General features: G+C 39.8%; 2 protein-coding genes across 6 annotated transcripts; both read right to left on the bottom strand.

Annotated features, from left to right (window-relative positions):
- Positions 1-32,270: 32,270 nt before the first annotated feature.
- Positions 32,271-51,495, bottom strand: LOC135085002 (agrin-like). The gene is made up of 16 exons (XM_063980107.1): positions 51,423-51,495; positions 50,539-50,775; positions 50,003-50,218; positions 48,826-49,038; positions 44,692-44,904; positions 43,772-43,872; positions 43,442-43,556; positions 42,110-42,349; positions 40,955-41,114; positions 39,751-39,922; positions 39,237-39,378; positions 38,554-38,814; positions 37,470-37,616; positions 36,995-37,258; positions 36,190-36,721; positions 32,271-35,794 (listed from the first exon to the last, which is right to left on the bottom strand). Exons 1-16 carry the CDS (start codon positions 51,493-51,495, stop codon positions 35,638-35,640), a joined length of 3,243 nt encoding a protein of 1,080 aa, XP_063836177.1. The 3' UTR covers positions 32,271-35,637.
- Positions 51,496-53,310: 1,815 nt separating this feature from the next.
- LOC135071966 (chromodomain-helicase-DNA-binding protein 1) lies at positions 53,311-69,265 on the bottom strand. Of its 5 annotated transcripts, none has more exons than XM_063965875.1 (24): positions 68,859-69,265; positions 67,889-67,986; positions 67,460-67,810; positions 67,201-67,380; positions 66,937-67,121; positions 66,074-66,403; positions 63,178-63,428; positions 61,871-61,984; positions 61,609-61,773; positions 61,226-61,506; positions 60,687-61,044; positions 60,211-60,585; positions 59,869-60,120; positions 59,481-59,648; positions 59,257-59,377; positions 58,499-58,677; positions 57,015-57,186; positions 56,762-56,924; positions 56,301-56,670; positions 55,997-56,215; positions 55,576-55,878; positions 55,266-55,492; positions 54,606-54,971; positions 53,311-54,264 (listed from the first exon to the last, which is right to left on the bottom strand). In XM_063965875.1, exons 1-24 carry the CDS (start codon positions 68,865-68,867, stop codon positions 54,057-54,059), a joined length of 5,445 nt encoding a protein of 1,814 aa, XP_063821945.1. In that variant the 5' UTR covers positions 68,868-69,265; the 3' UTR covers positions 53,311-54,056. The 5 variants fall into 5 exon arrangements, with proteins under 5 accessions (XP_063821945.1, XP_063821962.1, XP_063821979.1 ...); XM_063965892.1 differs by having other exon boundaries at positions 54,606-54,968; XM_063965909.1 differs by having other exon boundaries at positions 54,606-54,899.
- Positions 69,266-72,089: the final 2,824 nt, after the last annotated feature.

Raw genomic sequence — 72,089 nt, 5'->3', positions numbered from 1 at the left:
TGTGAATCTAAATACCACTCATATGAACTTGAGACGTTAGCAATAGTTAATGCTATAAAACACTTCAAACATTACTTAAAGGGTCGTAAGTTTGTTGTAGTAACTGACTGTAATGCTGTTAAAGCATCCAAGTCGAAAACGGATCTAACGCCTCGTGTTCATAGATGGTGGTGTTTCCTACAGAGTTTCGATTTTGATATCGAATATAGACCCGGAAAGCATATGGGACATGTAGATTTTCTCTCCCGAAATCCACTTCCTCAAACAAATATAACAAAAGTTGTTCAAAAACGAGTTAATCTAACTGAAATCAGTGATAATTGGTTTCAAGCAGAACAACAAAAGGATCCTGAAATAGCATCAATTGTATCAAGTTTGCAAAACAATAGCCTTGAATCTGATATAGCCGCCACTTACGAAATTCGACGTGGAATTTTACACAGAAAAATAGAAAGGAACAATCGAAGTCTTTGGTTGCCTATTGTTCCACGATCATTCCAGTGGGCTGTAATTAATCATGTACATGAAAGCATTATGCATTTAGGATGGGAAAAGACTTTAGAGAAAGTCTATTGCCATTACTGGTTCCCACATATGAACAAATACGTTCGTAAATTTGTTGACAACTGCATAACTTGCAGGTTGTCAAAATCTCATTCTGGTAGAATTCAAGCTGAATTACACCCCATTCCTAAAGTATCTGTACCTTGGCATACCATTCACATAGATGCCACTGGGAAACTGAGTGGCAAAAATGATACAAAGGAATATGTATTCGTTATGATTGATGCATTCACCAAATACACAATTCTGCATCACACTCATAATATCGACACCAGCAATGCTATTCAAGCACTTAAGTATATTGTTTCCTTATTCGGTTCCCCTTCTCGCGTCATAGCAGATCAGGGTAGATGTTTTGCCAGCAAAGAATTTAAAAACTTTTGCGAATCTCACTGTATTAAACTTCATCTCATAGCCACAGGAACAAGTCGAGCCAACGGTCAAGTCGAGCGCGTAATGAGTACTTTAAAAAATATGCTCACCGCTGTTGAGGTAGGAAACAATAAATCCTGGCAAGACGCATTGCCTGAAGTACAAATAGCTTTAAATAGCACAATTAACCGCGTTACAAAATCAAGCCCCTTGGAGTTATTGATCGGTAAAGTAGCAAGACCTTTAGACCTATTAACGTTAGATAACGAACCAATTGAAAGTAATATCAATTTATCAGAATTACGACAATGTGCAGCACAAGCCATTCAAAACAACGCCATTAGCGAAAAACATCGTTTTGACAAAACCAAAGCAAAAATTAATCATTTTAAGGTTGGGGATTTTGTTCTGTTGGAAAACCATGAACGGAATCAGACCAAATTGGAACCAAAATTTAAAGGCCCGTATAAGATAGTTCAGTTGCTTGAGGGTGACAGATATTTGCTGAAGGCTTTGAATTCCAACAGAACATATAAATATGCACACGATCGAGTCCGTGCAATGCCAGAATGTTATGTTCCGTTGGAATTGAATGCTAATTTAGCGACAGCTGGATGCGCCGATGACGGCAGAAGTAAGTGCCTATACAATTTTAGAAACGACTTGTCTGCGTGACATAGGTCTTGGTGACGCAGGTATGTACAACATGAGTCTGTGTGACAACATGAGTCTGTGTGACAACATGAGTCTGTGTGACAACAATGAGTCTGTGTGACAACAATGAGTCTGTGTGACAACATGAGTCTGTGTGACATGAGTCTGTGTGACATGAGTCTGTGTGACAAGAGTCTGTGTGACATGAGTCTGTGTGACAACTCCCAATGAAATAAGGCCAGAATGGCCGAGCGTGCCTTAACAATCTATCAAAGCTTAGTTTATCTTGTTTCAGATTCCGATACTGAGGAGACACACGAGGGCGTGTGAAGGCGCAGGACGGCCGTGACGGCGCGTTTCTATTTTTAATAATATTCTTTCAATTTAAACTTGATTAATTGCAAAAATAAAAGTAGTTCTATTGATTTTTCTGACACTTAGATTACTGTCATATTATGATAATTAGATTTTTTTAATTTGATTGCATGCGTGTAATAATTTTGATTTTGTATTATGATTCCAAAATAATTCTCTGTATTATTAAAATAAGCTTAGTTAAAAAATAAGTCACTAAACTAAGGAGGGACTGTGTAGTCCGCGTGGGCTTGCGAGTTGCGTCAGCGTGCGTAGTGGGGGTATAGTGGGGAGGCTGCCTTATTAGTAGCAAATCAAAGCCCGGTCGTTCAGTTGCGCTCGAGGCGTCGCGCTGAACGTAGCTCGCAATTCTACGTACTCCGTAGTCCGCAAAGTGTTCACCTATTGTTATTCTGTTTATACGAATAAACGTTTTTTGTGTGAAGTGTTTCGGGTCTTATTTATCAACGCTGCTTCCCGCCCATGGATTCGCATGAGCGTACCCACCAGCTCGGAAATCCTTCATATATTATTTTAATCAAAAATGGTTGAAATATCTTTACTTTTCACTGCAGCTTAGAGCTGATAACAAACTTTGTTTTTTTTGTGATTGTTTAAAATTGAGGCTCTATCAAACGTTTTCGTTCTTTTGAGCGCCTCTTCTGTGGTCTAGTAAATATCAAAACGTTAGACTCTCCTAAGTCACAGGTTGTGACTTCGATTTTGATAGTGAGACGCACTTTGTGTATTTCCCAGTTTGGCTAAGACATGACAATAGGCCTGATTGACCTAAGATATTGCATGTTTCGGAGATCGAGTAAAGCCATCGGTCAGATTGAGCCATCTCGGTCTTATGCGACTCATAAAATCGGACACTAGGGTTGTGACCCGAATTACAACGCACACAATTTCATGCTTGCATGCATGCGCACGCACAGAAAATATGTATATTTTAAACTCAATAAAACGCAGAAAGATGTGCAAGCATTTTGAAAATTGGCCTTGTTTAAGTCACGATAATAAACGAAATAACAAATCATTTTTATTTTTAAAACTGTCTTAGATATCAGACCATTTTTTTGCAATCTAGCGCTTATTATAACTGCTTAAGATGCCACAGCTTGGTTTGCAATCGTCTGTACTATTTAACTATGACTTGGTCATAAAACAAACTGAAAACTGTTTAACTCTTCGTTATTTATTTAAGCGTCCAAGAACTGTTTCTCATTATAGGCAAGCCAACTAGAACTCTGTAAAAGTGACTACTTATAGTCAAAGCAAATTAATTACTCTTAGCCCAGCTCATTAGGCTATAGCTATTTAATTAAAGCGCTGAGTTTAGTACATTCTATGTTCCTAGCCCGTGAATGTGCACAGTTAATAAATCCGTGGTCATATTAAATATATTGTTTTAGCTATAACTCGAGAGCTAAACGGCAAATTGTACGGCATTACGAATGATAAACGGGTGAACTAGTTCCGTTCGATATTACAAGCAGGCGTCATAAGAGCTCATTAGTTCTGCACTTTAATGACCGAGTTACGTTAGAGATGTGCAGTATTCGATTAACGAGATTTGGATTACGATGATTACGATTTTATGGCACTGTCACCTTGTCACAAAATGAAATGGACAGCAGACAGTAAATATCATAATTGCACAGTTCTACAGAAAGCTCATTTCTTTTTAATAAGTATTAGTTTATGCTAAAGCTAGTGCTCAGGTCGAGTTTAATACTCATTTTAAAAACAGATAATTCTAGAGCATTATTTCTTCGCAACCAAAATTTTCAATCTAATAACTTAAATGTAGCGTAGACTAAAAAAATTAACTTCTTTATTTTTTTTCTTTATCACACACATTGTTTTCTCTTCTATACTTAAGTTAGTTGCCGATAATATGCGAATGAAATCGTTTTACCACCCGAGAAATCGAGTGAGCATCGCATGGACATCCCTATTCGGGCGCTGCCGTCTGCATAAATTGAAAGCGTCTGTTATGGCTTCCATTAAAACCTTTTACGATTCGGCCCCCATTCTGCTTCCTCCCATGCATGTTAAGTTATTATAATTTGAGTGTCTACAGTGTGCACTGTATTGTTCTGAACAAAGTTCCGACAATATGATTAGTTTTCACCACGTAAGCAGGAATGTTAAATTTATGCGAACGGTGGTTAGTAGGAAGCATTCTTAGATTATACAAGGACAATATCTCGAAATCTAACTCTTGACCAAAGATTTGTCTGAAAGAACTAAGTTAATATTCTGCATAACTTAGTTTTTTGTAGAAAAAGTAACTTTCTTGTCACTCTATGTTTTAGGAACTATGTCCTAGATTAATTAAACCTTCTTATTAACTGCTACTTAACATAAGCAATTGGCAAGTAAGTAATTCAAGGCATTTTAATGCCCTATGCAAGTGACAGCACTTTATTTTATGGGCCACTTTGACAAGGAAGAAAGTTATATGCCTCATATCCAGCTTATCAAAAGAATGATAAAAGATGGTTTCAAATAACAATAAATTCAGAAGACGAGACTTACTGGCGCGAAGGTATTAAAGTGCATCGATAATTTTAATCGATCGATACTGCTCGAGGTGATTTTAAATGAAATCGTAAAGCATCTAGACGCGTCATGTTTTAGTAATTGACTCGTTTCGGTTTAAATCATCAAAAGGCCTGACGGGGCGAGCGTTCCATTCGAATTTATCGGATATAAATCGATCCCCCATAATTGTTTATGTGGGATTAATTGTTCGGTGGATACGCCGTCGGGAGAGCCGTATATCACGGTTGACGCGCGATTCAATTAAACCTGCCTGACAGCGATGGTCAAACGCGTAAAGTTCCGAGCCTAAACACACTAACACTAGAGCACTAGATCTGATAGAAAATATCTAGTAATACGTAATAGATACCGACCTAAGATGGTATAGGTTGCTATTGAATGGAACAACTGCTTAAGGTACCAAACCAACAATGAAGAGGACACGTTTTTACATGCGGCAAAGATAATGCATCAATATTTTTCTTTCTTTCTTCTTCCACAAAAAATACCTAATTACCGTTCAGTTATGACGTCTTACTGTTAAATACCTAAATTTCTAGTTAGTCACTAATCAAACTCTAACGTCTATCGTTTCAACCGTGGTTTCAACACTCCTGTATCCATTTCCACGCTTACAATAACACCCTAAAATATCAAAACCACTATTATTCCATCCGTAAAGATAAGCTGTATTTATTTTAACATTTCCACTTCGTCTCTCTGTAAAGGAATATGGTGATGAGTAAATGAAACAAAAGAAAGAGTTTTCTCCTCCTCTAGCATTAGAGCACTAATTAAATCTGAAAATATCATGCAACTGGCTTCTTTCATTAGTGGCGAGCGAGTCCGAGCAAACGCAAACTTTTCTAGACCGGACGGGCGGGGGACATGCGAAAAAAGTGTCGTTTGCCTGACTTCGCATGCGATAGTTACTGCCGGGGGTTGCTTTTAGCACCGGCGATTCGGGAATCGGACTCTAACTCTATGAGGAACAAATTCATAATTTAGTTTTTTTTTTATAAAAGTGACACTTTTTAAGGACTAAGTAGGTGTGGTTGGCACACCATAAAGCTAAAAGTTAATTATGTTTAGTAATTGTAATATACATACACATGTTATTTAGCAACAAAATGTTATTGTTACCTTCCTTTAAGTAGGTTCTGTCGATTGTAGGCCTATTTGTAAAAAAAAAACATTTTCTAAGAAAATTCGTGAAGGTATCAAATTCATGCGGATTTCAAGCTTTAATATTGAGAGCTGTAAAAGAACCAACACAATAAACTTAAATCACAATTTAAGAGATTTAAGCGTTTAGGATCTCGCCAAAGAAAATCACTGTGCTTCGTGTTATTCGTGTATTCTCAGAACTGGATATAATCTGTACTCTGACAACACGACTTTTTTCACGGACTAGCCATCAATCGCCAAATGTAAAAATTGTCTATGCCTTAGTTAACAATTTGAATTAGGTGGCGGAGCGTGATATCAAGTTATCGTCTCGCCCTAAGGGGGGTTGTTAAATCTCGCACAGATAATAAAGTGGACCGTATTTACGAGAGCTCGTTGCGAAGTTATAGGTCGATTCGATTAGCCCGATACAGTTTGAGCACACGTCCAACGTTGTGTGTTTAGACTGCCGTTTATGGGCGTGCCTTTTAATGACTTTAGTTTTGATTAACTAGTATTTCATGTTATTGTTTGGGGTATTATAATGTTTTGATGACGATCTGTTACTGACCTAAATTCGATTTAAGTTTACATCGTACATACGGCACTGTTTTAATTAACATTATGGAGCTTATTACACAAAGTTATACGTGGGTTGAACACTTGTTTAAATTGACATTAAGTTATAAAGTCATTATAAACCAATGTTTAACGTGTGTTTAAATTCTTTTTAATAAGGCCCTGTCTCTTTAACTTTCAGTCGAAAGTTCATCGTAAAAGTCAACATTTGACTGAAAGTGATAGAGCATTCATTTAAGTGACAGTAGTATTAGATTAGTTACTATTTCAACAATCAGCAAACAGATTTCAAATCGCATTGGGTAAGAGATTTAATAATTTAATAAGATCTCTCGCTCGAGATAATTTGCAATTAATAGGCTGTCTTCAACCGCCGTGTTGATGGGGACCTAAAACAACAGGGATATTCAAATGCTTCACCAGATATTATGTTTTGAGAATATGTTTATATCAAAGACAACTTCAAATAGAACACAACAAACATGTCATTACGATCGGTAAAATATTTTGGGAGCTTTAAAAAGTAGTACCTACTCATTCTAACGTTTTGAGAGCTTGATTAGAGTGTCAATTACCTTAAAGAGAGGTGCGAATATGCAACAAAAATATAAGTACCTAGTTGTAATGATACTGCTAACTTTGTTGATTTGTTTTCAAGACCATTTGATTATATTGCCATGGACTTCAGAGCAATTATTGTTTCATCTAAATATTGGAGCAGTTTGGCCACACCAAGTAGGAGCAGCTAACAGATTCCCTTAGGGAAGTTGTTCTACCAAACTCCCAAATCGCCCGGCTGCGGAGTGGTCACTGGTATTATTTATGTAGATTCGTGCGAGTAGGGTTACCAGACGTCCGGAGTTACCCGGACATAGTTAGGCTTTTTGTCCGACTTGTCCGGTTTTTGTTAGGCATTTTACTCGTACATTTACGTTCTTTCCCCCGGGACAAACTTGATGGTTGAGTTTGTATTGGCGGTCAAGCTTTAGCTCCTGACTACACATGAGTTGCAGCGATGGGAACGAGATGCGTTGTTAATAGTGGCTTTCGTACATTTCGTAAATGAGCGAGTGCCAAGAAAGATTTAAGTATGGTATAATCACAGAAGCTTGATGATTGTGCATAAAAATCTTTTTCGCACCTATTAATACTGAAGCACAAAAAACTCAATAATGTAGTATATCCGTCCTTACCCAAATGTCCGGCCAAACTCGATCTGTCCGGCTATTACGTTTAACAACGTGGCAACCCTACGTATGAGTCTGTTTGCGAACTATGCTCCGAAATATGTACGGGACTACGAGCTCGGATGGCTTGATTACCCACATTTCAGCATGATATGTATGTAGCAGAATAAATAATAGCACAATCAACAACAAAAGTTACTTCAGTTTGACGTTCGTGAAAAATGCGCGGCAGAAGTTATTTGTGAATGAGGGTTTTTCATATTTCACTCCAACTGCTACGTGTAGGTACTGTTTTATGCCATTTATGTTGATGAAAACCACAAATAAAAGTTAAAGCGACCTAAGTGGGTATTATGTAGTGTTTTTCACTGAAAAACTAAATATTCGGCGGAATTGTTCATGAAAAACTTTTATAAATGTCTTGATTACCCCATACTAAGTAAGGTACTTTTTAAGTTCTTAATGTCAATAATCAAGTATGCCATGCCACTGAATTTTTTTTCGTATAAAAACTATTATTACAATAAGTAGTAATATCTAGGCACGCCGGGCTACAACACATACTCTGTAACGTCAATGTATTCTGAGAACCAGTAGAGTCAAGTTCACACTCAGCCCAGCACGAAATAAAACACAACACCGAACTTTATGTTTTCTTATAATTCTCAAACGACGTGTAAAATATAAGAGCGGAATAAACATAAAAATCACATCTACGGGGTTTTACGCCTCAGCAAATAAGTCATTGTCGAGAGTTCAAGTTTACTTGATCGACCGTAAACGCAACTTAGCCCTTATGATGCTGTTTACGGTCATTTTTGTAACTAAAATCCCCTGGCAACACGTGTGGATCAATCTGAAACAATTCAGTGCATTTTAACCTTGAGAAATTACAATTTATTTAACCCACGGCTTTAGGCAATGTAGCAACTAGTTGCTCCATATAATATCTGAAGTAGTTATTAAAAATCAAATCAGTCGGAGACTTTTTTAACATAACAACAATATGGAGTGTCAACAATTTCCCAATGGAGTCCCAGACCAAGAGCTGGGAAAAAGACATTAATAATAACTTTAACTATTGTATGGAAAAGTATGATTTCATGACAGCATTACTCTAACGTTGATAATCTGATCTAATGAAATCCAGATCGTAAAACAAAAGAACATTCCCGACTCAAATACAGAACAATAAAAGGCATAAACCCAAATTAACTCCTCCACTCCATAAAAACCTTCATAATGTAGGACCCATTAAGACGACACTCGAACGGCAAACAACGCAAAGACAAATTCTTCCATTTGCCAACACAATTTTACTGCTCTAGTTGCGGTTTTCATAAAATTAATATCTCGTGGTGGAACAGGTAAACGCCAACTTCGGGACGTGGAGCGAACTTTCTGGAGACAGGAAAGCAGAAAATTTAATATTCCCTCGGCATGTACTGACGACAGCACATCACGCGACTTCTTATGTTGTTGCAGTAGATGCTATTTTCCAACAAAAACGTAGCCTCATGTGCTGATGACTGTACTTACTCCATGTTAGCAGAAGCCACTACGAAACTGGATCTTATCGAAATTAAAAAATAAAATATAACCGCATAACCTACTTGCAGTTATTGCGTTAAAAAACAAATATGGAAGAAGTTTAAGTACGAGCTTTTGAACAAGATTAGTTCTCTCTGAGTCTTGAAGTACTAGTAATTATTGATACGCATTACATTATCAATGAAACACCTTATATGCCTTATATTCTGTGTATTAATTAAAAGCAAATAATCTGTAAATAAATCCTGAAAAGATCGCCTCCTTTAGTTACACGACGCACATGTATTTAATAATCTGTACCTACATATTTTCTTCTTACTTAGCCACCTAATAAGAAAGATGTCAGTTCTGTGCACCCTGTCTATTAGTACCTACTTAAGGCTTGGTATTTCTGCAAAAGTAGGTATTTCGCGCTGTCAAAATCTGCGCGCGCAATACTTCGCCGAAGACAGCGCGCCAAAGAGCTCTCGCGGCTACACAGTATAGAAATACGCAGTTTGGAAATACGCAGTTGGTTAGGTTAGGTTGACTTCCTTCCGTTCAAGCGTCACACTCACAGCACTTTCTAATACAAATCATATCCAAGTGATACAAATTAAAACAACTTTCAAAATTTTTGGGAATATATTTTAGAATCGAATAAACATAGAATATAATTGCCAAAGTAAACACGGTTCAAAGAGGCGTGGCGTCACCCGACCTTCCGGAAGTTCCGCGCCGGCTAAAAGAATTTCAAGATTACGTCACCCGACCTATCGGTAGATCCTCGGGAGCTTGAGCGATTGGAAAAACATTTTATGATCAGTTACTCGTAGTAGCGATTATTTAGAGCTTGGATAATAAATTATAGTTGTTGCAATTCACAAAGCTTTGCATGTGGTTAATTACATTAATCAGTACACGCATCAATTTTGTTCAGTCTTTTTGTTTATTAATAAATAAAAAAAATCATACTAAAATTGCATACATATTTGTTTATATTGGTCTGGGTGTTTTCTTTCCATAATTTATGTATAACGTATGTACGGGGCTCTGTATCGAAAATCACTATGAGCAATAAGCATCACACACGGTTACCCGGAGTGCATTACCGCAGCAAAAAGCTTGCCATCTTAAATGAACGGTATAATATCGAGGTTTCGTCAGTACAGTTGCGAACAAAGGTGTTTGTGTAGTGTAGTTGAGTTGAGAGGTCAGATTATTGAAATAATAAAACGAACATTTTATTTTTTAAATACATTTTAAAAATAATTTACATTACAGATAACAATGAGAGGATGACATTGCAAGGTGGTGCCAGTCCAGTCTTAAATCCGTTGATATATGCTGCATCTGCCATGTTTTTGGCTAAAAGATTCTTCTATCTTGCAGTTTAGACTTTTATTACAGACCTCAGACAGTATTTTTGGAAAACTTTTACGCATGGTGGAGGAAGGGACGCTCTAGAGACTCAAGTCTAGAAGGAGTCACATGAACTCCAAGTTTTAAATCCGTTGACATCTGCTGCATCTGCCATCTTTTTGGCTAGAAGATTCTTCTATCTTGCAGCTTAGACCTTTAGCTACAGACCTTAGACAGTATTTTTGAAACCTTCTTACGCATGGTGGAGGAAGGGACGCTCTAGACACTCAAGTCTACAAGGAGTCACATCAACTCCAGTTTTAAATCCGTTGGCATCTGCTGCATCTGCCATCTTTTTGGTTAGAAGATTCTTCCATCTTGCAGCGTAGACCTTTAGCTACAGAGCTTAGACAGTTTTTTGTGAAAATTCTTACACATAGTGGAGGAAGGGACGCTCTAGAGACTCAAGTCTACAAGGAGTCATATGAACTCCAGTTTTAAATCCGTTGACATCTGCTGCATCTGCCATCTTTTTGGCTAGAAGATTCTTCTATCTTACAGCTTACACCTTTAGCTACAGACCTTAGACAGTATTTTTTATTATTTATTTGTGTCAGTGTGCTCTTCTAAAGAGTGTAAGACGATTGTATGTAGGTACTATTAAAATGTAATTTTAACTCATTGGTTTTGTCTCATATTTGAGGAATGTACTATGTATTATGAGTAGAGTCTTCGTTTAAAAGGATGCGAACGATTTAAATTTCAATAGGTAGACAAAATTGAATTTAAGATTTCTCCAGTAACACTGATATTATTATACTGTGACTCATCAAAGTCATCTTTGTCAAAAATATTGACAAATCGCGAACTGTCACGGCCAAAAAACTGACACGCGTCCGTCCTCCGTAAGCGCCACCGCGCGACTGATTGAGATTGTCCAAGCCGTCATGGACGATTTTTTCCACATTTTTTAACATAGTAATTAAATAAAACGCAATATAAAAATTTCATCCGTTAAAAGCCCTCAAGTTATTTCTGTACTTTAGTTTAGTAAAAGATTTAGAATCTCAAATCGCTTATTTTAAAAATAAAACCATAAATAGAAAACGAATAGAGGTAACTTTGGGAATTTATTCTATCGAGTCAACTTCATCAAATCGTGTTTCCATCCGTTAATAGCCCTAGAAAATATCCTCAACTATGCCCAATAAAAATCTTAGCCTTTAATTTTACTGTTTAGTACCTCAAAAATGAAAAATGAAAACCTCATTTTCGCCATTTTCTCTGCTACCCGGCCTTAAAATTCCTAGCTTACAGCCGTCAAGTATACGCAAACGTAACGCAACGCTGCACTCAAGACGCGTCTTAAGTTCTCACACGAGCTAACTATGAGCCACTGGCTTGGATCCTGTTCACAGAACGTTACAAGATAATATGTTAAGCATCCCAATAATTATTGTTTACGGTTGGAAGCTACCAGCTCCCCGATTTATCACAATAGGCTGTAAAGGTGATATACTAGGAGACGGACAGCTACAAAGCTACCTCGTATAAGAAGGACATTTTATCGCCACTAAATTATGTTCTTTGGTGCATTACCACTAGTTTATAAGCACTGAAAGGGATATAGGCCCGTTGATGTATGTGTTGCGGGGAAAAATATAACATTCCACGCTTTATGTGTGCGTAAAACATGAAGCTTCTTTATTTTGTTGCTCACTCGGCGTTTAGCAGGTAGTAAAAAGTCCTGTGCATTATTGCAATCTGCGTCCAGCGCTTGCTTTGCTACCTTTACGATGTCGTCGGTCCACCTTGTAGGTGGACGTCTCACGCTGCGTTTTCCGGAACGCGGCCTTCATTCCAGAACCTTGCTGCCCCATCGGCCATCGGCCGCTATTAATCGATAAACGTGGAAAGCATTGGGGGAGGCCTATGTTCAGCAGTGGACGTCCTATGACTGAAATGATGATGATGATGATGATTATTGCAATCTACTTAATTACTGAACATTTTGTAAAGATGATGTAATATTTTAAAACTTTTATAAATAGCTACTAATGTTCAAAAATGCCTATCTATACGAGGGGCGGCTGAAAAGTTTTGAGCCTAGGGTATTAAAAATGCCGATAGAAAAGTATAAAAAATATATTTTTCTATTTAATCTCCCTCTACTACAACGGACTTATTACATTTCTGTAAAAGAGCTTTTAACCCACTGAAAAAATATTCGCAATCTTTGCCTTCGAAATGAGCCTTTAACGCCGCCATCATTTCTTTGTCACTCAAAAATCTTCGTTCCTGTAGGACTTTTTTCCAATTTGAGAATTAGACAAAATAGCTAGGGATTCAGACTAAACTGTGTGGTGGGTGATTAATTTCTTGAAATCCAGTTTTACCCGGGGCAAGCCTTGCAAAATGCGTGGTGTGCGCGGACGAATTGTCTTGCAATAACAGATTTCCTTTCGCCAGTTTGCCTCTTAATATTTCAACAACCACTTGACGCACTCTTATCAACAGTACACCATAATAATCCCCGTTTATTGTAGTTTTTTTTAAGTAGGTAGTCTATGAATAAAACTCCTCCACAATCCCAAAAATAGTGGTTATGAGCTTGGGTGTCGATCGCTCCACTTTGAATTTCCGCGGCGGCGTTTTCCCTTTTGAATCCATTGCATTGACTCTTATTTTGACTCTAGATCGTACTGCCTAATCTATTATTTACCAATAGTGACAATGTGAGAAAAAAAATTGTTAGGATTATGGCCAAAGATGTCCTAAAACTCCTGCGAAGTTGTGACTCGACGCTGGTTGTCGAGCGGCGCGAGCATTTTTGGCACCCATAGCGCGCACCCCTATTTCATGTGCAAATGAGTATGAAAAATATCGCTGATACGTTCCTTGCTAATGCCTATGGCTTCAGCTATCTGTTACAGCTTAATTCGTTGATCTCTAAAGCAAGATTCTTTAAATTTTCATTATTTTATTCGTTAATGGCGAAATCTGGCCGCCCTGACTTGTGGTCATCTTTTAGCGACTCCCTGCCATGCTTGAACTATCGGATCCAATATTTCATGATGGCAAATGAAGGCCCAGACTCCCCATAAACTGAAGACATCTCTTCAAATGTTACCGTCAGCGTTTTGTTCCTCTTTTTGAGGAATTTTATGACAACTGTGTACTTCAATTTCGTACATTGCGCGGATGACTGAGACATGATGATGTTTACGGATTAATTACTAAAAGCGTGATAACGCTAATGAAATGAAACTTTGTACATATACTAAGGAGGTTATTGGCAAATTAATTAAATTTAGTGCGAGTCAATAATAACACTCGAAGATACTTAGGCTCAAAACTTTTCAGCCGCCCCTCGTATTTTTGGAATAAAACGGTTTATCATGTGATATTATTTTCAGCTATTCATAACAAAGCAGGCGTTGTCAAAACAATATAAAACTAGGGTTTGATATAGGTCTGACAAAATTCGAGGAAATCTAAAACGATAGGTAGATACTAATATTATCAAGGATGTGTTATTGAAGACGACATTTCTTGACATAAACCTTAAACACTGATTAATCTAAACTTATTTATGTAATAGGATAACTTCAAACTAATAATAAATAATATAATTGTACGTAATTTATGTGCTCATATTATTTGTTTTCATAATAAGTCAAGAAAACATGTTTTCAGGTTGATCTTTTTCAATTTAATAAGATATTGCTTAAACATTTCTTTTCGGAGCGATCAAATTAATAGATTATTAATAATAATTAGGAGAATATGTGTTGAATGGATAATTTACTGTAAAATTGTTATAATTAATTACCTCTCATTACATTACGGTCATGCTATCCTGACTCATTGACTTTTCCCGGCAACTATTAATTAATTGCATTAATATGTGTGCAGTTCGTTGAAATTTAATTATTCTGCTATCAACAGTTAGGCCATGAACGGTTAAATCTCAATATTGAATAGTGGCTACCGGTCAGCGGCTAAGGATGTGCGTCGACTGATTACTTTACTAAAGTTTTTATGTAGAGTTAACAGTTAAATTATGAAGTTAACAACTCATCGTTTAGGATATGTAGAGCCACCTATTTAATTTTTAAATCCTATTGATAATATAATCATATTAAGAAATAATCCCAATATCTACTGAATTATATTTTGAGTGAATTATATGGGCTGTAAGTAGAGTAAGTACTAATGTATTTTTAGAAATTCAATAACCATTTTAAAACTACTCATTCTCTTGTTTGTTATAAAACAACAAGAAATTCATCTCCAGACGTTATCATGCAAAATTAAGCTGTTTTCTGTTTTAAATTGAAGTCAAACCAAATTAATTTCTTGGCGAAAAAAACATAAGTAAATTTTAAATAATTGAAACACGCATCGCAATAATTTTATTAATATTGAACAGTGCAATAATACTCGAGTATGTGCAAAAATTTATAGCACTTTAGTACACATAGGGGCCGCCCGCGACCTCGTACGCATGGATCCCGTTTTAACCCCTTCATCTATCTTACGCGGTTTAGATTTTTTCATACAAATGTTTTTTCCCGCTAACTCCCGTTCCCGTGGGAATTATAGCACTTTAGTACACATATCAAGAACATCCCTAGCGAGTCCGCTACCGCGGCCCAACGACAGATGATCCGCCCCGAGACTAATTACCGCCTACTCGTTTATTTACGCTCTTATTAAATGCCTTGGGAATGAATTTACAGATAAACCTTTACGACGATAGTACTCTATTACTACTACACCTACGCGGTATAGAACTTGCAACTTCCTGATTTTAGTACTGATTTTGCAAGTAGAATTTGGTTGTAGACGTCACTAGTCAACTGGCAAATTTTACAATGCCGATTTTTTTCTTCTTCTTTGTCTGCTGATGCGTTGTTGGCTTCGCAACAATTCGTATATTTATAATTTTTTTGCTAACTCAATCGACTAACATAAATATTATAGTTTCAGTCTTAGTTATTTATTCTTTTAGTTAGGAGGCAAACGAGCAGACGGATCACCATTCAAACAACCCTCCTTTATTAAAGGTTCTTAATTATTTTAAATGCCAAATTAATTAGTACATAAGGCGAACTTAATGCCATAATATGTCATTGTCTGCCAGTCTTCTTCGAAGCGTTTTAAGACCGGCCTTTCGTTGATAGTACTCTATTACTATACGCCTACGCAGGGCACGATTGCTGATTTCCTTCTGACTTCGTAGTAGGAATTAAAGCAAAATAAATATACCGACTGAGGCTATTTACTTTACTCAATATATGTTACAGGTTTCTGAATAGCTAGGTATAGTTTATTAGATAAAGTTATATTTCCCCGCGATAAGAGATAAGAACAAAAAGTTCCAATAGTGGATAGATATAACGCATTCGGTACGTCCATTGAGTTGACACTTACCCACAATAAAAACACAAAATTCCCAGGCTTCGATAACAAAAGAAACTCGAAACGCTAATAAAAATATAATGCCAATAAAAACAAAATAAATCATTAATCCTTATTAGGCCAGTAGAATTAAACACAAAAATTGATTAAATCGGAAATAATTCCTACAAAAGATTTTTTTGCTTTAATGGCTTCATTGGTTGCCCATTAAGACTCTCCTAAGTTTTCGACTTCGACGGAGTTGTGCTTAAGTGGTGGGGGCCCCCGAAAGGGGCGTTTTTTCGGTTTTCCGGTTATACCGCGTAAAGGACTTACCCTATCGAAAAGTGGTCTTCATGACGGTTAAAGGGCACTTAATCCTGCATTGAATAAGACCAAATTCATATATTTTGGACAAACCGTTCTCGCGCTAAAGTTCGGCAAAGTAGAAAATATACGTATAATTAATGACCCTCTCCACGTCCAATGGCTTGTTACCCACATGCTTCCAAGCCTTGTAAAGGGTCGCCTTAACCAGTGTAACCCTAACAAGGCTCACGAGTTTGATTCGCTTATCCTTGTTCGTCCCAGCCGTTCCTTAACTGCGGTTGCTGCACCTCTTCCTGGCACTCTCCTGAACGACCCTGTGTTACCTAATGTGGCTGCCCCTCTTCCTTGTACCCTCCTGTACGATTTCATTGCTTAGCCATATGCCTGGTCCAAGGTTCGACGCCACAAAATCAACTTCGTACGAGTGAAAATAGTTTAAATACTATTTCCCGTGCTTGCAACATTTTTCTTTACTGCTTCGCCTCTATTAGTCGTAGAGTGATTGTATATATCCTATAGCCTTCCTCAATGTATGAGCTATTCAACACAAAAATAATGATTTCAATCAAACTAGTAATTCTTAAGATTAGCGCGTTCAAACAAACAAACAAAAAACTCTTCAGCGTTTTAATATGAACTTGTTGTTGTTGATTTTTGGCTTCGAACCTTAGACCAGGCATACGGCTAGGCAACGTAGTCATGCAGGAGGATACAAGAAAGAGGGGCAGCCACAGTAGGTAACACAGAGTCGTTCAGGTGAGTGCCAGGAAGAGGTGCAGCAACCGCAGTTAAGGAACGGCTGGGACGAACAAGGATAGGCGCATCAAGCTCGTAAGCCTTGATAGGGTTACACTGGTTGAGGTGGCCCTTTTCAAGACTAGGAAGCCTGTGGGTAACAAACCATTGGACGTGGAGAGGGTCATTAATTATACGTATATTTTCTACTTTGCCGAACTTTAGCGCGGGAACGGTTTGTCCAAAACATATGAATTTGATCTTATTCAATGCAGGATTAAGTGCCCTTCAACCGTCATGAAGACCACTTTTTGATAGGGTAAGTCCTTTACGCGGTATAACCGGAAAACCGAAAAAATGCCCCTTTCGGGGGCCCCCACCACTTAAGCACAACTCCGTCGAAGTCGAAAACTTAGGAGAGTCTTAATGGGCAACCAATGAAGCCATTAAATTAATAAAATCTTTTGTAGGAATTATTTCCGATTTAAAAGCTAATTCTACTGGACTATATAGGCAAGTGTACGATTCGTATTTTATATTTTTGTTACTTTTATTACAACTTTCTACGCGAGATTTACTAGCAATAAAATGTTCTTAGATTACCTTCAATTACACCGCTTTTGTAAACAGGTTGTCAGAAACTGAGTTTTCTAGTAACTAACGATTGATAACTTTTTTCTTTGTAGAGAAAACATACTTAATGCTAGTTTATTCCTTTTGGTATTTCTTACCTTTCACAGCAGCCTCGATGATGCCAATACTCCTCAAAGTCAGCGGCAACGGTTCCACAAGCAGGCTCAGTCGCAAAGTCCCCGACTCCAAATATTTTTCTGTCAGGAATATCGCATATGTGCGCACACGCAACGAAGGGCAGTTAAACGAATATGAACTCTCCACCATCACTGTAGCGTCGCTAAATCGCAACGAATTCGATGCACCGAACCGAACGGCCACTCCTATATCATTCAAATCACCTTTCAATACTCTTCGAATGTTCACTTTATACACTCGTGTACTATTTCTTGAGACGACACTAAACACTTTTCCCGTGAACACGTATTTGGACAGCATTGTGACGCGTTTGAGTTCGACTTTGTTTGGAATAGGGTTGCAATTGCGAGGAGTTTTTGCGGCGAATGCATTTAGGAAAGCAGCTGTCAAGAGTAGGGCGAGTAGGTTCATGATGGACGAGTGAAGTGCGCGCCTATTTCCGCGACACGACACGCCTTGTAAACTAGGGATTTGTAGTGCGTGCGCGCAGGCCTGGGGCACGCCGGAGGCTGCCGCGCCGCGCTGGCTCGCACCCACACAATCCCGAACGTTCACCCAACCTACCCTACATATTTACATACTGATTGGCCCCACGTAAATAACACCACGCTTGTAATAGAACCCCGGTGATTGGACGCGACGTTTATCGAGACACCATCTTGATTTGTCCCCTGCATCATTATGGAAAAACCATTTATTACCTGGACGTCTCTATAAAGTGTAATAGAACGCGTAGTTGTGATCTATTATGATAGCGGAGCATTATTTGTAATAGATATGAAATAATACAAATCTAACATTAAATTATGTCGTACAGAGAAAGTAAATGACTACATATTTCTTGAATCTTGGTAATATTGAGCGTAGTCATATAAATTAAGACGATTAATGACATCAATGCAATCCTAGAATTACGTTACTTTCACTAACTTAGGCAATAATAACTTTGTAGTTTCTAGTTGAAACACAATTACACCTACCCACACAAACGCATAAAACACTGCCAACGCATTTCCTGACAAATAATAGGCTTTTACTGCGTTTAATGCCTACTCGTCGTACCTACACTTGATTCCTAACCCAATGCCCGGTTAAAGCGAATATTACCTATCACCTACCATTTATAGCAGGTACTATTCGATATTGTGACCTGTACTGGCTTTGCCCGAGTTGAAGTCATCTGTTTTAAGTGAAAATGTACGTAAGTAATATTCTGGAATATTGTACCACTCAAATGGTAAAACTCTTCAAATGCGTGTAGTGGTTCCAAATATTAACTACTTCAAATACCTGTCTTGTAATGCATAAAAAAATAAAAACGTACATACAAACTCACAAAATTCTGACTTTTTCCATAATAGCATAATAGTAGTATCTAGTAGTAGTGTAGAAGATGTCAATATTTTCATGACCTGTTCGAAGAATACAAAATACATATAACAATGATATTACGGTCCATTCCTAATACTCATAACTTTGTACTTTGTAGGATGATACGACCATCTGCATTAAATTGGGAAATCATCACGAAGGGGCGTCCCCTACGCCCACAATGACTTGATAAATTACAACTAAAGATCGACTAACGGAGAACTTAATTCAATCAATCACGGATAATGACACAGAGTAAAAGATCCTTTTGCATAGGGCGGTTATTAAACTTTGTCGATAAATAAAGTTTTTGCGGCGCGAGCGCGGGCGGTTCCACAGAAAATCATTAACGCGACATCAAAAATCAATTTGTTTCTTGCGTTCTGATGCTATTCGAGGAAACAAATATCTCTTGCAGAACATTAATTTGCAGACATTACAGTTAGAGTAACTTGCCACTTGAATCAATCCATCAGTTCTAGTAAGGTCTTTGCAAATAGCGCAAATGAATTGGAATCAATACCGGCGAACTAAGTTTCAATCTCATAGAGCGAGCTCAATGAGCGGTCTTTGCTTTTAATATAATTCATTACCATATGTACCGCTAATTGTGCTTTCAAATGCAAACAATGCTTTAAAAAATGGCAAAACGACGGATTTATACAACCTGATGTCAACATAAAGGTCATAAAATTAAAATTCATGCCTACAAAGGCGGTCTAGTGGAGTTGCAATTAATATGAAAATCTCTGGACAATATTTATGACACTGGCAGAGGCGAAATTATTGCAGAGTTTAATATTTACTGACGGCCCGTATTTTACACGTCGAGGGGATTACGTGCGAAATATAAACGTAAGCTGCGTTATCCAAATTTAATGGTCGCTATTTTGACACTTGATCATTCGACTTTCCTGGAATGGCTGGTGGCGAACGCGAAGTATAATAGGGCCCGTTTGTTACTGTCGACAGGCCGCACTTGTCGGGCGCGCGTTTATTTACGACTGCGAATTCATGGTTGCAGCTCCTTCGCTGTCCAATAACGCGGAATTTGCTGGCAGCCGACATGCAGGTATTAGTTGTTAAGGCAAACGACGACGGGCGCGGCCTATATATTTGGAGGCACTTCAAAGTGCCACGCAATGTGTGGCAGGGCTGGGACAGGCGGCTATTGCATTCTGTCGGCGCATCGCACAGAAACTCCCAGAGCTGGCGGATAATTCAACGCAGCGATTACTTTCGCGAGTGGCGGCGGCAGCGGCTGCGTGAAATATGGCCGCACCTACGTTTACGTTTCAAATAATCCCCGCGCTCTGGAATTATAACCCGTGAATAAACATAAAAGGCCGCGGCAGCAGGCTGTAACTCCGCGGTGGAAATGTCGTAAATAATTGTCGTAGCTTTCGCGCTAATTCCTCGCCAGGAGTGGAATCTATGCGATCGCGAGCGTTGCAAAAAGTTACCTGTTGCGTTGTTTGCGAGAGCTTAGAATTTTATTACTGAAACTATTTTAAAAACTTGCTGTAATTTAAATTCCGACGCCTTTGTCTCGTCCCCGTTGAAAGTTTTCTGCTTTGATGTAAAACATCGGCATAACACAACGAGGATTGTATATCTAAATGGCGTCATTGTTTTAAAATAAACAATAAACAAACAACACTTCAGACGTCATAAAAACTCTCATAATGCGCCGTCAGGAGAATAGTTCCTAAAGAACATAGAACTATAATTGTAAAGTGTCATAAGATTCTTACTTTTATTGCAATAGTTCGTTTATGAAGTTCACGAAAATGTCCCATGTTTTGTTTTCAGAAAGTAAGCACTAGTGTAGTTTCTAGTGCAAGTTAGTAACTTTGCAACAACTTAGGTTAAACAGTAATTATTTACTTCGTAAAAGTACACGTTAGAGGGGCGTACATACACGAGTATCGCTCAGGGTTGACAACGTCTTTCAAAGCACAAGGAAATGCTAATATTAGCAAGGGAAAACTTTTCATATTAATTTTTGTACTGTTTTTGTTATATCGTAGATGTCAAAGGGCGGTGGCGTTTGTTCTGTGAAGTAAAAATAAAATAAACAATACATTTTCTTAGAGGGTTTATTTTCAACGTAGAGCACTGTAGACATTGTTTGATCTTATTATTTGGGGTAAAATGTCTATTCTGATGTGTACTCACAAGAACCGTTATAAACTTTGTCGGAATTCTCGAGGACTGATATCCCAGATTAATGATAAAGAAGAAAAACAAGAACATTTTAACATTGAAACAGAGTATCACAAAGGCAAATTGCAACCATATAGGTGTTAAAGTTAGAGTCGTAAATTACCGCGCTCGCGTCAGTGCTGAAAATTATCATATTCCAGATTGATTACCTGATAAATGCTGTCAACAAATTCTGATTTACGCAGCGGCAGCCCTGTCCCGCTGATTGTTGGCTGAGCATGTTGGCGCCAACTGTCTCCCTCAGGTTGTCACAGCGCACAGCGGTAATTAAACATTCCTCAGTCTGATATTAACCCGTTTGAAAATTCTAACTATGCCGCCGCTAGGCTGTTCCTATGAAAATGTTTTGCCAGCGCGAACCAGTTAAGTGGTTACTCGCGCTCTCGATAATATTCGTACGCGAAATTCCATTTGATAGTAATTTTCTTAATGAAACACGTAGAGCTTCGCGGTTGTCGCGAACAGCCAATTAAGAATTCCTTGAACATCTTGTTGACACTAAATCTTGCTCATTTTAGGTATTATGGTGAACTCGTGGTAAATATTTAACGTTCAGAATACAAAAGTTAATCTAGCCCAAATACACGAAGGATAAAGCTTCCCAGAGCTTTTTGTAAGACAACCACTGCCTTCATAATCGAGGCAGTCATTATTATAAAGAATTCAAAAAGTAGGTACTTAGTAAAATATGAAAATGACAGGGTTACAGTACCTTTATAAACTTTATTCAAATGACTTGAAAAAACTAAAATCATTTCTTATCATACAACAAAGCTCTACCTTATAATTCCTCATGTGAAACTAAAAATAGGATCTCATTAATATAACTGTAAAAAAGGCTATTTATAAATTACAAAGCCTCTATAAGGTCACATTTACGTGAGGAGCTCTTTTATAACCAGTGGGTAAGTCATAAGACGTACATCAGGCCACTGAATAATAAAGTAGAGTAAACAAACTCATATAACAACTGAAGCTTCCTTATACGAACGACACTTGCAAAATCTTTTGTCTTTTGAGGTTTTTAGAACTCTACTAGAGAACCCTAATGCGTTCAGGGAACCTATAAATACTCACAGCCACTGAACTGAATTGATAAATTCCAAAGAAAATCTTAATCGTTTAGTAGTAGTAGTTCAATTAAGACAAAGTTTGTGTTAGGAGCTCTAAGTTTTTAGTGTTTCATTTTATAACCGACAGAATTAATTACACGAGACATCTTGTAATTGTTCTAACAATCACACTAAGGTGAAATCGTTATTATTTGACAGTTCATAACGTACGATTATTTTGTCAAACGCTTTGTACGGATTTTATCGTACGTTATGAACTGTCAAATAATTACGATTGCTTTACATAATTCCACCTTTGATGCATAAAGAATTTTATAATACTATCCAGTTCATCACCGATTCCCGGAAGTGAAAAGGAGACTGAAGAAAAACATCGTCCATGCGGTGACTACCGAGCTTTGAATGCAAGAACAGTGCCCGATCAGTATCCAGTGCGTCACATTCAAGACTTCGCACAGTGTTTAAGTGGTAGTAAAGTGTTCTCAAAATTAGACCTAGTGCGTGCATTCAATCAAATCCCTATCGCTGAAGAAGACATTCCAAAGACTGCCATCACAACGCCGTTCGGTTTATTCGAGTTCAAGTTCATGACGTTCGGCTTGCGCAACGCAGCTCAAACGTTTCAGCGGTTTATGGACGAAGTGTTAAGTGAATTAGACTTTTGCTACTGCTACATAGACGATATTTTAATTGCATCCAGTGACGAAAATGAACATTTAAAACACTTAGAGACTGGATTTAATAGGTCAATTCTCAACAGACATACGTCATGTGAATGGCGAAGACAACGTGCCAGCCGACGCACTTTCGCGTATAGAGAGCGTTCGTAAAGGCCTTGATTGGGAATCTCTTGCGAAGTCACAGGAAAATGACACTCATCTTAAGTCGTTGTTAGATTCAAATAACTCGTCATTGCAATTACGACTTCTTAGTTTGCCAGATAGCGACACACCAGTCTATTGCGATGTATCAACTCAACGCGCCAGACCCTACCTTACAGAGCCTTTCAGAAAGGTAGCGTTTAACATACTTCATCAGAATTCACACCCCGGGGCACGTGCTATGACGAAACTCGTTTCACAACGATTCGTATGGCCCTCAATGAATTCTGACTGCAAAAAGTGGACGAGAGCGTGCTTGGGCTGCCAGCGTTCTAAAGTGTCACGACACGTTATCACTCTTCCTGACACTTTCGCACCACCATCTTCTCGGTTTGACCACGTTCATTTGGACATTATCGTTATGCCTTACTCTGAGGGATATCGATACTGCCTCACGTGCGTCGACCGCTTTTCAAGATGGCCTGAGGCGATACCGATACCCAACCAAGAGGCAGAAACAGTAGCACGCGCGTTCTATTCAAATTGGATTGCACGTTTCGGCATTCCAAGCAGAATCACAACGGACCAAGGCAGGCAGTTTGAGTCGCACCTATTTAGAGATCTAAACGCTCTACTAGGTTCGAACCACCTACGCACCACTGCTTATCATCCGTCTTCAAATGGTATGGTAGAACGCTTTCATCGGCAACTTAAGAGCGCAATTAAATGTCATGCCGACGAGAGTTGGACGCGGGTATTACCAACAGTATTGTTAGGCATTAGGGCATCCTGGAAGGAGGATTTACAAGCTACATCTGCTGAACTTCTATACGGACAGAGCTTGCGCCTCCCAGGTGAGTTTTTATGTAAGAGTGTTACGCCCAACCCAGTGCCTAGCGATTACGTCAACCATCTACGACAGCAGTTTAATAAGTTACAGCCAATCGACGGCACGCGCCATGGCATTAAGAGTACTTTCTGTTTCAAAGATTTGCTGTCGTCCAGTCATGTATTTGTAAGGAATGACGCTGTTAAAGCTCCTCTGCAACAACCCTACGAAGGGCCATATAAGGTAATAAGCAGGACAAACAAAACGTTCGTACTCGATATACGTGGACGCGAAGTCAGGGTATCGATCGAAAGACTGAAACCTGCCTATATTCTGAGAGATGCAGAACACCATCCAAACAACCATCCTGACAGCAGTATACCATTGGAGGTAACTTTAGAGAGTGGCCGAGGTCAATCTACCGGTTCCAATGTTAATTCAGGTTCTCCATCTGCAGCTTTACCGCCTATCTCTATCGAACCGGACTTCCCTCGCCGTTCTGGTAGACGCGTTCGTTTTCCAGACTACTACCAAGCAGGCTTGTGATAATCAAACGTAATTATAACTTCTTTTTTGTAATTTTGTTATTTAGATCACTTGTAGTTTACTTATCGCGATTGTTGTTTTTGTTCTCTTTTGTTCTCGTGATCTAAATCACTGGTAGGGGGGTACTGTGGCGACTACGTCCCACTTACGCCTCATACCAATTGATTAAAATATACTTAATTGTAATACTTCTCGTACAAACTTAAGATGTAAATGCTTTGTTAGTTCTAGCGTGTTAATTTTAGAGCATGGTAATTTTAGTTTCTCACGCACCTGCAATTTTAGGATTTTATTGTCGGAATGTTAAACCCAAGTCTTTTTAGTGTTTCGCCGACGTAACATGTGGTCCATTGTTAGTCTATATAATTATTGCAGGTGTCTGTGTATCAAGCAACACCAACCTTTGTAATGTATTTCTATTGTTTGTTGTTTACTTTGTATTATGTTTGAGCCAACCTTTGCCATGTGTTTCATGCTAATTGTTTTGTTTGTATCTTCGTGGTATTTTCACTTTGTTTTACGATGGTTACCTGAAAAGGCCGCCGACCGTCGAGAGAAAAACCAATGTTTAGTTTAGTCAGTCAGTACGCAACCTCGGTACCGGTCGGACGCCTTGAAGGCCCATCCTCGCGCTTACACAATACAGTTACCGTCTTACCAGTCTATATGAACTTTTATTTATAAAAACCTACGAACCCTGCTACCCGAGTATAGAGCGCCGACAATACTGTAACTATTTATAGTAACATAGGAAATCTATTTCTAAATTTAATATGAGTCAAATTAATATCTGTTTCCATGTGCCTTTATTAAACTTGGTATGGCAACTAACAGTTAGCAAGTCACTATTGTGTAAGCAGAAACGTGTAAAGTATAGGTACTTACGTTAAATCGATTTAACAAAGTGTTACATTATATACCTAAGCTTATAAGGCACAATAAGATCCTGCTAATCATATTTGTCCCCAGCGGGATACGAACCCACAACTACAGCTGGCGTTGTATTTTGGACCCTATGCAAACCAAAAGACCTAAAGGTCTATTACTATCTACTTTTCTAAGGCGAACTCAATGTTTAAACAAACTTTGAACTTCTAAAAATCCAAGCCAACCTCGCCAGTAACCTACAAGTTACTTCCCTGAGCCCGCAGGCTATTTTCTTTCTAAAAAAACAACGACCATCCGAGTAATAGACGCCTACATGGAAACATTTCTAAGGAACTTCCACGGCAATTTCTTATTATTTCTCGAGAAAAATTCAATCGGATTTGTCACGGTTTCTCTTTTATTTCACGTGATTTTCTTTGGAAAAACGTAAATAAAGGCGGCATACACATGCCAGTAAAAAGGAAAAGTGGCTTATAAGCTTGTTAACAGCATGTGCAAGTAACTGGTGCAATGTGGATACATTTGCATGCAATTTGCATCCTTGTTTCCAAGTATAAAAGTTTTAAATCAAATGTTGTACTATCTACTCGCTTGCCAGATCCAGGCATGCCAGTTTAACGTATACACGTCATGACAATTAATGAACTGTTTAAGAAAGTGTACCAGTAACAAGCATGTGTAATGTGTATCGTCGCCTTAACCACAGCACACGCCTCGGAACAGAGAAATGAATAGAGCTTTTAGCAATATTACAAACGGTTACGCTAACGACTGTTATGACGAAATTAATGCCTCCACTAAAGGACTGCTCATATGGCAGCCCTCGATCATAATATCAACGGGTCGTGTTTGTCTTAAAACGTTATTGCTCGTTAACTCGCAGCCGTTAAAGGTCTTTTGTTTGGAGAAAAGTAGAAAAGTTTTGTAGAAAGCAATTTTTAGGACCTCCCACAAAAAATTGTACAGTTTTAGACATCGTCTTCAAACGTAAGTAGGTAGTATCTTTGTAAGTTTGTTTTATCTGGCAACAACTTGCAGGACGCGCGCTGCGATGATGGTGATAATGCTGTAGTCCGCTATACGTTTTGCCCGCACTCTACCTAGAATCATCCTGAAATCGGTACTGTATCCATACATTTCTAGGCAACATTGCCCCCGATAGTTGAAAAGGCGCATCTAACTTTTTTTTCGAATATGAGTTAAACTAAAGAACCGCTAAGAATTACCCATTTAAATTATTTGAATCTTTTTAAATCCGTTTTGACTTGGTATTACATCTTTAGATGCGCCCTTTTAATTATCGGGGGCAGAATGATAGAGCCCATTGCCCTACGTCACTATTAGGGCGATTCCCGCTTGACCGGTGTAAAGTCCGGCTCTCAAGCCTTCATTTTCTCGTTACAGCCATTTCTGGCTTAATGTGACACCGTATTTGGTACCCGTAATAAAGCAAGAACAGGATATTGGTGGATATTATTTGGGACACTTTAAGTACACAATGTTGATTATGTGCTTTATTTGCGCAAGCGAATAAGCTTGGTAGTTACATTAATAAATAACCACATTATGTACCTATGAGTATATTCTACGGATGAGACTCAATTCTAAACTACACGTAAAAACAGTAAGTTTACATAGATTACTGTAAAGAATTTTACATCATTGGTTAGATTTGATTCCTTGGACATAAAACTAATATGACTTTATCTAATAAACGCGTCCATTAAAATATACGATTGTATATTAGAACATAAGTCAATACAAAAGATGAAAGGGAATGCTTACTCATCTGTGAATGCACTAATCCTGAGCATAAAGGTTCTAAGAATCTTTAATTGTGTGCAACATTAATCAATGACAGACCTACCAAGTGTGAAAACGTCAAGATAAACGAGCTACAACACTGAGAAATTAGTTCCACGCATATTATTTAGAACGCTAATTAATAAATGGCAAAATACGAGGGGCACCGCAGCCCTACATAAGGCAATAGAAATATACACAGTAGGCTCAGTTCAAAAGGGACTTCATTGAGAAATACACAAGGCAAGAAAATGAACGTTTGAACCCGGGCCCGTTCATGTTTCAGTAAATAGCTAAAATTATTTGCTAGAAATTATCCAAATAATAATAAACACAAAAAAAAATGTTATGTAGGTATAGCACATTAATTTTTATGGGAAAAGAACCTCCTTTGGTGCAAGATTATCTACATAATAAAACGCTAACCATTTTTTTCTACTTAGCCCGAAGCTTCTGGTAAACTGGCAGAGAATGCCTTAAGGGCATTAAGTTCGCCTTAAGTACCAATTATATGACACTAAAGCTTAAAATTATTAAATTAAGTAATTATTAATAAATAACTGTAACTTAAAATCATTTCTAGACGAGTGGCAGCGAAATTATTATTTTATAATATCCTCGCTCACGTGCATGTGTGGTTCGCCAAGAAGCAAGCTTTCTGTATCTAACTCTATTGGGATATTCACAATGTGGTGAGCATACATAGGCTTAAGTGTATTGTGTTTGTTACTACACACACTACCATTAATGAAACATTACAGCTGTTCTCGATGACAAATGTGAAAGAGGTGAGAATCCTTAGATTGGCTTGTTGCTTGGTATATTAGATAATTAGATACTTAACTAAGTATGAACCCACTTTAACTTTTAGAGAAACACAGAGCACTACCAAAGCATGTGGTGACGTCGTAAGTGACAATAGAATTATATTTCTATTTTCTCTATGTGGTTTTTGTTGAGCCTTGAAACTCACTTGAACTCTGGAGAAAGACACAAATTAATTACCTTTTCGGTAATAAACTTGATGAAAAATGCCTACGTCATTTTTAGCGCAGCATAATATGATAGAGACTCTATGACACAAGTGGACAAAGCCACAAGCAGAAGTTGCTGTCAAAGTTATTATTATTACTTACACTATTACCTACACATTATTTTAAACGTTGCCTTTTGCAGTGTTGCTTACAATTTTAACCCATAACAGACAACAGATCCCGGCGTGGTTCAATTAAGCGAGCGCGATTACAACAAGGCAATATCCACCGCGAGTCTGTGGCTGCGGTTCTGTCAAAGCGGCGGGAATCAAATTGTGAAAAGATAACGGTAATTTCGCTAATTTGTACCCCGCTTTACAAGGAGTTGTGTTTGTGAACGTGATGTTCATTTGTTTTTGTTTTAATAACGTAGTAATGAACTTTGATGAAGAATTTGGTACCTAAAGTTACACTATAATTTTAAGGGCTTAGTAAAACCTTTTAGCAATAGAGTTCACCAATAAACAGACTATAGATAAGTATAAGTAATTTAGGTCTCATAGTAAAAATATGTCTGATTTCTAATCAATCAGTAAAGCCTTCGATGCATTAGAGGAGAAAGAACATTTATCACATAGAGCTCCAGAAACAATTGCCAGAAAATGCCCAGAATTTCATTTGTTTTTAGATGCAAGTATTCAATTAATGTGGAAGTTTGAAACTGCCGTTGCAAAGGAAGATACTTTTAATGCTTTGGTATAATTTTATTAGCGCGATTACAATCTAATAGCTCTCACTAGTCCATTATTGATAAGGAAGACTTGTAAAAAACTTTTTACGACTTGCTTTCAGTTGGTCGTCTAACAGAATAATGGCTTTAAATTTTGAAGCTCTGGCTTTTATGAAGTAGACAGCGATAAGGGGGATTATAAAAGGGAAGAGGGGCGAACTGTAGATAAGAAAATAATGGGGCGACGATGAAAACTCAGAGAAATGACTGGAAATTTATCCGTTCTTTTATTACGTATCAACATTAAAAAAAAGCGATTCAAGTTACTAAAGTACTGTGGTGTCGTTATGTCACTGAGGACTTGAAAAAGTCTCAAAGAATTGTGTTAATATTAATGACCGTGTTGAGTAGGTTAAATAAAAATAAATGTTGTTTTTTTATAACTGTATTATTTCAGATAGATTGTTACAAAACGCATAGATATGTTAAGTTAACAATATTTAAAAAACAATATATGAAAATTCAAGTTAAGTTTTTAAGTATCACAATGAAGTTCGATAGTTTCAGTAAGTTTAGATAGGAAAGAACTTATTGCTCTAAGATTACATAAGAGAATAAGATTAGGATTCGAATAGCTAACAATAAGACATTATCCAATTTTAAAGTCTATTTTATCTTTCAGGCTTTATTTAAACTTTCAATAAACTAAATGAGAATGTTAACGATACAATAGGTTTGCTATTTAAATAAATAAAATTCATTGGAAACTTCATTTTTGTAATTGTTAAATGGTTAACTTAAAAACATAATTTCTGTTTGTGCTTTCACTAAAAACTGTAAGACTACATAACTGCCGTACTTTAAGTTATAAACAATTTTTTAGCCGATTCACACTTACTGATGCCTGGTCAATACTGGTCATTTTCTTACTTTTTCAAAGGACATTGTCAGAAACCGCCTAAAAAACCGCCCAAAAACATTAACCCATCATAATTATTTTCTATTTTTTTTAATACATTAAGCACCCTTTCATTCTAATGGACACTTAAGCATTGAAAAATTAAATAAATAAGTCTTTTAACGTTTATTCTATAATACTATTACAACTTCCGGACGTTTTGGTGCGTGGCATGGTCTAAAACCTATCAAGTTCCATTATTTTTGCCGATAAAATCTGTACGAGGCATTACCGTACTTTATTGCTGGGAGTCCATGTATAGTGATGTTCCTGCGGCCATCATAGACAATAAAATATCGATTTTGAAAATAAAATAAATCGATTAGAAGACTAGATTTGCGTTAAACGCTAAAAAGATATTGACACTATTACAAGAAGCTATCTAAAGTGTCCAACTGGTCGAAGGTCGTAAATAAAATGAAAATAATTAGGACCATAAACTGATATTCATGGTATCATAACTGTAAAAGTGTCAGAATCCGATGTTGAATCCAATGCCAGTTGAAGTGAGAGAAACATATATCAACCTAGTATAGTTGCCAGTCTCTTATAATCTATGCCAATGAGGGTTTTCGCGATTGAAAAATCCGCGAGATAGCAATACGTATACGCGGGGTCCAAATGCTGCATGATTGGTGGATTTTGACATATCTGTCAATGTCATGTCAAAAATAACCAATCATGCAGCATTTGGACCTCACGTCTACGTATTGCCATCTCGCGGATTTTTCAATCGCGAAAACCCTCATTCATAGCGCATGTATAATAATAGACCAAATGAACTTTTATAGATTGTGAAAGAGAAGATAAAGATTTTATTATTTTATTAAAATTGCCACGAGGTAGTTTTTCAGTAGAAACCAGGATTGGATAATCGCTACAGGCAAGTATCAAAACATTTTATAAATATTTTTAATCGATTATATCCTTGTGAATCGTTTTAATAAATTGTCATTTTACTTTTTCAATTAAAACTTTTTCAATCCCTAGTCTTGTCAAACTGTCATAATGTCAACAAATTATAAATGTCACGTCAGTTGAGTCAATTTCAGTCTTCTGTGCGTTTATTGTATTTTTATTTCAATTAAATAGTGCTAAAGGGTTAGTACCTCAGATCATAGAAGGGAATAGATGTGAAACGGGGGCGTGGCGCGTGTCTCCGCGATATGCCCAGAAACGAACATCGCCCGCGACGCCAGGTTAGTCGCGATTCAGTCGTACTGAGGAAATGTTCTCCGATATTGTTGGATAATGCGTCGTAACGTGCAATAACATAAGTGAAACGAAGAACTACAGGAACAATGAAGTCATTTACCACATGTAAGTATTGCAAATCCATTGGTATTTTGCTTATAAATAAAAAAACTAAACATTTTTACGAACGAATTCAGTGCCGTGACATTTACTGCGATATCGAAATTAGTGGTGATAAAAATTCAAACACGTTGTACATTGACGATTTAGTTAGCAACCACTTTATGTCATGCGTAACTACTGCGCAATGTATTTTATTTCTTCCGATATCCACTGACGCGTGAAAATACACAGTACGGCCGCATGTGCCGGTCGTAACATAGTGCAGGGCTCGTGTTCTAATACGGTTTCCTATTATCGATAAATAGAAGTAAATTATTATTTTCTATTTTCTAATTTTGAATGAAAAAATCATGAGTTGCTTGCGATTTTTAAGTTTTTACAAAAACAATAACAATAGTAGAAGGGATTAGTAACTGTCAACTATGTAATTACTATAAGAGCTAGTTGAAAGCCTAATATAGGCATTATTTTTGATAAACATAGGCGGTACGAATTTCGCCATAATTAAAAAGTTAATGCGCGATAGTAGTTAATAATAATTACAGTGATCCTGTTATTATTATTAAAGTAAATAATAATATATTACCAATATTGTAAATACTGGTAAAAATCGCAAGTACCTACTTAACCCATGACTTTTCATACAAACTTTGTCAGTCTATAACTTCTATACTCCATCGATAACGACATTGAGCTTTGGTTGGGGTAAATTAATATAAGGTAACTTCATTTAGTCCCAATAATTGATTCTGAGTTTTTCGTCCATACAAAATGGAACTGACTCCTTTATGCAAAAATCGTTAAAGAACATAATAATAACGTATAATAATAAAAAGGTTTTCATACAAGCATTTTTTAAACCAATTTCGAGCCTTGCCCCCAGGATTTAAAGTATCGATATCTTATCGACTCCATTTTATCTTTCTTCTCTCTAATTGCTTTTTTCAAAGTGTGCGTCACGTCACGCGGCCATTGATTGGCCATAAGGCACGCCTTCTGGCCAATCACAGCACTTTTAAGCCGGTTGCACATGTTGTCGTTGACTCTCAGTCGCTTTGTTTTTACACAGTTGAATGTGTGTGTGGGAGCTGTGGTGGGGGAAATGTGGGGACACTGGTTCTCGTTGTAGTTACGCGCGACTTCATATCTATTCTCTTTCTATGATCTGAGGTTAGTACTAAAAGTGAAAGCCTTTTTTCAGAAAGAAAACCAATGTGGTGCCCTTATTATTCATACTGTTTGAAAGTTACAAGTCAGTGATACAGAGTTGCCGCCATTATAACTCCGTAGTGATACCATACCAAAGAAGAAGTTTTCCTAAACACTTGTGTTATTTTTATATGTGATCAAATAAAAAGGATTAATTCTACTGCTCAAATGGAATAACTTATCCCAAGAGACCGAATATAAAAAAAAACCTCTCCATAGAAATTATCACCTTCACGAGAATGTGAATTTTTTTGAGAATTTGATATTGGTCCTGTAAGAAAAGTAGTTGTATTTCAGTAGTAGAATCAACCCTTCTTGTTTCATCAGCAAGAGTAACTATAAAAACGCCCTGTAGGTAGGTATTATTAAGCTGAAGAGTTTGTTTAGTGTCAAAGACTGTCACACAGTGTAACTTAAATTGGCATATTATGATAATGAACATAAAAACTTAAATAAATATTTATGTTAATATTTTTTCTATTTATTTATTATCCCAAAGCTTCACAGTGACAGCTGAAACAGCAATACTGTTGTAAAACTAAACTTAGAACAAACTGTTACAAATATTTTACAAATTAAAATAAAACCGCATGTTGCTTTACTTTCTCGTATAGGTAATAAATGTAATTAATGGCTAGATTATTAATGTTACTTTGTTACCCTCAATAGTGAGGAGATCTTATAAAATGGTAACCCTGATTTTCATTGTCATTCAAGTGCTCTTTCTTCGCATAGGCTTCTGTGATTTGGCCAAGGGCCACACACATTGCGATAACATTATGCGACATTGATTTGACAGCAGCGGAGTGAAGTCTTGCAACTATGCAAAATGATACCCTGTAATCGTAGCGCATATAGACATAGACGGGGCGGGGCACATAGCTCGTAGAGCTGATGGCCGCTGGGGCAGGAAAGTTCTTGAGTGGCGACCACGAGCCGAAAGACGTAGTGTGGGCAGGCCTCCCACTAGGTGGACCGACGATCTGGTGAAGGTCGCGGGAGGTGCCTGTATGCGAGCGGTGCAGGATCGGTCTTCGTGGAAATCCTTGGGGGAGGCCTTTGTCCAGCAGTGGACGTCTTTTCGGCTGAAACGAACGAACGAACGATACGTATTACCGCTATTTACCAGACATTACTATTTATTGCATACTCGCCGGATTACACGTAGGAGCACTCGCGTTACAGCTTCGGCCTTGCATTATTATAAGATCTTGTTCCGCCCTTTTTCGAACTTCCTCCGTGAGGATATCCCCGCCGAATTCTATGATGAACCTATCAAAAGTCATATTCTGCAATGTCAACCCACCACAAGGTGGACCGACGACCTGATAAAGGTAGCGGGAAGGCGCTGGATGCAGGCCGCTACCAACCGTGCGATGTGGAAGTCATTGGGGGAGGCCTATGTTCAGTAGTGGACGTCCTGTGGCTGAAATGATGATGATGATGATGAAATGAATGAAAATGACAAATCTTCGAACGTGTATAATACCGTGCCAAAGTAATCATATAATTTTGGCACCTTAATAACTATTGCCGTTTTTGTTGTAAAGATCATGCAGCGCTACTTGCGGATATTATTGGAAAGAAAACTATGTGGGCTCTAGATCTGAAGCCGCTTTAACGAACACGAAGTGCTCATACAATGCGGCGTATTTTCTTCCAGTCTTTAGTCAGGAATTTAGTCGAATTAAAACCCCGGTTGAACGTGATATAGCCGCACTAGAATACGATGCTTTTTTGCATAATCGCAAGACTTCGTTCCGGTGTCGACCGAATGTTATCATGATGTATGTGGCCCAGGGGTTACTGTAGCCGCTAAGGTTTGAAACTTCTTGCTTAAAATATTGTAGTCTTTGGCATAGACTACGACGGTAGTCATGGAGATAGGAGTTTGTTATCTCGTATCAGATGTAAATGGTGAAATGAAAACTCATGATTCGTGTTATTTTTATGCAATATGTAGGTTTTTTATAAAAGTGGAATCCCGAGTGATCTGCAAAACCCATTCTATTATTATATACGATTCGGCTTCGATATCTATAATACAATAGGAGTTTATTTCATGTGTCAGATGACAAGGGTGGAAACAACCTACGATTCATGTTGTTTATTTACGTGCAATATGTGGGCATATTATAAAAGTGGAATGCCGAGTTGTATTTCTAAAACTTGTTCTATTATTTTATACTATTTGGCTGCGACTCGGCGTGACGACAATACAAAACATTTTTCGCGAATCGGTGTTCATACATTCACACAATACATTAGACGCCATGTTGTCATAAACGACATATTATAAAATCGCTGTGATTTAATATTCTTAATCATTAATTTTATGGCAAGTGTCCATCAGGAATCATTGTTCTTACACACAGAATCATATTATTTCGCTTTCGGGTAGTAATATGTCAAAATTGTTGGTTCTTAGGCGAACAATGTATGGAGAACGAACATTGTCCTTTGATATCAATATTTTTTATTAACATACTGAAATGTAAATATGATATTTTTATTCAATAGAGAATAAAAAAACCACTATTAAGCGGTAAATAAAACACGATAATTAACGAATACCGCAATTTTCTTTCCTTCGCGCGCGATAATTCTTCTTTAAACACTCTCATTGTAATCTTATCAGAATAGCTGCCGAATAACGAGCATTTACATAGTTTAATACGCCAATTTACATCTTGTTTAGACTAATATTAAGCCTCATTTTCACTGAAGAAAAGAATGTATTTCGTGGATTTGGCTCGCGTCGCAGTTTCTACGCCTTTACGTTCTTCTCTTTTGGTCACAGTTTGGATAGCTTCCAGATACGGCAAAACCACTGTGCTGATGGAATGTAGTTTATTTCTATAAATGAACTCCAGTATACCTTGCAATATAGGCTTTGTTAAAATATTGTAGAGTTTAAAATATTGTAGTTAATCAGCTGCTGATTTACAGCAACATTAAAATCATCGACAACAGATTTAACAACAAATATTACATTTTCGGGTGTTAATGTTACGAGTTACCTAACGAGTTATACCTACGAGTTATAGCCTCATCATCATCATCATTTCAGCCACAGGACATCCATTGCTGAACATAGGCCTCCCCTAATGATTTTCATATTGACCCGTTGGTAGTGGCCTGCGGTAGTGATACCCTACTAGTTACTCGTGTACTTCTCCTGACAAAACAAAGATTAATGGTAAGATCGGTGTACTTAGCGTCTCGATCAAAGGTGCAGTTCGTAATACTTGCTTAAACAAAAAAAAATACTGTACCAGCAGCTGAATTACAATTTCGTTAAAAATCAATGATAACATTGACAATAATCAACAATTCAAGGACATACGAGCCGGGCCAGATTGTGGGGGGTGCACGGACGGATCCCGTGCGAAGTGACGTGTAGCCCGCGCGATGGCGGGATGACGTCACGCCCGCTCACGCGAAGTCGGTGCACGCAGCCTACGAACCCGTGGAGGCTGGCGCCGGATAATCTGGAGAAGAACGGCTTTGTTACCAGTAGAAATGGCTGATGAGTTAAGTGAATTTTTATATCTGGTCTGGTAGAGGTATAAGTACCGCCACAAAATAATAGGTAACTTATGTAGGTACTGTACCCCCAAAAATGGTACAGTGGCCACAACCGGGGTCTATACCCTACGTGATGATGATTGATTTATCTGCAGCTTTTTCTGTATACCTAACTGTATACATATTATGTGAAACTTAACTTCAACTCATACTTATTTATGTAAAGTTAAATTATATGACACCGCAGCAGAAAAAAAAGTCAGAACTTGCCTATAAGATGACTGACTCTATACGAGTATGTGACGCTGAATCGAATAATATTATGATGGTTATTATTACGTCATAAAACATAACTCACCTCGTAACATTTTCAGGTGGATGGCCGACGTAGATGAAAGGGTCGACGTCTAGCGAAGTCATCCGACCCGGCGCCGACCCCCTCGCCGTGGCCGAGCCGACCCGCAGCATTGCGTCTTTCTTGTATCTCCTCGCTGACACCTTCGAGCGGCCGTCTATCTTCACCTTCCCAGAGTGCAGCTCTGCTGGTCCACTCCCCGAGTCCCAACGCAAAACAGCCCTCTCCCCGACGTAACCAAGCCACAAATGGTCCCGCGTCCCTGAAGCGCTCACTAACGCCCCCGTCCCGCAAACAGCAGACACCTCCGCCCAAATATCAAAACGCTTCGCCGGCAACCTAGTCCGAGCCGTCATCCTCGCGCTCCCATCGAACAACGGCACCTTATACATATCAGATGACTCCTCCACAAACTCTTCGTACAACAAATAATCCTCTTCCACCTCATTCGTCAACTCATCTTCCTCAAAATCAATCTTTGGCTTCGACTTCGGCACACAGCTCGGCTCATCTCTATCTTCGATAACGAAACTCTCTGTGAATTAATTGTAATATCTTAAATTAACGATCGGTGCGGAATCTACTGTCTAGCTCGTAATCTAGCGGTATCCGACCGGCGGGAGGATGTCGACGCAGCTGAGCTCAGGGTCGGGGCTGTCGGGCTTGCCGCTATCGCTGGTGTCTACGGAAGCGTCGGTGAACTGGAGAGAGTTGGTGGAAGAGTGTTCGGAGTGTTTTAGTATCGATACGGGTTCTCTGATTGGTGATGGGCGTCGTTTGGTGCGGGGAGGGTCGGCTGAGCGGGTACCTCGCCTGACGTGGGGGGTTTCTTCTGCGCAGGGTCCGAAGGCCTGGGCGACGACGTCGGATTGGGTGCGGCAGGCGTGGGACCTGAGGTGGCAGGTGGAGAGGTAGGTGCGGCCGTCGCTGCCGCATACTGAGGGCCCGTCGGAGGGCGGGCACTCGGTGGCGCCGCACTCGCAGGTCGCGAGCCCGCTGCGGACGACGCAGTAGGCGCCGAAGTAGCACGTCATGCGGTCGCAGTTGGTCGCTGGCAGTTGGGTCGACTCCGCTGTTAACAAAACACTTATGTTTACTTTAGAATAAAATAAAAACCTTACTCAAAAGGCACAGAGTTCAAAATGCTATTAACATCGAAGCAGCCGTTAGGGCCGAGCGTGTGCTCGTGGTTAGAGCACACGCAGCGGCCGATCATTTGCTCGCAGTTCTCGCGTCAAAAAGCAACCTTATTCAAAGGACACAGAGTTCAAAATGCTACTAACGGTCGAAGCAGCCGTTAGGGCCGAGCGTGTGCTCGTGGTTGGAGCACACGGTGCACTTCTGCCCCTGGATGCCGGGCTTGCACACGCAGCGGCCGGTCATCTGCTCGCAGTCTTCGCGAACTGAACCGAACGCCGAGCAGCCGCATGCTGAAACAAAATAACTTGGGTAGTGTGATGTTTACTGTGAAAGGAGAATGGGCAAAAAAAACCCAGGCCCGGCGCCAGTCGAATGTATCTCAAAAAATAGACAATATTGAGGACATAATTAATCCATAGTAGCTTATACAAAAATCGATGGCTAAAAGTGAGATATTGCTATTTTTTCCATAGGAGTAGTTATGGATTTTAACAATGGATCTTTGTGAACCTGGCAATATTTTTTTGTCTTTAAAACTTGTATGCCTCAAGTTGAAGACCTTGTACGAAAACGCCACAATGTCGGTCCGCTTCCAGGATCAGAACTCGAAACCCATCCAGCTGCAGCGAGGGGTGAGACAGGGAAATGTCATATCTCCGAAACTGTTCACTACTGCCCTGGAAGATGTTTTCAAACTTCTGGACTGAAGCGGATTCGGCATAAATATCAACGGCGAGTATATCACCCATTTTCGATACGCGGACGATATCGTAGTCATGGCTGAGACCGTGAGGATCTAAGCACAATGCTCGATGGCCTCAGTAGAGCCTCTCAACAAGTGGGTCTTAAAATAAACATGAACAAGACAAAAATCATGTCAAACACCCGTGTTGTACCCACTCCTCTGAAGCAATATCTCACTTTTAGCCATCGATTTTTGGATAAGCTACTATGGATTAATTATGTCCACAATATTGTCTATTTTTTGAGATACATTTGACTTGCGCCGGGCCTGGGTTTTTTTTGTATGGGCTGCGCCCATTCTCCTTTCATAAAAATCAGTTCAGTAGTTTCTGCTCAAGAGTAGCAAAGAAATATTAATCCTCACAAACTTTCTCACCTAGTACGAAACTTACATTTTTTCTGAACAAAAACTTCATTATTTATCATCGTTGTAGTAATTTTAAACAGTGTCATAAAACTGGCCAGTATTTTAATTTTACTCACGTATACACCCAGTATGCCCAGTCCCGATCCTCGGCAGTCCCCAGTAACCAGGCTCACATCTATCACATTTCAAGCCACCGACGCCCGGCCTACACACGCACTGGCCGCTTTCGTCACATTGCTCGGATACGGAACCCAGCCTATGGCACCCGCACTGCGAAGGGCACCCCACGCCGCCGGGCCCTCTCGCGGGAGTGACCCCGTCGGAGCAGCAGCCGTGCCACGACTCTTGGCACCCCTTGGTTTCGACTAGGCCTTTTTCTGGAACAAAAATGTACCGTAAATATTGACTAAAGTTACAGTTGGTTTCCCTCAAAAACTAAATAAAAACCAAAAGTCACCTATAACTTATTCAACTCATTTTGAAACAACAATAAAAAATATATTCTAACTCAAACATCGATTCATGACTTGAATCTACCTTTGAGTGTAATTTTAGAAACATGCAGAAATGACTTACGAAACAAATTTTTACAACATCTAATAAACTTCACCTCTGTTGATGGTCATCATACCAATACACCGTTTATTAACATTAATATCTATGTACTATCGGCTACAGTTCGCTCTCATCAAATGGTGATTCTTTGCGATAGAACAAGACGACATGACCGGAAATGGGTAGCTGAAACTGTGGCCGATAGTACCTCATAACCAAGAAAAACCAGAACAAAAGAAAGTACCTTTTCTGCAACACCGAGCTGCCTTTGCAGTATGATGACAGTAGCTGCCAACAGGACAGTCTTTCCGGTGAGGGCCCCCGCCGCAATCCAATGGACGCCCATCAGAGTCCATAACTGGCTCGTCATCGCCACACGGCCTGAACTGCAAAGCAATAACAGTGGTAATAACCAAATGACCATGGAACTTATATTTATGGACGACGTCACGTAAAAAAACTGTATCTATTGCAACCAACAATCTATTTTTAAGATTAGCGGGGAAATTTTGCATACAAGGCTTTGTATTCTAATTTTAACACTCGGAATTTCGTAACACTAGCCTTCATCATCAACATCATCATTTCAGTCATAAGTAGTTCACTGCTAGTCAATTTAAGCTTCATTCATTAAGCCGCTACCAGCTATCTTCTTGTGTTACTCATAAATACAGGACTCTTGCTGAGAAGTGGTTTTGATTCGAGAACCACTTTGGTTCTTCAACAACGTTATTTTAGCAAAACTTTCTGGTCAATACCTCTAACCCTCGACACAAAGGCAGCGGTCGCAGCCTCAAGTCTTCCTGTCGCCTGCAGGCTTCTAATTTCATGTGGCACAGTGTAGGGTACAGTCGCAAGTCTGACGCGCACACTGGGGCTGACGACGCAGCCGCAGCCGCTGCAGCAGCACAGTCGAATAAACAGGCACATCTGGTAAGAATAATTAATTATCAATTATTAGGATGACCAAATTTCATACAGTTAAATAGATTTGAAGGACGACTTAACTTTGCACAATGAAATAGATGAACAAATAACGAACTACTGGTGCATCATTTTTCATCATTAGCCACTGGCGGATTATCAATGATCATCATCATTTCAGCCATAGGACGTCGACTGTTGAACTTAGGCCTCCCCCAATGATTTCCATAATGACCGGTTGGTAGCGGGCTTCTACCACAGAATAAGTAATAGTACAGGTACAGAAGGATTACTCCGCAAGACGATTTAAATAAATGCGAGTCTTGCTGCGACGCGATACAGTGGAATTCAGCTCGCACAGCACTACGTACCTACAATTTTATTCACCTACAAGTTTTGTCTCTTTCTATCATGTGCCTCTGAACTCTTCTTACGCTGTTAGGGTTGCTGTCTAGTGAAAAAATAATTAATCTACTTATTTTTAATGAGATACGTAATATGTAGGTAAGTATGCATTCATTATGGAAAACCTTGGGAGAGGCCTTTGTCCAGCAGTGGACGTCATTTGGCTGAAACGAACGAACGCATTCTGAGCAGTAGTCATAGTAGGTTAGGTTCCTATACTATCCTAAGAATTATTGATTACCTACATGGCCAACAAACCTTTCAGCATCTTTGGGAAGCGAAAAAAAAAAGATAAATCCGGTAGATTTCTTTTCGAATTTAAACACCCGAACGCCGCACAATATTTCTTTCTCTTTATGTCCATTTTTAAATAATACTTCGATCATAGAATTATAATCATACTACAACGCACGTCAGCGTCCTGACGGGCGCGCGCGTGACACTCGACTGATATAATACCCGCCGGCGGGGCGCTTTGCTGTAGGTAATTATCGGATGTACCGCGCGGAGTGAGCCAGGCCTGCTTCTACATACTACAAATACCAGTGTCGTAACCTCATTGCTGCAAACTAGGTGACACATAAAGTGGGAATGGCATGGAAACCTAACTAAAGACATCTGTTGTTTACTGACCTGGGTTGTCCATTAGCGTCGACTGCGCAGGTAGCTTCATACGCGCACTGCACTCTTGCGCATACTGCTGTACTAGTTCCCGGCTCGCTGGAACTCTCTGCGGTCTCGTCTCCAGTGCGGATTTCGTTGCTGTCCACTATCCTGACTGACTTGTTCGTTCCTGAAAGATAAAAAAATTGAACATGAAATAATTGTTGCCTGAGTTTGTTGCCAAAATAAAGTTATTTTCTTTCTTCTTTCAAATAATAGTCTAGCAGAGTCATAGACAGTCGCAGGAAAAAATGACAACAATCGATAAGCGACGTGTATAGGCGGTTCCCCTCTCATGCGAGTCTCACAGGCCGCTTTCTGCAAAGCGCATTCATACATAAAGGGCTACTTAGAGCACATCGGCTCTTCTATGTAACACATAATACAGCATAACTAACCTGCAGTAGTATTCTCGTCAACCGAATCAGCGCACTCGCCATAGTAAGCGACGTGTATAGGCGGCTCTCCTCTCATGCGATCCTCACAGGCCGCTGTCTGCAGCGCGCACTCATGCACGAAGGTCTAATTAGAGCACATCAGGTCTTCTATATAGCAAATACAGCTTAACTAACCTGCAGTAGTATTCTCATCAGCAGAATCAGCGCACTCGCCATAGTAAGCGACGTGTATAGGCGGTTCTCCTCTCATGCAAGCCTCACAGGCCGCCTTTTGCAGAGCGCACTCGTGTACAAACGTCTGCTTCGTGTTGGAACACACTGGCTCCCTCTATATTATAATAAATTCATCATAACTAACCTGCAGTAGTAACTATTCTCGTCAGCTGAATCAGCACACTCGCATAGTAAGCGACGTGTATGGGCGGTTCTCCTCTCATTCGAGCCTCACAGGCCGCTTTCTGCAAAGCACATTCATGCACGAACGTCTGCTTCGTGTTGGAGCACACTGGATCCCTCTTTATTACAAATACAGCTTAACTAACCTGCAGTAGTATTCTCGTCAGCCGAATCAGCGCACTCCCCATAATAAGCGACGTGTATAGGCGGTTCTCCTCTCATGCGAGCCTCGCAGGCTGACTTTTGCAGAGCGCACTCGTGTAGGTACAAACGTCTGCTTCGTGTTCGAGCACATCGGCTCCCTCTTTATTACAAATACAGCTTAACTAACCTGCAGTACTATTCTCGTCAGCCGAATCAGCGCACTCGCCATAGTAAGCGACGTGTATAGGCGGTTCTCCTCTCATGCGAGCCTCACAGGCAGCTTTCTGCAGAGCACATTCATGAACAAACGTCTGCTTCGTGTTAGAACACACTGGCTCCCTCTCAGCATCGGCGCATGGAGTTGCGCACGCGCAAGCGCCGCGCGCACACCACGTGCCGGCCGGGCATTGGATGCCGGCGCAGGATTCTGTGAAATGAACCTTATTTAGTAAGGATAACGGTGATTTTTATTTGGTAGTAGAGTTTTTCGTAAAGCTCAAAATATGGTGGCAAGACACGTGCAACAGCTGCATCTTTAACACTTTAGCAGGCGCAGGATTCTGCGATAATCTTAAGGATAACACTTTCAGTGTTAAAGAAAAGATGTTTTACTTTGAAAACTTTTTCATAACGGTCAAAATATGGTGAAAATAAAACAGCTCTCAGCAGATATAAATGCTCGCCACTTTATGGTCTTATTGATTCGTTCGTTTCAACCAAATGACGTCCACTGCCGGACAAAGGCCTCCCCGAAGGATTTCCACAACGACCGTTCTTTCACCGTTCACATCCAGGCACCAGGTCTTGTTTAGTCGGAGTATTTTTATGCTATTACTAGCGGCCGCCCGCGACTTCGTACGCGTGGATCCCGTTTTACCCCCTTCATCTATCTTACGCGGTTTAGATTTTTTCATACAATTTTTTTTCCCGCTAACTCCCGTTCCGGTGGGAATTTTGCAATATCCTGTTGTAACTAAGCTTTATGTTTACTAAGGTACCTGCATGCCAAATTTCAAGCGTCTATATTACGCGGTTTAGATTTTTTCATACATATGTTTTTTCCCGGTAACTCCCGTTCCCGTGGGAATTTTGCAATATCCTGTTGTAACTAAGCTTTAAGTTTACTAAGGTACCTGCATGCCAAATTTCAAGCGTCCAACTTAAGCGGTTTAGTTTTTTCATACAAAAGGATTTTCCCGCTAATTCCCGTTCCCGTGGGAATTCTTAAGTATCCTATAACCTGCCCAGGAGTATGAAGAATAATTGTACCAAGTTTCGTTAAAATCCGTTGAGTAGTTTTTGTTTCTATAAGGAACATACAGACAGACAGACAGACAGACAGACAGACAGACAGACAGACAGACAGACAGACAAAAATTTTACTGATTGCATTTTTGGCATCAGTATCGATCACTAATCACCCCCTGATAGTTATTTTGAAAATATATTTCATGTACAGAATTGACCTCTCTACAGATTTATTATAAGTATAGATTGCTATGCAAAACACATCACTCACCGCAGGACCCCATATGCTTGATATGCAGCCTCCTCTTCTCGCGGCACGCTACGTCGCGTAATGCGCATACGCTGCTGTACGTTTGGTTGTCGTTGCCGCACACTTCTTCGGTCTCCTGGCAAAATCATTTATCAATTAGGTATCAACTATCCTGGTATTCCAGTTCTAAACTCATTTTGGTTCTCAAATCGAACAAAATTGATTAATGAGACCATTTATTTTATAGAAAGTTTAACTCTAAGACTTGATTTCAAATTAATTGAAATAGTTTATTGCTGCCAAACAATATGGTACAAATAAATAATGGCTGTAAAAATAGGTCCTACTTACAGTTCCTTCTTCGCAGTGCTTGGGGCAGACGCAGCTCGCTTCCGAAACACCGTCGCTCTCGCAAACAGCGTAGAACTCGCACTTCTTGTTTTCACAGCCGTCTGAAAAAAAAACGGTATTGAAACTACTGCTACAAAAATAAGAATTTACATTTATACCAATGAGGGTGTTCGCGATTGAAAAATCCGCCAGATGGCGGGATGTAGGGTCTGACTGCTGCGTGATTGGTGGATTTTGACATATCTGTCAATGTCATGTCAAAAATAACCAACCATGCAGCATTTGGACCTCGCGTCTACGTATTGCCATCTGGCGGATTTTTCAATCGCGAAAACCCTCATTAACGCACTAAGCAAGTAAATAAAATCTATGGTAATTTGTAACTAGTTTGATGATTTGTTATCCCAATCCCAACTAATATTATAAATGCGAAAGTAACTCTGTCTGTCTGTCTGTCTGTTACGCTTTCCCGCTTAAACCTCGCAACCGATTTTGATGAAATTTGGCATAGAGATAGTTTGAGTCCCGGGAAAGAACATAGGATAGTTTTTATCCCGGTTTTTGAAACAGGGACGCGCGCGATAAAGTTTTTCTGTGACAGACAAAATTCCACGCGGGCGAAGCCGCGGGCGGAAAGCTAGTTGTCTATATCATAATTCATTTTGTATCTGAGCAGCGCGGGCTAACAATAGTAGAGCTAATAATATAGTTTAAGCGTCATCATGACTTACTGCAGGGCCCGTCGTATAACACCTGCACGTCGCGGCGGTGCCTGCAAGCCTCCAGCTGCAGCTTGCAGCGGTTGCCGTACGATATCCCGTCGGAGCCGCACACGGGAGCGAACTCGTTGGAGCAGCGAAGGCTAACAAAAGTAGGTAGAGCTAGCTAGTAATAATAGTTAAAGCGTCATCATGACTTACTGCAGGGCCCGTCGTATAACACCTGCACGTCGCGGCGGTGCCTGCAAGCCTCCAGCTGCAGCTTGCAGCGGTTGCCGTAGGATATCCCGTCGGAGCCGCACACGGGAGCGAACTCGTTGGAGCAGCGAGGGCAGCGACAAACGCCGCGCCCGCCCGTCGCTACGCACTCGCCGCCGTGGGGGCACACGCGGCCCGCGCAGACGCCGTTTGAACCTAAAAGAGATTTTTTAATTATTGTAGCAAGGGAAATATAGGCAAAATGCTCATCACAATATCCTCGAGTATTCAGCCTGTGTGTAACCATTTTTCAAAACCGGTAAGATAACTCTGTGGCGACATCTGTCGACGCGCCCCTGCTGACTCATGCGCGTATACAGGGTGGAATTTTGTAATGCCACCTGGAGGGAAAGTACTCTTAATATTGTAGATTGAAAAAAAATCTCAAAGAAAACATTCCTTTATTTTTGAAAAGAAATAGAACTGCATTCAAAGATTTCCAAAAAAATATTTCTTTTACCCAGGAATCGAACCAACTAAAATCTGTTAAAAATTACACCCTGTATTTTTATTGCATCGATCGTTAGGGTCAAGTATAAGGATGAAATCTCTTTAACAAACTTGATAAATCAAATGAAAGGAAATCCATAAAATCTTAAATTATTTTAATTATGTACAGAAAATTGTATGGTATGGTAGTGAATTTTCGAAATTTTTTCGAAAATCTATGAATTCAGTTCTCTTTCTTTTCAAAAATAAAGGAATGTTTTCTTCAGTAAAATTTTCTATCTGCAGTATTAAGAGTACTTTCCCTCCAGGTGGCATTACAAAATTCCACCCTGTATAGCGCGGGCGCACACTGGCCGCAACACTGCACCGGCTCGCGACGCCTGTAGTGCAAGGAGTCATACCGCAAGCGCCGGCGCGCAGCGCGCGTAACTCGCGGTCTAGCAAGCACGAGGCGCGGCGCAGCTCGCACTCGCTGTCGTGTGTGCGCGCATCCGAGCCGCAACACTGCACCGGCTTGCGACACCTGTACAGTAGTGCAAGGAGTCATACCGCAAGCGCCGGCGTGCAGCACGCGCAGCTCGCGGCCTAGTAAGCACGCGGCGCGGCGCAGCTCGCACTCGCTGTCGTGCGTGCGCGCTTCGGTCCCACACACTGGCCCCAACACTGCACCGGCTTGCGACGCCTGTAGTGTAAGGAGTCATAATGGAGTCATACCGCAAGCGCCGGCGTGCAGCGCGCGCAGCTCGCGTCCTAGCAAGCACGCGGCGCGGCGCAGCTCGCACTCGCTATCATGCGTGCGCGCGTCGGAGCCGCACACTGGCTCCAACACTGCACCGGCTCGCGACGCCTGTAGTGCAAGGAGTCATAATGTAGTCATACCGCAAGCGCCGGCGTGCAGCGCGCGCAGCTCGCGGCCTAGAAGACACGCGGCGCGGCGCAGCTCGCACTCGCTGTCGTGCGTGCGCGCATCGGAGCCGCACACTGGCCAACACTGCACTGGCTCGCGACGCCTGTGGTGCAAGGAGTCATAATGGAGTCATACCGCAAGCGCCGGCGTGCAGCGCGCGCAACTCGCGGTCTAGAAGACACGCAACACACTCGCTATCGTGCGTGCGCGCGTCGGACCTGCACACTAGCCCAAAACACTGCACCGGCTTGCGACACCTGTACAGTAGTGCAAGGAGTCATACCGCAAGCGCCGGCGTGCAGCGCGCGCAGCTCGCGGCCTAGCAAGCACGCGGCGCGGCGCAGCTCGCACTCGCTGTCGTGTGTGCGCGCATCCGAGCCGCAACACTGCACCGGCTCGCGACACCTGTATAGTAGTGCAAGGAGTCATACCGCAAGCGCCGGCGTGCAGCGCGTGCAGTTCGCGGCCTAGTAAGCACGCAGCGCGTCGTAGCTCGCACTCGCTGTCGTGTGTGCGCGCATCCGAGCCGCAACACTGCACCGGCTCGCCACACCTGTATAGTAGTGCAAGGAGTCATACCGCAAGCGCCGGCGTGCAGCGCGCGCAGTTCTCGGTCTAGCAGGCACGCGGCGCGGCGCAGCTCGCACTCGCTATCATGCGTGTGCGCTTCGGTCCCACACACTGGCCCCAACACTCCACCGGCTTGCGACGCCTGTAGTGCAAGGAGTCATAATGGAGTCATACCGCAAGCGCCGGCGTGCAGCGCGCGCAGCTCGCGGCCTAGCAAGCACGCGGCGCGGCGCAGCTCGCAGTCGCTATCGTGTGTGCGCGTTTCGGTCCCACACACTGGCCCCAACACTGCACCGGCTTGCGACACCTGTACAGTAGTGCAAGGAGTCATACCGCAAGCGCCGGCGTGCAGCGCGCGCAGCTCGCGGCCTAGCAAGCACGCAGCGCGTTGTAGCTCGCACTCGCTGTCGTGCGTGCGCGCTTCGGTCCCACACACTGGCCCCAATACTGCACCGGCTTGCGACGCCTGTAGTGCAAGGAGTCATATTGCAGTCATACCGCAAGCGCCGGCGTGCAGCGCGCGCAGCTCGCGGCCTAGCAGGCACGCGGCGCGGCGCAGCTCGCACTCGCTATAGTGCGTGCACGCGTCGGTCCCACACACTGGCCCGAACACTGCACCGGCTTGCGACGCCTGTAGTGCAAGGAGTCATAATGGAGTCATACCGCAAGCGCCGGCGTGCAGCGCGCGCAACTCGCGGTCTAGAAGACACGTAACACACTCGCTATCGTGCGTGCGCACGTCGGAGCCACACACTGGCCCCAACACTCCACCGGCTTGCGACACCTATACAATAGTGCAAGGAGTCATACCGCAAGCGCCGGCGTACAGCGCGCGCAACTCGCGGCCTAGCAAGCACGCAGCGCGTCGCAGCTCGCACTCGCTGTCGTGCGTGCGCGCGTCGGATCCGCACACAGGCCGCAGGAGTCATACCGCAAGCGCCGGCGCGCAGCGCGCGTCACTCGCGGTCTAGCAAGCACGAGGCGCGGCGCAACTCGCACTCGCTATCATGCGTGCGCGCGTCGGTCCCACACACTGGCCCCAACACAGCACCGGCTTGCGACAGCTGTACAGTAGTGCAAGGAGTCATACCGCAAGCGCCGGCGTGCAGCGCGCGCAGCTCGCACTCGCTATAGTGCGTGCGCGCGTCGGTCCCACACACTGGCCCCAACACTGCATCGGCTTGCAACGCCTGTGGTGCAAGGAGTCCTAATGGAGTCATACCGCAAGCGCCGGCGTGCAGCGCGCGCAGCTCGCGGCCTAGCAAACACGCAGCGCGTCGCAGCTCGCACTCGCTGTCGTGCGTGCGCGCGTCGGAGCCGCACACGGGCCGCAGCACCGGCTCGCGACCCCTGTAGTGCAAGGAGTCATACTGCAAGCGCCGGCGTGCAGCGCGCGCAGCTCGCGGCCTAGCAAGCACGCGGCGCGGCGCAGCTCGCACTCACTGTCGTGCGTGCGAACGTCGAATCCACACACTGGCTCCAACACTGCACCGGCTTGCGACACCTGTACAGTAGTGCAAGGAGTCATACCGCAAGCGCCGGCGTGCAGCGCGCGTAACTCGCGGCCGAGCAGACACGCAGCGCGTCGTAGCTCGCGCTCGCTGTCGTGCGTGCGCGCGTCGGAGCCGCACACGGGCCGCAGCACCGGCTCGCGTCGCCAATAGTGCAAGGAGTCATAATGGAGTCATACCGCAAGCGCCGGCGTGCAGCGCGCGCAACTCGCGGCCTAGCAAGCACGCGGCGCGGCGCAGCTCGCACTCGCTATCGTGTGTGCGAACGTCGGATCCACACACTGGCCCTAACACTGCACTTGCTGGCGACGCCTGTAGAGCAAGGAGTCATAATGGAGTCATACCGCAAGCGCCGGCGTGCAGCGCGCGCAACTCGCGGTCTAGAAGACACGCAACACACTCGCTATCGTGCGTGCGCACGTCGGAGCCGCACACAGGCTCCAACACTCCACCAGCTTGCGACACCAGTACAGTAGTGCAAGGAGTCATACCGCAAGCGCCGGCGTGCAGCGCGCGCAACTCGCGGCCTAGCAGACACGCAGCGCGTCGTAGCTCGCACTCGCTGTCGTGCGTGCGCGCATCCGAGCCGCAACACTGCACCGGCTTGCGACACCTGTACAGTAGTGCAAGGAGTCATACCGCAAGCGCCGGCGTGCAGCGCGCGCAGCTCGCGGCCTAACAAACACGCGGCGCGTCGCAGCTCGCACTCGCTGTCGTGCGTGCGCGCGTCGGAGCCGCACACGGGCCGCAGCACCGGCTCGCAGGCCGGGGGGCAGGCGCAGACCGCGCCCCCGCCCTCCACGCGGCACTCAGCGCCGTGGCGGCATTCCACCTCCGCACACGGGTTTACCCCTGTGATAAAATACTTGCTTGTAAACCAAATAAACTATTATGAAGATTAAATTCCCTATTCTTCTTGTTACAGTCAACTTCTTCCCATATTCCACAGCGCCGTGACGGCATTCTACCTGCGCACACGGGGTTTTTTCCCCCACGATAGTCGGTATTATACTTGCTAGTAATCAAATAAGCTATGATGAAGAATCTCCTACTCTTTTTGTTACAGTCAACTTTTACCAATATTCCACAGCGCCGTGGCGGCATTCCACCTGCGTGCACGGGTTTACCCCTACGATAAAGTCGGTATTATACTGCTAGTAAGTAATCCAATAAGATATTATGAAGATTCCCTATTCTTCTTGTTACAGTCAACTTCTACCCATATTCCACAGCGCCGTGACGACGTTCCACCTGCGTGCACGGGTTTACCCCCACGATAGTCGGTATAATACTTGCAAGTAGCCCAATATTGAAAAAAATCTTCTAGTCTTCTTGTTACGGTCAACTACTATCTTCCACTTTACATTAACAGCAGGATAGATTAAAAACGGCAAACAAAAAATATTATTTTTGGCGCCCAACATGGTGGAGATAGAAACTTTTATTTTTTTAATAAGCTCAATGTTGCAGTGAAGATTTTAAGTATTTTAACTAACAACTGTTTTTAGGGGTTCTAATAAAAACATACGTATTTTCGACAGAGAAAGACAAAGTCAAAGTCAAAGTTTTTTATTCAGTACTTAAGGCCCTTTCCAGGGCGCTTAAACACGTCCCAAAAATAGCACCACCACTTCGTGACAACATATGGGCTGGAGCTAAGAAGTGGCGGAAGAAAGTCAGTCAGGAAACTCTTTGGTTATGGTCAACTTCCACTTTTTACATCAACAGAAAGATTTAAATAGGCACGAAAAAAGTTGGCGCCCAACGTGTGACTGGCAACCTTTATTTTAGACTTAATTCAAAAAAGGTACCATACCTGAACTGCACTGCCCCTTGAATATAATCTTCAACTGTTTCCTGGCGCGACAGGACTCGCGGTGCATTTGGCACTCGTTGGAGTAGGTCTTCCCGTCGGAAGCGCAGACGGGCGAGAACTCGAGGGGACAGGGCTCGGCGCAGCGACAAGATGGCGCCCGGCGCTCGTCTAGTTGGCACACTTCTGGGTCTGGGCAGGTTACTCCCGCGCAGGGGTCTAAGAAAAATCTTAGCTGTATTTTATTCTTATTTACGTTTTCAAAAAATAAAACTGAGCACCGAGAAATTAGTGGGATGTAGGACATACGAGGATAAGAGGTGGACCGTCAACCTCATAAAGGTAGCAGGAAGGCGCTGGATGCAGGCCGCTACCAATCAGGTCATTATGGTTATCATTGGGGGAGGCTTATGTACAGTCAGCGTAAAATACTTCGTGACACCCATGAAATATTTGACGCTGTTTTTCTTGATCGCGCAGTAACGCACCATCTAAACTTAGCCTAAGAGTCACATGAGTAAAACAAACAAGAAACTCACCACACTTCCCATAATATTTGAACGTAATATTAGTATTGGAGTCGCAAGCAGCTCTGCGCATCTCACATTCGCCGGGGTAGTCCCTGGCGTCGCTTGCGCACAGAGGCCTGGAGCCCTCGTGGTCTCCGTAGCTGGGACAGGACGTGGGACACTCGCAGTTGTATGCGTGGCCATCGGGGGTCGGCCGGCAGAGCGCGCCCGGCCCGCAGGACACGCCGCGACAAGGGTCTGGGACGTCTGGTGGGCAACAATTAGGAAGATCTAAAAAATAAAGTCTAAGATCTAGACGAACACTGCGCTTGGCCCGCACCTAACAGTTTCTATTTATTTAGCAGGCGGTCGATAACTAACTGGCGCTCGTCTAGAACATCCCGCTAATTATATTCAGCCAACAATTTCTCTGTAGACCACAGGTACTGGTACATTACTCCAATTGGTATTAATTTGTTTACCGCTAAACAGCTTTCCAATTAGTTATTTAAAATAGGCACCTAATCTTAAACAAAATGTTATCTTTCCATCAGACAAGTATATTTAAATAATCACTTTACACGTTGGGCGCATGTCCTACACGTTGGGCGCCAGTCTAGTTACACGTTGGGCGCCAGTCCTGTTACACGTTGGGCGCCAGTCCTAAATTAACCACTATTAAGTATTGTGTGGAAAATTAAAGGGATATAAATAATTTCGTAGACATTTACCACCGGGAAAAAGACCGCAGAAGACCTTTCTACATAACACTGCACACACCATACACTAAACATGTAGTGCTACGATACTAATGACTGTCTTACCGCTAGGGCAGAGATAGCATGCGCTGGTGGGACAGTCTTACCACTGGGGAAGAGATACTCGTAGCATCCGCTGGTAGAACAAAGTCTTACCACTGGGGAAGAGATAGCACCCGCTGGTGGCTGCCACTAGCAACGCCAGCTGTGCCAGCCGGGCGGGCAGCATGGCGCGGCCGGGCCGCCGCCTCCGAGCCCCTTTACCACCATCACACATCGTACCCCGGGAGACTGCCCATTGCTGTAGAAGAAACGATCCGTCAATATTCATTTCAAGGTTGTTAAAAAATATAGTTTGGTTCACTTATACATGTGACACAAAAATGTAGATATTTCCTATGTATACTATTACCTTCATAATTAATTAGCAGTGTACGTTTATAATTAATTACTTATTGAATTTTTTCGTCAGCTGATCGATTGAACGAATAGCTACGAAATCTTTACAATATGCCAGGCCAAATCAAAACAAACACGAATCAAAGCAATAAATTGATTCTAAGTTTCATTTTGTTGACTGAATTTCGGGAAGGCTAGTTAATAAAGCCATAGAACGACATCCGCAGTCAAGTAAAAATATCAAATGATAGCTAATCCTGATCGATAAAAGCATACAGGTGTCATAGGATTGTAAATTAAATTATGTGCATAGAATGGTGTAAGTACCAAATTAGAAGCAAAAGTCGATAAAGTAAACACTTACCTAACGCACATCCAGATTTAAGCACAACTTCAAACAAATATAACTCGATACCACAAAGGTGCAACAGTGTTCACACACTAAATAATAGGGTAAAATAGAGATTTATTGGAAACTTCCCACCCCAGAGTCGGGGGGTAACTGTTCTGCCGTCGGGACGCATTTGTCTGAATGAACCACTTCGCACATGCGCGTTAAAAATCTTTAAAATATAAGCCGACCTTTTCATAGACGAGCGGATTGCGGTCCTTTGTGCGAGGACGAATACTTTAAAATTGATACGTAGGTAGGTAGCAAGTAGGAGATAAGTTACTTAAACAACAGATAGGTACATTTTTAAGTTTTTTACTCTTCGATAAAAACGTTTCATGACATTATTATTCATAATTTAAGTAAATTCTAAAAGACATTATTAAAGTAAATTCTGTTTTAAGTATCACCTTGATTTATTTAGTATTATCTAATCATTAAGTATGGATTTCAGAAACTACTTATTCCGTATGTATCGAAATGTTTTTCCCAACGAATTAGGTAAATAATACGCTCCGAAAAAAATGACGATTTGTACAAAATAGGAGTCTTTGAATTATTTTATTGCTTTAATTAAACATTCCAGCTTAATTTAGCAGAAACACTTGCCTATCGGGCACATGACGTAAGTACCTACGTAATATTAACAAAATTAAATGAGAAACGAAATAAGGGCTCTTACACATTAAAACGATACGACGTCACGATTTACATACGTTTTTACAAACATACCTACATGTTTATTAGCACTGTCGTCTCAACAACGCTATGTGGCTACACACAAGGAGCTGTCGCGCTGTGTATCTAAGTAATCAAATCAATAAAGAAATTGCAATATATTTTATTTAAAATGTTACAATGCATTTTTTAATAAAAAATTGGAGGATACTGTTTGATACTAACCTTTATATTATTACGGTTATCAAAGGTCATCTTTAATTTACAATGTCAAATACTTAGGACAATATCATTCACACTTTGGCATTGTCCTCTTGCTTACGAAAACGTTCATCTCGCTGCGGAGTACTCCTCTTAGATTTGTTACACATGGAAACATCAAATCGATTTGACTACAAGTCCCTTATTTGTGTCTGAGGAACTTTTTCTTCTCTTAACTAGGTATGTAACAGTCCTGTGCTATGCTAATGGCAGCGCGCCGTTATCCCATACTGGTAAAAAAAGTGAGATAAAATCAGGAATAAAAAGGATGTTACAATATAAAATAAAACAGGGTATTTGTAATAATACACAATATTCAACTTTAATATGTTTATTATCATGGTATATACCATTAAGACGATCCACTCTTATTACATTCAATCGCATGTAACAGAGAATAAGACTTTACATAATGTATAAAAATAGGACTGTATGAGCCCTGCATGACTCAGAAATGCACATAGAATGAGAAATTAATGCACAAATCAAACGCTCTTTCCCGTACACTGCTAAAATGCAATGACAAATGTATGTGCCCCTCTCTTTAAAGCTATACACAATTTTTTAAATCGCACATGATTTTTGAATTATATGCATACTAACAATTGCTTTTGTACATTTACTATGAACTATGAATATTATCACCAGTGTTTCTGTCAAATTAAATGTCTGTTAATTACATTGTGAGGCATCAAATAAATAGAAAAAAAAACAGATTACAGATAAAAAAAATATTATTTAGTACCGGTAAAATCGGCAACAAAATTGAAACAATATAAAAATTAATGGTATTTGTCTAAATTCTGTACAATTAACAATCAATCGTCGACAGATTTGGTAATAAATAAATTTACTATACAGTCTCACTTATAAAACACAGTCACTAGTTAACGTCTCTAGTTTATATCGATGCGCTTATATTATCACATAGATAAAAACACAGCACTATTTTGTCACTTACACTTTACAGTTTTCACAGGCCAGTGTCGACGCGGAAAGAGATCCTATCGCTATTTACAGTAAGATTACATTTATTTACAAGCCCCTGGACCTTTGGGGGTTTACGTGGGCGGTGCGCGTCTATCATAGTCGCGCCTGTAGACCTCACGCTCGTAGTCCCGCTCGTCATACTGGTAGTCTGACGGCGGGTAGCCACGCCAGTCGTCGGGATAGGGCCGCACGGGCGGGAAGCCCATGCCGCTGGGCATTGCGGCGCCTTCGTAGTACCCGCTGTACGGGCCGGCCATCGCGCCGAAGCCGCTGTACCGACTGAAATAAAGGTCGGATTTTAAAACATGATCAAAGTTAAAGCTTGTTAATCTGTCTTTTGTCAGTCGGCATTTAGATCTGATTAACGGCACCCTATCAAGTATTACATAAAAGTATTAAATCTCGACGACAATCAACGTTAATTAACGCTACATAACCTTTAAACGAAGATAATCATAATAAGTCATTATGGATATCGATTATGATAAATTATTCTTGACCATACAGCTTGAAAATTAAATTTTATGTGCGGGGCACAAGCCCGCGATACCAAGCCATGCGGCCGTCGATAGTGGGACACAATAAGAAATATTTGTTTAGGTAATATCTAGTGTAAGTACCTCCTCTTATCGTGCGGACGCGCGTTCCGGTCGCCGCGGTACTGGCGCGGGCCGGGGTAGGCGGGCGGCGTCCAGCCCGGGTGCGCCGGGTGCTCCGCGTGCAGCGCCGTGGCGTGCGGCATCGAGTACGGAGCCCGAGCGCGCGGCCCGCCCACGCCGCCGCTGTCCCGCCGCGTCCGCGACCGCTCCCGCACCCGCTCGCGATCCCGATCCCGCTCCCGGTCCCGCTCCCGGTCTCGATCCCGCTCTCGGTCCCGCTCCCGATCCCGGTCCCGCTCCGACCGGCTCCGAGAACTGTACATCAAATCGTCCCGCTTCAGGCTGCTATCCCTATCCTTGCGATCCTTGTGTTTGTGTTTATGTCTGCTGGGATGGAAGAAGCGATATGGTGGTGAGCATACATGGAGAGGTTAGCGAAGATGAAAAACGCTAAATAATGTTAAACAAAGAGAAGAAGCGGGCAAGCGAGTGACGTGATTATTTATGAAGTATTTTTGATATCTAGGTTAATGGTTATTTAACTGCATAAGTTATCTACCCATACAAATAGAATTGAGGATGTTAAATACGAAGGAGTGATAAACTATCAGTTTTAAAACTAACATAAGTTATTATTCATTACTTTGTTGTTAACTAAGTCCAAAACCCTCCAATATTTACCTCTCGTGTCTTTTGTTTTCGCTAGGCTCGGGATCACATTCTCCATCTTCTAACTTCCTCTTTATTCCTGATGAGTGAGGAGTCTTATCATTTGCTTTGTCTGATTTTTCTTTATCAACTTTGGATCTTTCTTTTCTATCTTTCTTCTCATTGGATTCATCATGTTTTACATCTCTCTTCGCATGTTTCACATGATTATTTGAGTTGTGATGGTTTTTATTATTAGCCTAAAAATGTGTAATGTTTATTAGAGTCCATTTTCGTATAAATACTTGAAATAATTTCGAAATATAAAACTGAAAACACATACCTTTACATTTTCCTTGTGTTTACCACCTTTTTTATTGTCCGTTTTCTTGAGACCATACTTATACAATTTATACAATTGTTTAGCATCAAAATTGGTAAATTTTGATACAAAATACCAGAGATTACTTCTCCATTCGACCTTCTTCTCAGGGTCAGGATAAGCTTCAAGGCATATGTCTATTTGGGAACCTATTTGCGTTAGACACGTCCGCGTTCTAGTGACCTGTTCAGACTCTGACAAGTTCTGATCAGGATTATCTAGTGCTCTAAGAGCTTTCTTGACAGGCCTCATTTTCTCCTTGCACTGGAAACCAAATAAAGTTTTAATAATTATACATACTCCACATACACAACACTTAAATATTGTGTAGATATTCAATGACGGCCAGTATTATAAAAATAGAGCAATAAAGCATTTTTACCTCTTCAAATACAGATGGATCGAGATCCCCCAAAACCTCCAAGGCTCTAGGCTCGTTATTGGCAGTGAAGTGCATTGGACCCGCCGGCTTTTTCCGACCTTTCACTTTATCACCTTTCGATCTTCCCTTTCCATCTTTTTTTGTGCGATTCTTGAAGTTTTCTTTTTTGTCATTAGAAGTTTCATCGTGTGTAGATATGTCATCTAATTTTAACTTACCCTGCAAAATAATAAAGAAAAGTCAACATCAATTTGTTAAGGATATGAAAAAGAAATTGTTAAAAAAATTTTGTTTGTGGACGAACCTTATCTTTATCATTCTTCACACCCTTATTATTAGCTTTCTTATCATCCCCTGAACTCATATCATCTTCAATGATATCTTTTGTTACAGGTTCTTTGGTGCCGCGTTTGACTCTTGGTTTTCTCTGTTTCTGTTTGCCATTCTTCTGGTCTAATAATTTCTTAATTAATTTCAACAAATATTCTGCTCTAGACTGCAAATGCTTTGCTTGTGGCTTCTTGTCTTCATTGGTAAGAATTTTATCACCTATCTCAAACGATGAATCCATTTTAATGGCCTCCCAAGAACCCATACCATACTGGTAAATACCAGCAAGTAATTTGGAATCGTCGGCGACACCCCATTCAACATCAAAGTTAGCTGGTCTCGTTCTAAAAGAAAAATAGGATATTGATTACTTCTGGACGCGATAATTTGTGAAAATATGTGTACAGCAACTCGTGTAAATACTACATTATTTACCTGAAATCCAATTGCCATTTTAACCTTTCTTCTTTCGTCTGAGGTAAGAAGTTATCTAGTGGTGCCAACTCTTCTAAACAGGCGGACAATGTCTTAGCATTAACAGGTACTCCTCCAAGTTTGAATGTCTTCCTGGTATTTTTGCGACCCTCATTTTGTTCAGCTAAAAATAAAATTAGTAATTAATAAAAAATATTTAACATAAAAAATGGACCGTAAGATGCACGCCATAAAGTATTTATTTGATACTAACCTACTGCCTCCGAAGGGTCATTGAGCACTGCCCTGCACCGCTCCTCGAGGATTTCTCCGAGTCGCTTCAGCTCAGCCAACGGCTTTTCTTGTAGCTCTGCGTCACACGCTATGCTATCCAAATGCTTCAACGGTGCAGAGAACTTCTTGTAGCTCTTGACGAATCTTCGAATCTAAACAAAAAAGAAAAAAATAAGTTGATTTACGCGATGATGATATAATATTAAATATTCATACTTTTGCACACTATGACCGTCAAGTAACTGGAAGTAAGAAATTAGATCGCAATAAGGCATCCAAGAAAGTGTGCGAATTATGAGCCATTGTAACATTGAGCTACACAAGTTCATCACTCACTTTCTGATTCCAAGAAACAAAATTCCAAATAATAACATTTCATTGAACAATACCATTGGCTTCGAGTCTGATGACAGCAAGTCAGAGATGACAATAAAATCAGTGTCTCTTTTATAAACCCATGATAAAATATGGCCATTGATTCCAGTGAAACACGCTTATCAAGTTGGCAGCCTGCAGTATGTATGTCAACGTGAAATTGTGAACTCTGTCGATGATTGTAAACTAACAGTGGGTTAGGTTAGGTTAGGTTGTAATTTAACTACGTCAGATTATAATCTGACGGAATTCACAATTTTACGGTGACATGTATAAGTCAAAAATTATTTATTTGCATGGACTACTAAAAATAGTGCTTACAAGTAAGTAAGCCCGAAGAAAGCCTTCAAGAGTCACAGTTTTGCAAATACAGGGTGGAAACGATAAGTGATCTCACCCGATTATTTCTAAACTATACAAGATATCGAAAAACTGGTTACTGATCCTGAAAGTGCTTCACGAGCTCTTTCAAACGGTGCTAATAATAGGTTTTAGAATACACTGGAACTATCCGAAAATTCAGTGTTTTCAGCTTCCATACATTTGGTAAAGTTACATAATTTTAAAAACTACACAAGATATCGTAAAACTGGTTACTGATCCTAAAAGTGCTTCACGAGCTCTATCCAACGGTATCAATATCAAGTTACAGAATAAACTGGATCTATCCTAAAATTCAATGTTTCCGTCTTCCATACATTTAGTACTATCACAGTCATGGCATTCATCTCTTGATAATTTTATAGCAAGTAAAGCCTGAAACTTATGTTTTTCACTAATAATTTTAAATAAGATGCAAGTTACGAGTTTATTTAACCGACATTTTAAGTTTATTAATTAACAAAAAATAAATTACACTTCTAATAATGTGTCGTCGGCATACATTTAGTATGGAAGCTGGAAACATTGAATTTTGGGATAGTTCCAGTTTATTCTGTAACCTATTATTGGTACCGTTTCAATTAAAGAGCTTGTGGAACACTTTCAGGATCAGTAACCAGTTTTTCGATATCTTGTATAGTTTAGAAATAATCGAGTGAGATCACTTATCGTTTCCACCCTGTATACTTGTAAATCCAACTCGCGTACCTCCTGGTCAGTGAAGCCCTTGATCTTCTCTCGGTGTGAGGCGGGCGGACGGCCGCGCTTCCTCGGGCGATCATCGTCAGCACTGGCATCGCCATCTGACGCGTCGCTCTCGGCGTCACCTTCGCCGTCCGCGCCGTCCATCCCCTCCGAGCGGCCGCGACGTTTACGTCCACCCTCTGCTTAAAATTTAACAAGCGTTAAAAAAGCTATAGCGCTAAATAAGGAAGATATAATGCTTCAACCACAGCAACGCGTGCAGATCGCCATCACCGAGGCGCGATCACGGCGCGATGACAGTCCAATGACAGGTCGCGCGGACTGTCATGGGTCGCATACTGTCATGGGTCGCGCGGACTGTCATGGGTCGCGCGGACTGTCATGGGTCGCGCGGACTGTCATGGGTCGCGCGACCTGATTGGCCTATGATTGCGCCGGCAATGGTGATCTGCACGCGTTGGTGTGGTTGAAGCTTTATTGTTAAACACAGAGGCAATATAGATTGTAGGAGTTGTAAATATTCTGTAGATTTTTAAAATCATAAAAGATGCGAGAAGATTAGATAAAATTCACGGCTTTACGTAACGTCTGAAGGACGAAATAATGATAGATATTAGAATAAAGACGTTTAACAATTTCTGTTAATGTTAATATTATGAATGAAAGCAAGATAACTTTTTGCATAACAAGGCAATCGCACCTGGTGTTAAGTGAGATGCAGTAACTTTCTTTGAATTTAAAAAATCTTATAAAGTACTTACTTCCATCAGCATTGTTTTGCTGCAAGTTCTTTCTTCTTGGTGGTAAGTACAAATCTTCCATTTCTTTATTCTTCTCTTCCTCAGCAATGGTTTTACGGACGTTCTCGGGAATGATATCGTCCTGCAAAGTTATACGAAATTATTTTTAGTATATTTTAATAATTTGATATTATTTTTGAGTAACTTATCTACATAATATCTATCTAGCTTTAATTTATGCTTACCCAGTCTTTAACATCTTCTTCAGCGTTTTCCTTTTTGACCTCCATGACAGCTTTATCTTCATCGAAGGCAAAACTGGCAACTTTGAATGCAGATAGTAGCTCGTCTCCTACCATGGCGGGTCCTTCGTCCCGAGTCTCGGCACGTTGTAAGATTTCATCTATATCACACTGAAAGAAAAATTATGTTGAATGATAATAATCTACAATTTTTATTTTTGTAATAGTTTTGGACATTCCATGACATTCTTTCTGCAAAGGTAACATTCCTAAACTATTGGCAGGTATGAGATGATTAACCATTGAAGATATCTAGGTAGGGCAGGTAGCCCTGTAAGCGATTTCGTTGCCATAAAGAAGGCAAGTTCGAAAACAAAAATATGAAACTTACGACAGGGTCCTCATCATTCTCATCGTCGTCTTTGAACAACTCTTCAGCGCCGAATTTCAAAATGGCGTTCAGGTCCTCTTTATTGAACGGATTGTTCGCCGTCGTAGCGGAACCATCGCGCTTGTTGAGAACCGTTCTGCCAGTGGTGTCCATCCGTTGTATGACCAGGTGGTCCAGGACCATTTTCCTTTTCGCCCTTTCTACAATGTCTTCTTCGACAGACCTGGCCGTTACTAGCCGGTAAATGTTGACCTGCAAGCAACAAGAACTAATCAGTTACAAAGTTCATAGATATGTACTACTTTTTTGACTAAAAATAGTCAAGAGATTAGAATTATTTACCTGATTTTTCTGTCCTATCCTATGAGCGCGAGCTTGAGCTTGCAAATCATTCTGTGGATTCCAATCAGAGTCAAAAATGATGACAGTATCGGCCGTGGCCAAATTGATACCCAAGCCACCAGCTCTCGTTGAAAGCAGGAAACAAAAGTCTTGAGACCCTTCGGCATTGAAGTGGTCTAAAGCCTGCTTTCTTATTTCCCCCTTTATGCTGCCATCAAGCCTTTGGAACGGGAAATGTCTCCTCTGCAAGTATTCGGCCAAGATATCTAACATTCTCACCATCTGGGAGAATATGAGCACTCTGTGCCCTGTTTCTTTCAGTCTACATAGAAGTTTATCTAATAGTAACAGTTTTCCTGAGCCTCTCAAAAGTTTCTGTAATGAGATAAACATTAACATTAGATAAATCCATCCAATTTAAGTAAAGTTATATAACATCTTAATTAATTTAATATAAAGACGATAAAATAACTTACCTCTACAGCATCTGTTGTCGCAAGCGACGCTCTCGACTCGAAGTCCTCTGGCTTCGTCAAAAGCGCATGGTTACAACATTTTTTCAGTTCTATCACAATGTTAATGAACGTATTGATCGACCCTTTCACGCCTTTACGCAAGGCACTGTAATTCTTAGTTAGAATCCATTTGTAATATTGCTTTTGAATGGAGGTCATCTCCACCCTCAATATTTGTTCTACTTTAGCAGGCAATGACTTCTCAACGTCCTTCTTTTGCCTACGCAATATAAATGGCTCCAGCTGCCGATGCAATTTTTCATAGCCTTTTGTTGATGCATCCTCATGGTCTTTTTCGAATTCCTCCCATGACTCGAATCTGAAATATAAATGGGATTTTATTTTATAACCATTTAAACAGAGTTCAATGGTACCATAAATATCAATCTAAGTGTCTGTCCACTACATTTAATTGTAATTTAAGATAATCACCTTACATTGTGATTTAGATTGTGGAGAAAATAAAGAATTTATTTATTATTAATTAATAAAACACTTACTTGTATGGCATAATAAAATGTAATAGAGCCCATAGTTCTTTGAGAGAATTCTGTAATGGTGTTCCAGTTACCAATAACCTATGGTTAGTCTCAAACTCTTTTAAGGCTTTGTATAACAGTGAGTCGTCATTTTTTAGTCTATGGGCTTCATCAACTAACAAGCATGCCCAACTAAAAGACCTTAGGAACTGTCTGTCTTTCAACAAAATTTCATAAGTTGTTAGAATGGCATTGAATTTCAATCTCTTTGAGCTGGCAAAACTCCATTCAAACTGTCTAATCTGTAATAGAAAGTTGCACATTAATACCCAATTTGAAAAAAAAAACTTTTTTGTAAAATATTGATTACGATTCACAAGCCCAGATGAGGCGAGCTTACTTACAATATCTCTGCTAACAACGTCGCCAATGTACGTAACTACGTTTATGTCCGGTGCCCACTGCTGGAACTCCCTCTGCCATGCAGTCATTGTACTCAAAGGCACCACACACAAGAATGGTCCATAAAGTTGTTGCGATTTGAAGAGGTAGTATAAAAAACATATTGTCTGAAAATAGTTTTCAAACCTAAGGTAAACATTCACATCAATTTAAAATTTAAAAAGTTGTAATAATACTATCAAAAATTATTGGAAGTCTATTTACCTGTATTGTTTTACCTAAACCCATTTCATCGGCAAGAATGACTGAATTGTCTTTACACCAGGAATGTATTAACCAGTTCAATCCATCCATTTGATAATCTCTTAAAAAATATGTCTGTAAATAAATAAAAAAACATTTAATCCAATATTCCAGTAGCCACATCATATCATCTTGAGTTAACACACACATCAAGTCAAAGTTCGATAATATCTGACACAACATAATTTTATTAACGACACAAGTCAATATAAACACACAATGCCTATCCTAAATATCAATAAAATTATAAAACCAGCTAGCAGATTATTCAAAAAGAACCATACATTCGACATTACGGTAGAGACAAACCATTTAGCATGCTTTATTTTACATCTGCTTTGGCTTGCTAACTAAAGCAGACAAAACCTAAGTATCATAAAATTCGCGTGCAAGCCAACAGATGGCGCTACCGTAGCTGAGAGCTTGCTTTTGCAATGGAAATTAAATTAGAAAAAATATTTCATACAAAAATAAAAAATCTGCATTCAAATATTGGTGTTTTGTACCTAAGAACATTGTTTTTTTTAGTGACCAGATAATAAATTATTACATTTAATTTTTTATTATTTTAGATTGTAATTATGCTTAAAAATACAATACAATAATATAAAAATACAAAACAATAATCAAAATATTTATGTTTTGTATGTTATCTTAATTTTTCTATCAATTATTTGAAAAATTTGGATTCAATCATTACAACTGCTGTTAACCTATATTGATGCTGTGAGAAACACGAAGCCGCCATTTTGACGATACCTAGTTTTTGTATCAGCACGGCAAAAGCGATTGTCACAATTTGCGTTAATTTTTTTTTTACATAGGTAGATTGTGGGAAAAGGCTCATGAAAACTAACAACTAAAATAAAAAATTACTTGACAATCACATATTAGGTGCTTACCTATGAAATTGTCATCTTGTATGGAGAATTTGAAGGAAACTCAACGTTGAAAACAAACATATTTTTTCATTTTTTGGGAAGGATAAATAATTTTTTGGGCACCTATATGAATGAGGCAACAGTAATCTAACAGCATTTTTATAGCTGCCAGCTGTAAAAAAAATTACGAATCTTAGTATAGAAATGGAATAAAAACATAATTAATATGTAGACAAGAAATAGAACTTTGCAAAGAAATTTCAAACATTAAATAAATGTTGGAATCAATGGTTGTCTTGAAAATTACAGGAACTACGAATCTGTAAGAAAATTCGACAATTTCATTGGTAAGCCCTAATATTTCAAGATAATAAAATAGAAACTTACCTGATCTTTTCCCATGTATTCAGGCTGCTCCTTAATTTGATGAAATTTGGGCCTCCTTCTTAGAACAGGACAATGTCTAGACGGAGTAGTTTTGGCAGCTTCTCTTTGTTTAAAGTTGTCCACCTCCACTGGCCATCGCCGCTCTATTAGCGAGGAGTCCTCCCATGTAGCATCAGCATAAGGCAGAGACTCCCACTTGCAAAAATACTCATGGGCTGTTCCTCCACCTTCCAGTTCTCTTGTCTGCTCAGCTAAAGTTTAAGAAATCGCACCTTTAAATTTAAACCGTTACTAAACGAAATTATGAAATTTTGCAGGAGAGCCAAAATAAGAAAAAAGTCAATGTTTTTTTTCAATACAGTCAAAGGAAATAGTATTTTAAGGCTTCTTAATGAGTTATATGATAGATATGTGCTAACGCTATGTTATGTGATTTACAAAAATAAAATATTTTATGTATAGTATTATTTATTTTGATTTATATAATTATAGTAACACTTTACCATTTACTATTTTTTCATTTTTAAATAAATTACTATTCAAATTGCAGTCCAAATAATGTTACTATATTGAAAACTATTTAAATTTCAATGATAATGGTGATATTATTATACATTTAAATTTTATATCATAGAGTAGGTTGTATTTGTGATGATGTTACAATATTAAAAAAATAACAAACATTCGAAATCAACAATATTTTATTACAAATTAAAGATATCCATACAAGCATTTAGCCTAGTTATTTATTAATCAGTCTTAAGACATTTTGTACCTTTAAATCATAGGAAGTATAACTGGTAACGAATAAGAAAAAAACACACCTAGCAATTACAAAAAATACATAAAAAATATATTAAACTCAAGTAACAATCTCAGCATTATTTCCCTACCCTCAAAAGGTTGTTCACATACCTACCTTAAATCACTTAATAATAAAAATAATGAACAATATTTTGTGGCCACTGCTCAGAATGGATGTAAGGTTGAGTCTCGTGGTACTAAAGAGCTCCTCCTAGGGTTGCCAACTTTTCTTTCAAAATATAAAGTATATTAGAGGTCGGAGAAGGAAAACAGACAGTATTAAAAAAAAACAAACAGTATAGCTCTACAACGCGTACTTAAATGTGGTGTTGGGCATTTACTTTTAAAAATATCTATGGATACTAGTGATGCTAGCTGAAAACAGTATTTTGTATACTTTATTTTTGTTCAACAGTAAAAAGTATAATTTAGTGAAAAACAGTATAATACTGTTCAAAACAGTATAGTTGGCAACCCTAGCTCCTCCTCATAGATATAACCATTAGCCAACAAGTTCCGCGGAGCAGGAAAGCTCTCTCTGCTGCCTGGATTGACTATAAGAAGGCCTATGATTCGGTGCCTCAATCATGGCGGGAGAGGATCTTAGAGTTGTATAAGGTAGATGCAATGAGATCCTTTTTACGCTCATGCTCATGCATGGGGCAGTGGACTACAGTCCTTCGGCAGCCAGGTGGTGGTGAGAGGTCTCCTGATCCATTGAACTTCATAAGGATTGAGCGAGGCATTTCCAGGGTGACAATTTGAGTCCCTTGTGGTTCTGCCTAGCACTGAATCCTCTTCGCACTCTGTTAAAGGATTCAGGGCTTAGTTATTAGCTACGAAGAGGGGGTGAGGTCATTAGTCACCTGCTCTACATGGATGATCTCAAGTTGTTCGCAACAAAACGACAAGACCTGGTGAAGTTGCTAAAAACAACACAGGTATTTAGCAACGCCATCAGGATGGAGTTTGGTGTAGACAAGTGTGCAGTCTTACATTTAGACCGGGAAAAGTTAAAATTATAGTTAAAATTATATTAAGTTCGTCCATAGATGTTTGCTTGGGTTCTTCGAAACATGAGGAATCTTTTTCAGCGTCCACAGCTTCCATAATGCGAGCCAAACGTGGGTTCCGGAAATACGACATCACCTAGAGCAAATAAATCTATATTTTATTATAGACTAAAAAAATGTTTCACTATTGTAACTAGGCATACCTATCATAAAATTTACTCATTGCTTATTGAAAACTGTAATTAACGAAATAGGCACCCTTTAGTGATAAATATTATTAGATAAGGACCTAAAAAAATAAAGGCAAACTGTGACTATACCAACTGTTACCGTTTACCAAAGAAATTTTATAATGAATTGTGTATTTTTTTTAAACGAAAACTGTGTTTAAACATATAGTCACACTTTACTCATTAAAAAAACTAAACAACTTACCTTTTTTGTGACGAACGGCCGTTACTATCCAAATAATCACATTATGAATTTAAACTTTCGTCATCACTCCGCAACAAACACGTTCTTACTTGCATAGACCCGTTATTGTATTTAGCGAGCCGTTCAAAGTTTGGCTTAGTAACGTTATGCTTTAACGCTAGATGGCGTTAGAAGGCAATTTTGAAGAAGTGGTCTATTTTATCTTGTAGTTTACGTGTCCTTTAGTAAGATGGCGTTGATAACTCATTTTTGCGAAAAATTCGTTTAGTAACGGTTTAACTTTAAAGGTGCGAAATATTCAATTAAATAAAAATCGCTAATCCATAACTTATCCTAAAATGGTTGTATTTGTACTTTTGAAAAGAAATTAAGAGCACAATGGATGGATGTCAATAATGAACAATAATAATTGCATCAGTAGTAGATATCTGCCTACTGGGAAGTCAAAGAGTAAAGCTTACCTCTAGTTGCATAGAGAAACCTTTAAATAACTTTAACAAATTATGTTGTAGATATTAGTAACACCTACACACTTATGACGTATTTGACGGTCGTTAAAAGTCATTAGTGACGTATATTCCAATGATCCATTTGCTACACAACAAAATAGACAAATTACATTAAATGTATAGAAATATACCAACCTATTATCCTCTCCACATTGTTGTATGTTTTAACCAACTCTTGCTGGAGTTCAGATTGACATTCATAGTAATCTATATCCTCTGGGCCTGCTTGTTGTCTCCACCATGAGAGTTCGGCTTCTTTTTTAATATAATTCTCTAATTTCTTGAGACCCTTAACTTTTTGTTCATTTAATGATGCTTCAGACTCCCACGTATTATGAATATGTGACCACCCTTTCCATTTTATCAGGTACTGAGGTTCCGTTGTTTCTTCATCATTGGGGTTACATCCCTCATTAGGATCACCATGTTCTTCTATGTAATAGATGGTAGTCACATTCCCAGTGACTGCATAATGATAAGAAGATATTAGCTAAAATTTAACATTACATTTGCACCAAAATGCAAATTAAAGAGCAATTGTAGATAATAATGATGATGACTCAACATGATCTTTGTTAGCACAGCAATGAAAGAGTAATTTGGAAAAACAATCATAGAATTATTTTTTTCTAGGGTCAGAAAAACAAGTGAATAGTAAGTAAAACTAGTATCAGACATCAACATTATTCAGGCTCGGTTCCACTTTTCAGCCTTAGTAGAACTAGAAGATATTGACCAGAATTGATCCTAGCTTGTTTTAGACATCAATGTCTCACTATAATGCAGAAGAAGCACTTAAAACCAAAACCTTGACTCTCATAATTAAGATGATCACAAAGGAGGCAAATGGAAAAGAACAAGAACAAATTGAGATTGTGGCCTGCACATAACATCCAAATGATAGTGAAAATGGCAATCTGCTATGATACTTTGATATCATATTGAATCATCAGAAAGGTATGAAACTTGCTTTACAGAATTTTGAATGTCAGACTCACCTCCTTTCTTCCCCCTTCGAATTCCTAGAACTTTCTCAATTGTCTCACTGTGTTCTTCAATCTCCGGCTCAGCTTCACCTTCACCATCAACCCCTTCCACTTCCAAGAGGTCAGAAGAGTCTGTTTGTTCATCACTAGCTTCTTTATAGCTAACTGCCGCACCTGTACGCCGTGTTGCTGTTCGACTATAGGAAATACCAGTATGAATTAGGATAACAACAAAATTAACAGTGCAATATACTAAAGAAAGAAATGCCTAAATACCTTCGTGTATCTTCATCTGAAGCTTCTGTAGACTCCTCTTCTTCACTTGTGAATCTTCTTCTTCTCGCTGGTTTCTTTTTTCTCAATGGTACACTTCTTTGGCCTGGTCTTTTTGATGGTGGAGGTGGTGAACCCTTCATATCACTGTCACTCTCTGATGTGTCGGAATTCCATGAGTCACTATATTGGAAGAAACACTAAATGCTTATCAAAACCATAAAAGAACAAGGAGATTATTAACTTTAAACAAGATGGGTACCTTTTTTTTCTGTTTTTCCTGTGTGATCTGCCTCTGTCACCTCTTTCACTTGAATCACTATCAGCTAATTTGAGTCTATCAGGTTCTTTTCTAGATCTACTTGACCTCCTGATGCCATATATATCAGGATTGTCTTCCCAAAGATCTGATTTGACTCGACCATGACCACCTCTAGACCTAGGTTTAGATGGAGAGTCATCATCTGAAGAGTCTTTGTCTGTATGGTGATCAGATTTTGAAGAGTTAGCATTACTGTGATGTTCGCTGTGATGTGATCTGTCTGCCAACGAAGACTTTTCTGATCCTGATCTTCCACCAGAACCTGATCCAGATGAGCTAGAGCCACTGTCACTGTAAATTATTTAGTCATAAAAACCTGAGCGTCCTTAGTTATATAACAAAATGGCATAAATTGGAGTAAACATGTACCTTTCACTTCCGGAGCCAGAACCACTGCCTGAACCCGAGTCACTCTTTTCCCCTTTGTCACTTGTTGACTCACTCCCAGATTCATGCATGAATCCTTTCTGTAAGAAAGGATAGTGGTTAATTTCATACCAGATTAAACAAAATGTTATGTAAATTAATGTAATTGAGACTTTTTTTATTAATAAACATTACCAAATACTACTTATGGAGAAATTTTAAAAACTACAGTAAGCTGGGAGAAAATCTAAAACATTTCATAACTTTGCGTTAAACTGGGAGCCCAAAAAACATATGTTAATGTCAAATCCGATGTGATCCTATGAAAAACATCAATTGCAACAGTAAATTATGCAAAATCTATAATTTTATTTGGTCACTTTTGGTGAACTTTATACCAGAAAAGAACCTTTAAATACCATTGTCATTGAATTCACAATTCAATATACCTGATTACAAACAACCTAACCTCAATAATACCATGTTATAGGGTCAAAATAGTCTTAAAAATCAAAATTATAAATCAAAAAATGCTCCACTTTAGACAAAGGAAACATGGGAACTTGTGGCAATTCTATGGAACCCAATATAAATATAAAGTTTCTAATAGAAGAATCATAACCTCAATAACATGTCTCCTGTAAAGTAAGACCAATTTTCAAAGCTAAATTGTGAAAATGGGTCCTATTCCAAAATTCATTTCATTGGTCTCTAAAGGACGGTTACGTAACCAAGAATCATCAGCAATGGTTTTTATCGTGGGACAGTAATGTTTTCATACATAAATTAACACATTTGTGTTGTAAACAATCCCAGAATCACCAAAATTCAGTATTACGTCTCAAAAATTCCCCTTGTTCAAGGGCCACACCCAGAACATCTAGAATATTCTCTGAATGTTTAAAGTCACTGAACAAGTTAAAAGTAAACAAAAACACCAAAACAATATTAAATAAAGCTTTAAAACACTTACCAGGAGCATTTTGAAGAAAATACAAGGAATACACTATAACTTGAGGAACGTAGGGGAAAAATACTTGAAAACGAAATATTTCATTGAGAAATGAGCTAGTAAATTATATGAAATAACATTTTTCAACACATTATTTTGGTAAGCTAGTAAAATACGAAAAAATATTTCGCAGGAAAATCTCGTCAAGCGACGCCATTTTGTCGTCGCATGAATTCTGGTGACGAAGGAAATGAAAAATTGGTAATTTCCCGACACAAATTAGGTTAAAACAGGTTAAAAAGTTACGATAATCACAAAAAAAATTAAAAATGAAACTTTACAGCCGTCGGAAATACTACGTTGTATGGGAAACGATGAGAGCACCGCACACTACCAGCGAAACCCGAAAGCTACAGCCATATTGCCGTGTGCCAGCTACTACTGCGAAAATAGGGATGTAAGTAAAATCGAGTTAACTCAATTAGTCGAATTTATTTTTAAAAATATGTTTTTTTTTAAATTACCTTTCTCATGTCTTCCAATAGAGCAGTTTTAAACAAATTATTATACTCTTATTTCGCATTCTGTTGTTAGATAGGAAAGAAACATTATTTTTTACGAATTATTTAAAATTTGCGCGAAAACAGCCAATCATGTGGCATCTGCTGGCCGCGAACTCACATCACCCAAAAAACAACAAATTCAAATGTATTATAAAAGGAACTTCTTTTTTTTACAAAAAATATTGTTTCTTGCACTGCTTCTTCTCAGTACTGGCTCATTTATTGCCTCGAAGCAGTAGTGGTAGAGATAAAGTAATACTAGGACGAGTAAAAGGATCACAGTTAGCACACAACAGATATTTAATTTCAAAAAATAGGATAAAAAAAAGTAGCCTAAGTACCCTCATACTTAAAGATATAAACGAACGGTACCTATAATTACATTTAGTTCTTAAGACTGAAATTCACATTGCCTAAAAATGCATTTCTATTGACTCAAAATGGATGGCTTACATTATTTTAATTTCTGCCGTTAAGGCGAAAGTTTAAATTATTAAGAGAGATTTAAAAAAAAGGAATGGAGTTAGCTGACACCCTGGTTTAACACATAGGCTACATTTTACTACGAAAAATATACCAGGGGTAACACCGTGGGGCACAGCTTGTCTTAAATAAACTGCTAATATCTTCTTATCGTGTCGACAACAAACCTACAGTGTCAGCCCAAAACTCCGCTACAACTACAAGAGAAGAGTGGCGTTGTCAGCAGCATTTATTAAATCCTCCTGCGTGCAGTTTTTCGGGCACTCAGGGCACTACATCATGTGCTTCATCGACTGGAGAACAAAACCGCACCTGCACTTCATATTTGAGCTGTCCAAGAATCCCCACCAACCCCCACTGTTAATATTATGCATCCACTTAAAACACAATTAGTCGATTTATTGGATTGCAGATACATCACTATCTCCAACTTCAAATCTAGGAACGATGATGTCACTTCCGATAACTGCGTTCACTAGTTAATAAATTAATAATTATTGTGATAAGCATACTGCTTGCAATGAGAAAGTCAAAGCTAAGGTCAATCAAAGCTTACGTCCGCCAAACTAAATACAGAATGTTAGGTATATGGGTATATGAACCGACACTAGCCCATGTTAACATGGTCATATTAAATGGTATGGTGAAGTCTGAAAATTGATATCTTCATTTTAATTATTTTATTTTTCATACAAATCGTATGTTATAAAATTTATTTTGTATGTAAATAAAAAAAAAATATGATATCAAATTTCTGACTTCACCATAATTACCATCTATCTATATGCCCATGTTAACATGGGCTAGTGTCGGCTCATATACCCATTTACCTAACACCCTGTATAGAGCTCCAAAACATTAGATAGGAATAATGATTTAATTATTATTTTTTAAATACTAAACTAATTTTTTTTAATCCAGTTGGGCTAGGATGCGCGCGCGCGCCGTGATAAACTTCCACCCTTTCTATTCCTTCCTATCAAGGATTTTTGTCGACAAACGTATGGCCTTATCGCCTATAAGCCATAGGCTTATCGCATAGGCTTATCACGTTAAATCGATAAAACGGCGCGATAAAAGCTTATCGCCGTGCACATCCTAGGTCTACTGGACAAAATATTTAATTTTTTAATAAATTCGTTATACAGTGTGAGTCACGTTAAAGTGTACATATGAAAATAGATGAAACTAGACCTATTTTGTAAAGGTAGCAGGGAAGCGCTGGACGCAGGCCGCTACCAATCGATCAACATGGAAAGCATTGGGGGAGGCCTATGTTCAGCAGTGGACGTCCTGTGGCTGAAATGATGATGATGATGATGATGAGACCTATTTTTATCGACAAAAAAGAGGTCAAAAAATTTTTGAGATTTTTTTTAAATTTTTTATAGAATTTTTTTTCTTCGAATTATAGGTGTACCAGAATCTCATGGCAAATAGGGAAAATAAACTTTGTTGAGAGCAATACTGGGGAAATTGGATTAAACGACCTTGATACTGATAATAATTTTTTACTTTTATGACTTTAATATTAATGAAGTACGAATAAAATAGTAAGACACGGGTCTTAACGCGACGTTTATTAATGAGAATTACTATTTTAATTAATGGAACGCGAAAGTTTAAAATCTTATAATATGAAGTACGAATACACATTTTAGGTACCTATGTGTAAGAAAAATGTTGTTATAGGTGTACCAGAATCTCATGGCAAATGGGGAAAATAAACTTTGTTGAGTGCAATACTGGGGAAATTGGATTAAACGATCTTGATACTGTTGAATTTTTTATTTATGACTAATATTAATGAACATGAAGTATGAATGCCTACCTATACATTTTAGGTATGTGTATGAAGAATGTTGTTGTTATATATCGGGTTTTTAACATAGAAACGGGTATTTCGCCGAAACAGTAAATTTTCTGTGTCCAGGCAGGCGAACACATGTTTTTTTATATTTATATGTATAAAACTATTTTTATGGGAAAGTTAATCAAAAGTTTTATTTGTTTTTGCTATTACAATAGCAGAAACTACAAATAATACCGTAGAAAAACTTAATCAAAAGTCGTTTTTCTAATTTCCTTGTTATGTCCATTACTGTTGTTTGCCAAAATGAAGGCACATTATAACAAATTGAAGCGTAATTTCATTCTAATAGCACTCTCTTTATATTTGAGAACCGTTTGGCTATCGGAAAATAAA

The sequence above is a fragment of the Ostrinia nubilalis genome, chromosome 1, assembly GCF_963855985.1.
Source record: "Ostrinia nubilalis chromosome 1, ilOstNubi1.1, whole genome shotgun sequence".
NCBI lineage: Eukaryota > Metazoa > Arthropoda > Insecta > Lepidoptera > Crambidae > Ostrinia > Ostrinia nubilalis.
Note: the sequence above shows the minus strand (reverse complement) of the source record. Positions and strands in the feature narration are given on the sequence as shown.

Coding starts and splice junctions, on each gene's coding strand:
- LOC135085002 (XM_063980107.1), bottom strand. CDS start 51,495: ATGCTGCCCGCCCGGCTGGCACAGCTGGCGTTGCTAGTGGCAGCCACC. Junction 41,115..42,109: donor TGACGAGAATAGTACTGCAG/GTTAGTTAAGCT, acceptor TTTATCTTTCAG/GAACGAACAAGTCAGTCAGG. Junction 37,617..38,553: donor TGGGCATACTGGGTGTATAC/GTGAGTAAAATT, acceptor ATTTTGTTTCAG/CATGCGGCTGCTCGGCGTTC.
- LOC135071966 (XM_063965875.1), bottom strand. Junction 67,381..67,459: donor AGGAAAAACAGAAAAAAAAG/GTACCCATCTTG, acceptor CTTCCAATATAG/TGACTCATGGAATTCCGACA. Junction 59,649..59,868: donor AGAATGATGAGGACCCTGTC/GTAAGTTTCATA, acceptor TTTTTCTTTCAG/TGTGATATAGATGAAATCTT.